Source organism: Balaenoptera acutorostrata, chromosome 15, assembly GCF_949987535.1.
Source record: "Balaenoptera acutorostrata chromosome 15, mBalAcu1.1, whole genome shotgun sequence".
Lineage (NCBI taxonomy): Eukaryota > Metazoa > Chordata > Mammalia > Artiodactyla > Balaenopteridae > Balaenoptera > Balaenoptera acutorostrata.
The window spans coordinates 65,722,805-65,794,893 of NC_080078.1; the positions used below are offsets into that span (position 1 = coordinate 65,722,805).

General features: G+C 41.0%; 2 protein-coding genes across 2 annotated transcripts in view; both read right to left on the reverse strand.

Moving 5' to 3' along the window:
• The window catches only part of TRPC4AP (transient receptor potential cation channel subfamily C member 4 associated protein), a 74,463-nt gene extending 69,933 nt beyond the window's left edge, over positions 1-4,530 (reverse strand). The window contains exon 1 of the mRNA XM_057529715.1: positions 4,322-4,530. Within this exon, the coding sequence (XP_057385698.1) occupies positions 4,322-4,489 (168 nt within the window). The 5' untranslated portion in view covers positions 4,490-4,530. The remainder of the gene's footprint in view (positions 1-4,321) is intronic.
• A 29,531-nt stretch (positions 4,531-34,061) lies between these two features.
• On the reverse strand, positions 34,062-58,676 carry EDEM2 (ER degradation enhancing alpha-mannosidase like protein 2). Its single transcript, XM_057529546.1, has 11 exons — positions 58,471-58,676; positions 58,127-58,237; positions 56,251-56,290; positions 54,139-54,244; positions 51,539-51,664; positions 49,353-49,564; positions 47,016-47,157; positions 45,254-45,378; positions 39,703-39,847; positions 36,781-36,902; positions 34,062-34,620 (listed from the first exon to the last, which is right to left on the reverse strand). Exons 1-11 carry the CDS (start codon positions 58,575-58,577, stop codon positions 34,120-34,122), a joined length of 1,737 nt encoding a protein of 578 aa, XP_057385529.1. The 5' UTR covers positions 58,578-58,676; the 3' UTR covers positions 34,062-34,119.
• Positions 58,677-72,089: the final 13,413 nt, after the last annotated feature.

Genomic DNA, 72,089 nt, shown 5'->3' on the forward strand with positions numbered 1-72,089 from the left:
GACAGTTTACAGGAGTGATAATCTCTTACATCATGCTGCCTAAGCTGTCAACCTGTTTAGTGAATGTGACACTTCCAGACATTTACAGTTTTCACTGACTTGTTTTTGTCTTTACTGCTTTTCTTTTTTAAATAATTAAAGGCTGAATTCCATAAACATAAAATGTATATCTTACTTGTTTAGTCCTAAGATATCTAATGCCTCAAAATGTATTAAGTGCAAGTAAATAGCCTTCTTAAAGAATAATTAATGAAGATTAAATACCTTTAATTAATGAAGATTAAATACACTGTTATATTATTCTGATAACAAACATTAACCAATGAATGCTTGTGTCTACTTTAATGGGATTTGTTTTAATATAAGAATGAATTTTATGGTTTGCGAATACAAAAACTGTTTAAATATTATTCATATTTTTAATTAATGAGAATTTATCCTATCTACGGGGTTTTCGATATCAAATTATCCTTGACAGGCAAAGGAAGACTGTATTTGACTTGAACCGCTAGGTTTCAAATGCTAATGCTCAGAACAAGGTTAAAACAATTGTGCCAATTGAAATTAAAAAAAAAAAAGAGGAGTCAATCTGAAAAAATATATATGAAGTAACACTCAGGTAGAATTTAGATATGCCAATAATCACGAAGGAAGCAATGACCGGAAATTTGGGAAACAAAACAGGATGCCATAACCTAGCCTGTCACCAGATTGCCAAACTGCAGTAACATCTCTAGGTGCGGTGGGTCATGACCTGTGTGAGTTGCTTTGCCTAGTCTATCCCTTTCCCTCAATTCCTACTGATCGTGCAGAGTCTTGTGCACCCCTGGAAAGGAATCTGGATTTGATTCCAACTGCAGTGGGATGCCATTGGAGGGTTTTACGCAAGGGATTATAAGATCTGATTTGCTTTAGGGATCAAATGTGCTGATAAATGTGAACAGGCTCTGTAAATGCTAAAGCATCATACCAGCATATTTTATTACCTTGATAGAGGTCAAATTGAAAGGGAGAGATGAAAATAAGGCACATTAAAATCCAAGTAGGACAGGCCCATTCTAAATCATGTGGCCTGGGGTCTTCTCCCAGGCTTCTCTCAAGTTCCGTTTGGGACTTGAGGAAGATCAGGTTTGGTGCAAGAGGAATCAGGAATTGTATTTGCCATATTAAGTTTGAGGTGACCATTAGACACCTAGGTGGAGATCCTGAGAAAGTATCTGGATATATCCAATTGGAGCTAAAGAGAGAAACCAGGATGGAAACACAGATTTAGGATCTATCAGAATATAGTTTTGCTAAAAACGATAGTTGCTAATCTTTATGGCATGCTTACTATATTTCAGACACCATTTTAAGTGCTTTATATGTATAAACGCTCTTGGTCCTTACCACAGCTTTAGCAGGTTAGGTCCCATGATTATCTCTATTTTAAAAATGAAGAAACTGACGCATAAAGAGATTACGCTACTTGTCCAAAGACACATAGCAAATATGTACCAGAGCCGGAACTCAAACCTAGGTAATCTGACTCCAGAACTCCTTAAAGCCATGGGACTGTTTGGGATAGACAAAGAGACAGGACTGAGGAGGAGGAGGACAGAGCCCTCACATACAGTATTTCAAGTATTTCTGCCTCTGCAGACACAAAGAAAAATAAGACACAGTCTCTCAAGAAGCCCAGTCTGATAGCTATGAGCTGATGGCAACTATTTACTGAACATTTACTATGTGCCACACACTGGCCAAGCTTTTTAGACATGTTATTTCACTCCTCCTAACAGCCCTATGAGGTAGATGTTACTACAGACATTTTAGAAATAATGAAACTGAGGTTTAGAGAGGTTAAATAATATAACCTAGTTATAACTGACAGAACTAGGATTCAATCCAGGTCCATCTTACTTCAAAATCTGGTCTTTTCCAAGGAAATCCTGTTACATGCTACAACATGGATGAACCTTGAGGATATTATGCTATGTGAAATAAGCCAGGCACAAAAAGACAATGTATGATTCCACTTATATGAGGTATCTAAAGTAATCAAATTCATGGAAACAGAAAGTAGTAGAATGGTGGTTACCAGGGGATGGGGGAGGGGAAAAAAGTAGTTGTTTAATGGGTTGAGTTTCAGATTTGCGATATGAAAAAATTCTGGAGATCTGTTTCACAACAATGTGAATACTTGACACTACTGACTGCACACTTAAAAATGATTAAGAAGGTAAATTTTATGTGTTTAAAACATAAAGAAAAAAAATTTTAATCTGGTCTTTCCAAGTATACCACATGCCATAATGGATATGCTTACTGTGCTATGGAAATACTTGTGAGGATATAATTTATTCTGCAACGTGGGGGTGTAGCAAGGAAGAGATCAAAGAAAGTGACTAAGAAAGGACACATCTGAAAGATGAAGTTCCCCACTTTATCTTCACTATAGTTTTGGGAAGGTACCTCCATCTCAACCTCTGAAATAGCTCCCACTCCTGTCTGTATACAATTACTGATTACCACAATAACCAGACTAGACCAGGCTCAAGAACATTCCGGCACCTTCTATCTGGTGAGCTTCTTCAGTCTCCTCCCATTCCAAGTCATCCAGCACTGGAAACAAATTAAGTGTACTAAATTTCCCCATTCATTAAGTTAAAGAACTTCCGTGGCTCCCTATTGCCCTCAGAACATAGAGGATTATCAAGACGAGTGCTTAGGAGCAAATTACCTAATTTTTCTGAGCCTCAGTTTCTTCATCTGTGTTGAGATGAGTCCCGACACTTGATTCAAAAGATTGAGAATTAAATAAAGACACTGTATGCCATGCACAATGCTTGATCCAAAATATGTGCTCAGTAAAGGTGAGTTAGTTCCCTTTCTGCCCATTCCTACATACCCAGCTCAGTTAAGGGTCTTTGGGTTAAAGGATAGAGCAAGTATTTCCAGAATCTTACGGCAGATAGAGAAGAATGCAAAGGGAAAAAAGTTGCTCATCTATGGTCAACTGATGTTCAGGAAAATACTGTTCACCCAGAACTGCTTCTTCATCTGTAACCCTCTACAAACACAGACCACCTGGTCTTTATCTTATATTCTGTCCTTTTAACCATATGAGTAATACTGAAGTGGTTCAAAATTAAGTTCATATATAAAGTTATACTGTGGAAAGTCTCACTCTCATTCTCTCCCTCATCTACCCAATTCCCACTCCACTCCCACCAATCACTTTATTACTATTCCTGTATTTACTTAAAAAGTTTCTTTATGCAAAAGCTGTCCTTAAATTAAGCCAATGTTTTACAGGTGTGTTTCCAACGTTAAGTGCTGGGAACATGGGGGCGGGTGGAGTAGAGGAGCGAGCAGCCTAGGTTTATTCATCCTGCTTTACTCTAAAGCAGTGTCCTTCATTCACTCAAAAAAAAAAAATACTTATCATATATTGGGCACTATTATAAGCCAGATACCAATTATAGCATTAACTGATTACTCTTCAGCTTTTTACTGTGCACCAGAAATGCATTTAACGCTTTACACGACTGTCTTCGATGCCCACAACACCTTAACGGGTAGGTTACTAATTATCATCTCCATTTTACAAATCAGGAAACTGAGTCACAGAAACGTAACTTGCCCAAGCAAGAGAGAGCAGGGTTCTGAATTCAGGCCTGACTCCAGAGCCCTAGCTCTTAACCATGACACTCTACTCTGGCAAACCAGATACAGTCCCTGCACCCGCTGGAGCTCAGCCTAACGTGGGATACAGGCGAGAAAAAGGATAGACAACAAAGAAATATGTAATTACAGACTAAGAAAGTAATGTGAACGGAACGAATTCAGGCCTGTAACTGAATAACAATGGGGACCCACTTTAGAAGGGGGAGGGTTGTGTCGAGGAAAGGCCTCTCTGAGAGAATGACATTTATGATGGCTTGCGAACCGTTTGGGGTTTGCAGTGATGACCCACCGCCCAAGTCACGGGGAAGAAACTCGCGGCCCGTAGAGGCTACAGCAAACTCGCCCAGGGTCCCCTAGACGTGCAGACGTGGCGCAAGGAAGGGAGGATCCAGGAGCTGGGCCTAGGACTCGTACACGCCATCAATGCCCGATGCAGCCCAGCCCTGCTCGGCCCCTAACCCGGAGCCTCTAGCCTGCCGCTGCCCACTGCCCCGCCGCGGCTGACAGCGTCGCGACAGCCCACAGGGAGGCCCCGCGGCCAGCCAAGAGGGGTCGGGCCCGTACAGCGGCGGCCTGGAAAGGCCTCTTGCCCGGCCCCCCGCCAGCTCCCGCCCGGTCCACCCCGCCCCGCCCCTCCGGGCCGGCTTCGTACCTGCACGGCCCGGACCAGGCCCCGGCCGGTCAGCTGGCCCTGCCGCAGCTGCAGCAGAATGTTACCAGGCCGCGGCCGGCCGCCCCATCCGCCCCAAGCCGCCACAGTTGCCGCCGCCCGTCGCCCTCGGCCGGCCCCAGACCCAGCAGCCGCCGGCGCCGCCGCCATGTCTCCTCGTCCGACAAACAGGAAGCAAGCGGCCCCGGGGCCGCGGAGATTCCTACGGGGCGGCGGAGGGGTCGCCGCAGCGCCCCCAGCGGGCCGACGGCAGAGGCGCAAGACGCGTGGCAGGGGCCGTGCGCGCCGCGGGAACTGCTGGGAAATGTAGTCCTGCTCTCAGGAGGGCAGGTGCGAGAGAGCGATGTGGCGTTTCTTGCGCCACTTATCCTGCTGGCCCCTCCGTCCAGCATTTCAGTGAGGTCCCCCGAGGTCGAAGACAGGTCCCTGCGTGTGCATTCTCCCATTTCTTGCCTATTTGGGGGAGGTTACAGCCAACTGGCTAGGAAAAGATCTTGGATTCCAGACCAGGAATCAGGCCGTCTGGTCTGATTTCCCGCCTGCTTCTTTCTGCCTCTGACTTGCCATGGACCTCTCTGAGCCTCAATTTCCTCATTAGTTCATTCAGTCAGTAGTTCCTGGGAGCCTATTCAGCCAGGAAATAGTTCCTTGGGGCCAGCTCTGCGCCCAGCACCGAACGGTCCCTGAGAATACAGTGGTGAGCAGAGCAGAGTAACTAGGTCCCTGTTTTGAAATGCGGGTTACAGGAAAGACAGCACATCCATACACAGACGCACAGTAACAAACTGGGTAAGTTGTGTAACTGGGTAGGTTGTTGTGATGTTAAATGAAATAATGGAAGGGAAAAGGATTGGTAAATTGTGACATCATATTCTCTGTCAGAGGACTCTTGTCCTGATTTCTCCCCACCAGATAGTATGTTCTGTTCTACTCTGAGCCCAGGTAATCACTTTTTTGGCAAACTTTTGTGTCAGGATCATGGCATCTCCTCTCCTCTTTTCTTCCTGGGAGGGGGTCTTGTAACATAAATGAAAGAGGAATGCTGGGTGTGATGCAATAAGGAATGGTGGAGATTGTGACCCATAACTTATTGCCCAAACCAGAACTTTTAAAAATGAAAGGATGCTATTAATTACAACGTACAGCAGGCGTGTAAAGGGACTGTTCCTGGCAAACTGTGATTGTGGTCACCATCCCCATGCCCAGCTACAAGGAGTGGTCTCTACTCGCCTCCTGCAGATTGTTGCTGAATTGTCTAGTTTTTCCAGAAAGGCCAAAAGTCTGGGTTTTTATGTGAAATCACTCAATTTTAAAAACTCCATGGGCCAAATAAAACCCTATTTATGACCCCTAGAACAGGGAGACCAGGATCAGGTCCAGGTGTACATGGAAGTTTAGCATGTGGTAAGGGAGACATTTCAAATCAATGGGCAAAGAAAAAAAAAGTTAGGTCTTAAACTTTACACCAAGCTAAAATGAATCTCAGACATACTAAAAGCTATGTATAACAAAATCAAAGTATAGTTCTAAAGCTGGATTGTGGTAATAGTTATACAACCTTAAGTTGACTAAAAATCATTAGATTTTACATTCAAAATGGGTGAGTTTTATGATATGTAAATTATACCTCATGCATTTATGATATGTAAATTATCTGATATGTTAAAAACCAAAGTATAAAAATAGTACAAGTGGGGACTTCCCTGGTGGCACAGTGGTTAAGAATCTGCCTGCCAATGCAGGGGACACGGGTTCGAGCCCTGGTCCGGGAAGATCCCACATGCCGCGGAGCAACTGAGCCTCTGCGCCACAACTACTGAGCCTGCGCGCCACAACTACTGAGCCTGCGCTCTGGAGCCCATGAGCCACAACTGCCAAGCCTACGTGCCACAAGTGCTGAGGCCCACGAACCTAGAGCCCATGCTCCACAACAAGAGAAGCTACCGCAGTGAAAAGCTCGTGCACTGCACAGAAGAGTAGCCCCTGCTCGCCGCAAGTAGAGAAAGCCCACACACACAGCAACAAATACCCAACGCAGCCAAAAATAAATAAACAAATTTACGAAAAAAAAAATAGTATAAGTTAATCTATGGGAATACTTTTACGATTTGGGGATAGAAAAGTTCTTCTCAATCATAAAACCCAGAAGTCATGAATAGGAAAAGATTGACAAGTTTGACCTTAACAATGTTAAAATTTTCTGTACAAGACACTATGAACAACCATAAAAGGCAAGTGATATTCTGGGAAACAGTCAATATCCAGAATGTATGAAGGACTTACTGTGCCCTCTGCCTGAAGTTCTCATCCCCAGGAAGCTCTCTGAATGGCTTGCTTCCTCATGAACTCCAGGTTTCTATTCACGGAGAGATCTTCCCTACTATCTATATAAAAACAGCACTCCTTAAACTCACCATCTTTTTTTTTTTTTTTTTTTTTTAAGGATTTTCTTTTTAATTAATTTATTTATTTATTTTTGTCTGTATTGGGTCTTCGGTTCGTGCGAGGGCTTTCTCCAGTTGCGGCAAGCGGGGGCCACTCTTCATCGCGGTGCGGGGACCGCTCTTCATCGCGGTGCGCGGGCCTTTCTCCATCGCGGCCCCTCCCGTTGCGGGGCACAGGCTCCAGACGCGCAGGCTCAGCAATTGTGGCTCACGGGCCCAGCTGCTCCGTGGCATGTGGGATCTTCCCAGACCAGGGCTCGAACCCGTGTCCCCTGCATTAGCAGGCAGATTCTCAACCACTGCGCCACCAGGGAAGCCCTAAACTCACCATCTTATTACCTGCTTTGTTTCTATAGCACTATCTCCACATGACATAGTTGTTTACTTTTTGCACCCCTTCCCCTGACTGGAGTATAATCTTGGTCTTTGTTCATTGCTGCATTTATCTCCAGCACACAGAATAGTACTTGACACATAGTAGGTGGTCAAATATTTGTTTATTGGTTCAAAAAATTAATGAACAGATGCATGAACACCTACAAAAATCAAGGGAAAGGGTTCCTGGTGGTCCAGTGGGTAAGACCCCGGGCTCCCAATGCAGGGGGCCTGGGTTCGATTCCTGATCGGGGAACTAGATCCCGCATGCATGCGGCAACTAAGAGTCCGCATGCCACAACTAAGAAGTCCGCATTGCCGCAACTAAAAAGATCCCGCATGCTGCAACGAAGACCCGGTGCAGCCAAAATAAATAAATAAATCAATGTTCTTTTAAAAAATCAAGTCAAAAACCAAACAACCCAATAGAAATATAGGTAGAAAGGAAGAGGCAATTCACAAAAGAAAAATAAATGGCCAGTAAATGTGTAAAAAATGCCCACTCTCAATTTTATTAATAGTAGAATGTTGATGGTGAGAACATAAACTGATATATCTTTCTGCAAAGAAATTTTTTAGCAATATGAATTAAGTCATAAAGAAATCCAAACATTTTGACTTGATAATTGCTCCCTAATGATATTACTTGATATGATGATGATTTAATGCAAAAATGCTTATTACTGTATTATTTGTGAAAGCAAAAATAGAAAAAAAAATAACAATAAGGTAGGATCATGGTTAAATCTAGTGTTCCAATATAATGGAATATTTGAGCCATTGAACATCATCATTTACAAAATAAAATACTAAGATTTCAAATAAAATTAAATATTCATATACTTTGATCTGCTTCTAGGAATTTATGTTTTAGCAACAGCTAAACAAGTATACCAAGATGTATTACTGAAATATTCAGTGAGATATTTATATATCAAAATATTGGAAAAATCTGAATATCCATCAATAGGTGACTAGTTAAACGAACCACGTTTCATCTACTCAGCAGAATACTGCACAGTCACCGAAAGGAATAGGACACACACACACACACACACACACACACACACACACACACTAACATGGGAAGATGTTCATGACACAGTTAAGTTAAAAAAGCTCATGGAGGGATTTCCCTGGCGGTCCAGTGGTTGAGACTTCGCCTTCCAATGCAGGGGGTGTGGGTTCAATCCCTGGTCGAAGAGCTAAGATCCCACATGCCTCGCCGCCAAAAAAACAAAATATAAAACAGAAGCAATATTGTAACAAATTCAATAAAGACTTTAAAAATGGTCCACATCAAAAAAAAAAAAAACTTTAAAAAATTGTTTAAAAAAAAGTGCTCATGGAAGACCACTGTGTATCATGTGATCTCATTTGTGTAAGAAAAAATCATCTACTTATATAAATTTACATATACGTTACAAAACCTGGAGGATTATGCACAAAATAGTTGAAAGCAATTACCACTAGGAAACGGAATTAGGAGGTAGGGAAAGAATATTCATTCTCCTAACTTTCACACTATTCCTTGCATTTTATTATAAGTGTAGATAACTTTAATAATTTAAAATGTAAATTTTAAAAATTACATATCTATAACTGGATAGGAAGGTGCTCACCACACATTCTTGAAAGAAAAATAAAGCAAGTTACAAAGGAAGAGGTATATTATGACCCCATTCATGTATAATTAGACATTCATACTCTATATGGTTATATGCACAGAATTACCTGAAAGAAATGTTATCAAAAATGTCAACTGTGGTTATCACAATGTAGACAGACTTCAGGTAATTTTTACTTTATTAATATTTTTCGTAATTTTTTACATAGTCCATGTATCATTTTTACACTCAGGGAGGAAAAAAAGTTGTTTTAATGTTAGAAATTAAGAAAAAAAAGAAAAAAATTCCATTCCAGGGACACAAAGCTGGACATTGGTCAGCCGTCTGTGCAGCAGCCGGCCTTCCCTGGGCAATCACAGCCCTAAGATTCCACCCAGAGCTCTTCCTGAGGCATATGGTGGAATATAATCTCATCCTTGTCACAGCAAGGAGACAGGATCCTGACAAACCTTACAGTTCAAATGGCCCTTCAGGTTTCCCTTGGCACTCATCATGCTGGGAAGTCTTCCCACCTCAGTTTTGACCCAACTACAAATGTCACTTTACATTCCTAAATTTGAACCTTCCTCAGCCCAGCCTGGCCCAGGCATTCCCCAAAGCTGGCTATTCACTGAGTCAAAAATGATCACATCAAGTTCAGTCCTAAGGTCAATACTGACTAGGAAATAAGGAGATAGGTTTCCAGAAACCTCTGGGTAAAGGTACTCTCCACTTCATCTCTGTTCTGCTGGCCCTTTCTGTAGAAACCAGATGAGTGTCTTTCACCACCAGAGGGCAGAGCACCCCTCCCGTAAGAGGCCAGTTGATGTCAATTTAGGTCAGGGTTAGAAAAACTGAAGCTCCTTAATAGGCTAATTTTTTTCCCCCACAATAATCCCAAGTGGCTTAACCAAACATGCTGATACTACTCAGAGAATATCACTTCTTGTAAATGAGTTACCGAACTCAACTGGGCAGATGGATTTTCTGGGGCAATTTTTTTAGATCATATTTTTTAATCATAGAAAAGTCATTTTAATCAAAGCAACTAGCACAGTTATATTCAGACCACAGAAACAGCTGTTCATGCATCGTCCTTTGGTGTTATTTCCGACGGTTATATTCTTTCACATTACGTTTCTAATGTACAATCTCTCAAGGATTTGTTTCAAAAATGTTTGTTGAGTACCATTTCACCTGCCAGGCACTACTATAGGTGCTAAATAAAAGAAACAAAGTCCCTGCTCTCATGGAGCTTATACACTTGTGTAAGACCCACCCTTCTGACAGCATTTACCGTTGGCCAAGCACCTTATTTGCAATATTTTATTTTCCCTCAGCTTTTTGGGGGGAAATTTTCAAATCTACAGAAAAGCTGAAAGAATAATACGATGAATACTCATATATCCTTGCTTAAACTCACCAATTGTTAACATTGTTTTATCTATTTCTTCTCTATCTACATGTGTATATATACATATATATCATAGTTTTTGCCAAACCATTTGAAAGTAAATTACAGATATCATGATACTACACCCCAATATTTCAGCATCTATCTCCCAAGAACAAGGACATACTCCTAATAACCATGACACCATCACACCCAAGAAAGTTAATGTTGATATAATATTACCTTACATTCAATTTTCTGCAATTGCCCCCCAAAATGTCCCATAGAGTCTTCCCCCCACATCCAGGATTCAATCAAGGATCACTCATTGCTTTTGAATGCCATGTCTCTTTAGTGTCTTTTAATCTCTAAGACTCCCCTCATCTTTTCTGTCTTTCATGAAAGAGTCCCTTTCATTTTTCTGTCTTTTCAGTGTATGAGGGTTCCCTTTTCTCTACATCCTCGCTAACATTTGTTTCTGTTTTTTTTATTTGTTGCACAGGGACTTAGTTGCGGCAGGTGGGCTCCTTAGTTGCGGCTCACCGGCTCCTTAGTTGTAGCATGTGAACTCTTAGTTGCAGCATGATGTGGGATCTGGTTCCCTGACCAGGGATCGAACCCGGGCCCCCTGCATTGGGAGCATGGAGTATTAACCACTGTGCCACCAGGGAAGTCCCATGCCAACGTTTGTTATTTGGATTCCTTTTGATGACAGCCATTCAGATTGGTGTGAGGTGATATCTCATTGTGGTTTTGATTTGCATTTCCCTTACGATGAGTGATATTGAGCACCTTTTCATGTGTCTTTTAGCCATCTGCATTTCCTCTTTGGAAAAAATGACTACTCAGTTCCTCTGGCCATTTTTTAATTGAGTTGTTTTTTTTCTTGATGTTGAGTTGTATGAGCTGTTTATATATGTTGGATATTAACCCCTTATCAGTCATGTCATTTGCAAATATCTTCTCCCATTCAGTAGGTTGTCTTTTCATTCTGTCAGAAAGAGAAATTAAGGAAACAGTCCCATTAACCATCACATCAAAAAGAATAAAATACCTAGGAGTAAACCTACCAGAGGAGGTAAAAGACCTGTATGCGGAAAACTATATATAAGATACTGATGAAAGAAACTGAAGACAACACACACAGATGGAAAGATATACTGTGTTCTTGGACTGGAAGAATTAATATTGTTAAAATGACCATACTACCCAAGGCAATCTACAGATTCAATGCAATCCCTATCAAAATAAAATGGCACTTTTCACGGAACTAGAAAAAATAGTTTTAAAATTTGTACGGACACACAAAAGACCCCAAATAGCCAAAACAATCTTGAGAAAGAAGAACAGAGCTGGAGGAATCATGCTCTCTGACTTCAGATTATACTACAAAACTACAGTAATCAAAACAGTATGGTACTGGCACAAAAACAGAGACATAGATCATTGGAACAGAATAGAGAGCCCAGAAATAAATAAACCCACACTTATATGGTCAAGTAACGTATGACAAAGAAGGCAAGAATATACAATGGAGAAAAGACAATCTCTTCAATAAGTGGTACTGGGAAAACTGAACAGCTACATGTAAAAGAATGAAATTAGAACATTCTCTAACACCATATATAAAAATAAACTCAAAATGGATTAAAGACTTAAATGTAAGACCAGATACTATAAAACTACTAGAGGAAAACATAGGCAGAACACTCTTTGACATAAATCACAGCAATATTTTTTTGGATCCGTCTACTAAAGCAAAGGAAACCAAATAAAAATAAACAAATGGAACCTAATTAAACTTAAAAGCTTTCACACAGCAAAGGAAACCATGGACAAAATGAAAAGACAACCTATTGAATGGCATAAGATATTCGCAAATATGTCCAATAACAGGTTAATATCCAACATCATTATTGTTTTTAATGCTCAAATTGTCCCAAATTTGACCAGTGGTAGTCCTGTCAAGCCAGTTCCTGTGTCCTTTTGGTATTTTCTGGGACAATCCTAATTTTAAATGGCCCCTGTGAGAATTGAACTTGTTCAACTCTGTCACCTGATCTGAGTTCAGAAAATACAATCACTCTAGATCTCTGCTCCAATCCCCACCAATGTAGATTCTTTCCTCACTTCCAGAGCCAATCACTCCTTAATCTACAACAGCACTTCCTAACTTTTTGAGGGGCTGAGGACCCTTCTATGATGAAAGCTTAAACCCCTTCTCCCCAAAAAGATGCATACACACACACACATACACACACACACACACACACACTAATTTTGCCACAAGGTTCTTGGCTTGGGCTTCAAACTAGTTATCTCAAGGCTGTTCATGGAACACCTGCTATGTATCAGAAATTATGGTAGAAATGCAAAGGGAAGAAAGGAAGAAAATTTACATTAAAAAAGACCTACTATGTATGTTCCAGACACTGTGTCAAAAGTTAGATACATGTTATCTCAACAAAGAGGCATAAAATAGGGAGTTAATAAACTAACCAACAAATTGTCATAGCAAGATGGAATACGTGCAGTTATAAATAAAGGCATATGGTCATTAAATTTCATTCATTCACCAAATATTTATTGCAAACTTACTATGTGCAGGCACTGTCCTAGGAACTGGAGATATATCTGTGAATAAGATAAGCCTGGTTTGTGCCTTCCAGGGCCCAGAGTCTAGTGGAGGAAGACAGATAGATAAGCAATTCCAATCCACACAAGCATTATAACCTTGAACAAGTTACTTAACTTTCTAAAGCCTCAATTTGCTTATGTGTAAATGGAGAAAATAACAGAATCAACCCCAATGGATTGTTCTGAGTTTTATATGAGATAATAGATATAACACAGGGCCTGGCACAAAGTAGACACTAAAAAAGTATTAGCTATTATTATTATATTATTTTTATCACATAAGTTTTCTTGTTCAAAAATATGTAAAATTCAGTGGCTTTAAACTGGCATTTTTAAGGCTCTACACAATCCAGGTTTACCCCTAAGTATTCAATCCTGATTCCCACTGTTCTTCCACATCCCCTCCACGTTCCAGGCAGACTGGGATCCTTAGAGACCTCCTGTCATGCTAAGGATGAGAGCCCCCAACTCCTGCAAATCCCACATTTTCTTTAAGACTAAGCTCCTACCCTTTTCAGAACTCTGGAAGTATTTCTGGTCGGACTCTCACAACTTAACCTTGCTCACAAACCTTTTTAGTATTGTTCAATACTTAGTTCTTGTGGTTTCTTTCAATTTTGTAGGTAGAGTGCATCTGATAGAAGGATAAAGTAACAAGATTACTTTTCCCTCCTTTTAACGCATATATAGTTCAAAAGATATTCAAAGCCTTATTTCCTTGACTGGTATAATTATCCCCTTTAAAAAAATCCTTTTTGGAAAGAATCCAAAAATATCTCTTTTAAAAAGAAAGAAAATTCTGAGTAAAAGACACTGCCTCTGTCTTTACTACAATTCTTGGGAACCTCTTGACAGGCAACAAATTCGAATTCTCTGGTGGATCTGAGTCTTACAAACAGCCCAAAGTCCTTCTGAGTGGAGCTTGATGAATAAGTGGATAATTAATACCGTTTTTTCCTGTTCTTTTTAAAAAAACTTCTAATTTGGAATAACTTTAGATTTACATAAGAGTTGCAAGGATAGTACAAACAGTTCCCTTACACCTGTAACCCAGCTTCCCCAAATATTAACGTCTTACATAACCATCATTTTTCTGTTTGTTTGTTTTTTAAGCTGCAGTACAAGAAATCCCACATTGACTGTTGTGCTGCAATCCTAGAAAGCAATAAATCAAATTAGAACAGACCCTGTGAAAAAAAAAGAATAGATTCCAACCAGGAATTAGTGTCAAAAATTGAAAGGAGGAACATCATTTCAGATTCTTCAGCAGGATATAATGAACAAGAAGAAGATTGTAAGAGGATATAATGAACAATTTTATGCCTAGACATTTGAAAATTTAGATGAAATAAATAAATTTCTAGGAAAAAAATCCATACCTAAATGGACACCAAGAAGTAATACAAAATTGGAATAATCCCATATCTATTAAGAAATTGAATCTATAAATTTAAAACCTTCCCACAAAGAAAACTCCAGCCCCAAATGGCTGTGATATCTACTAAACTTTTAAGGAAGAAATAATACCAGCAATACACAATTTCTTCCAAAGACCAGAAGAAGAGTTAACATTCCCCGACTGATATTACGAGACCAGCATAACACTAATACCAGCATAGGAGATAAGGTGCAATAAAAATCTCTAATTTTATTTCATTTAATTCAAACTGCTTTCATTAATAAGGTCTCATCAATTTGTTGCAACAATGATGGGGACATCCAGTACCCTGGTTCTCAAACTTAAGCTTGTATCAGAATCACCTGGAAGGCTTGTTGAAACACATATTGCTGGCCCTACCCCAGAGTTTCTGAATCAGAAGGTCTGGGGTGGAGCCCAAGAGTTTGCATTTGTAAGAAGTTCTCTGGTGATGCTGATGCTGCTGGGCCAGGGACCACATTTGAAAACCATGGATCCAGTGGCATATATATTGAAATCTTGCTTGCCATAGCAGTAATATTATTTGAAATGCTTGGATAGGCTTGAAATGTTGGAATAGGTTTCCCAAGAACTTTCTAATTTAATTCACTAAGAGTGTTAAAAAATATATCAAATAGGCCAACATTGTTACTCAAAAAAAACTTTGAAAAGATTTTCCAAATGAGATTGCTTTTTGGCTAGAAAAATATGAATTTCATTCTTGTATTCCTATAATGTGCTTTGGACTTTCCTTTAAGACAACCAACTAACTTTGATATGATAAACTAAGTGGTAGGTCAGCTCTAATCCCCGAAAAAGTTTTTTTTTTTTAATTGGCTATTTTGTCAGCTTCCTTTAACAACGTTAACAAGAACATACACATGAATTTCAGCAGAATCTCTGTTTTCCAAAGATTTACAACATATAAAAGAGTATACCAAATAACATTGTTTTTAGATGCTTCTAACAATTTTTAAATGCCTTTGTTATAGTTTCATTTTTCCAGACTAACTTACATTGACCAAAATTGCACTTGTCAATTCTGTAAACGTTTTAAATCAAGTTTTGTGTGAAGAGGTTAACTAAACACATAACAAGACCCTCCTTAAAATGGCCTTACCACTCATATCAGGCATAAACTAAGTGTCGTGCAATTTGCAACTTGTCTTTCTCAAGTTGGATCACAAAATCTATACCAGACTGTAATAGCATAACAAACATTGCTTCTAAAATCTGCAACAGCAAAGATTCAAGGAGAAATCGTATTATTGCTAAGACACATTTTTATCAGTCGATGTACCATAAAAACAGTACACACCAAAATACATACCAGAAGATTAAAAAGCTTTTGCACAGGGAAGGAAACCATCAACAAAACCAAAAGGCCACCTATTGAATGGGAGAAGATATTTGCAAATGATATATCCAGTAAGATATTTGCAAACGATGTATCCAAAAGATACAAAGAACTCATACAACTCAACATCAAAAAAACAAAATCACTCGATTAAAAAATGGGCAGAGGATCGGAATAGACATTTTTCCAAAAAAGACATACAGATAGCCAACATGCACATGAAAAGATGCTCAACATCACTCATCATCAGGGAAATGCAAATCAAAGCCACAATGAGATATCACCTCTCACCTGTCAGATGGCTATTATCAAAAAGACAGCAAATAACAAGTGTGGGTGAGGATGTGGAGAAAAGAGAACCCTCGTGCATTATTGGTGGGAATGTAAATTGCTGCAGCCACTATGGAAAACAGTATGGAGATTCCTCAAAAAATTAAAAATAGAACTACCATACGATCCAGGAATTTCACTCCTGGGTATTTATCCAAAGAAAATGAAAACATTAATTCAAAAAGATATATGTACTTCTATGTTCACTGCAGCATTATTTACAATAGCCAAGATATGGAAGCAACATAAGTGCTCATCAATAGATGAATGAATAAAGAACACGTGACATATACATATATATATATACATATATACACACACACACACACACACACACACACACACATACATACATACACACACACCATGGATATTACTCAGCCACAAAAAAAAGGATGAAATCTTGCCATTTGTGACAACATGGATGGACCTAGAAGGTATTATGCTAAGTGAAATAAGTCAGACAGAGAAAGACAAATGCTGTATGATTTTACTTATATGTGGAACCTAAAAACGAAAACAAAGGAACAAACATAACAAAACAGAAACAGAGTTATAGATACAGAGAACAGGTGGCTGCAGAGGGGAGTTGGGAGGGGGAGGAAAGAAATAGATGAGGGAGATTAAGAGGTACAAAATTCCAGTTACAAAAGAAATGAGTCAGGGGTATGAAATGTCCAGTGCGGAGAATATAGTTAATAATTATGTAACATCTTTGTATGGTGGCAGATCGTAACTGGACTTAGTGTGGTGAGCATCTTGCAGTGCACAGAAATATCAAATCACTATGTTGTGTAACAGGAACTAACATAGTTTTGTAGGTCAAGTATACTTCAGAAACAAACAAACTCAGGAAAAGAGATCAGGTTTGTGGTTGCCAGAGGCAGGGGGTGAGGGGTGGAGAACTGGATGAAGGCAGTCAAAAGGTACAAACCTTCAGTTATAAGATAAATTAATACTAGGGGTGTAATGTACACCATGATAAATATAATTAACACGGCTGCATGTTATAGAGGAAAGTTGTTAAGAGAGTAAATCCTAAGATTTCTCATCACAAGGAAACATTTTTTTCTATTTCTTTAATGTATCTATATGAGATGACGGATGTTCAATAAACTTATTGTGGTAATCATTTCATGATGTTTCTAAGTCAAATCATCATGCTGTACACCTTAAATTTATCCAGTGCTGTGTGTCGATTATATCTCAATAAAACTGGAAGAAAAACAAAAACAAAATAATATATATGCCAAAAGAATAATTTTTTTTCAGGAGCCATATGAGCAATTTTTCCTTTAGACACATAATATGCAACCCAATACAATGATAATAAGGTTTTCTCACTGACAGCTACATCATGACTCAGAAAATTTTGCCCATCACATTATATATATTTTTTCTTTTTTTGAAAATATTTAAGGGACTAAGTCAGCACGTCATGTTTCCAAGTATCTTTTTAATATTGGTGGCTTTAAATTTTCATTGGCAAGTGTATCATTACAAATAACACACTAGTATATGTCACTTTTTGGTTTTGCACATTTGATAAAGCCATATATATATCTATACATATATATATATATATATATATTTTTTTTTTTTTTTTTTTTGGCTGCATTGGGTCTCCGTTGCTGCGCGGGGGCTTTCTCTAGTTGTGGCGGGTGGGGGCTACTCTTCGTTGCGGTGCACGGGCGTCTCATTGCAGTGGCTTCTCTTGTTGCAGAGCATGGGCTCCAGGCACACGGGCTTCAGTACGTGTGGCACGTGGGCTCAGTAGTTGTGGCTCACGGGCTCTAGAGCACAGGCTCAGTAGTTGTGGCACACGGGCTTAGTTGCTCTGTGGCATGTGGGATCTTCCCAGACCGGGGCTCGAACCTGTGTCCCCTGCATTGGCAGGCGGATTCTTAACCACTGTGCCACCAGGGAAGTCCCAAAAGCCATATATTTTTTTTAAACATTTAATGTTGCTATCCATTTATTTATTTATTTTTTTAGAGATAACATACATATTTTATTTAATTAATTAATTTATTTATTTTTGGCTGTGTTGGGTCTTCGTTTCTGTGCGAGGGCTTTCTCTAGTTGTGGCAAGCGGGGGCCACTCTTCATCGCGGTGCGCGGGCCTCTCACTATCGCGGCCTCTATTGTTGCGGAGCACAGGCTCCAGACGCGCAGGCTCAGTAATTGTGGCTCACGGGCCCAGTTGCTCCGCGGCATGTGGGATCTTCCCAGACCAGGGCTCGAACCCGTGTCCCCTGCATTGGCAGGCAGATTCTCAACCACTGCGCCACCAGGGCAGCCCCCAAAAGCCATATTTTTTAAGAGCTGTCTTACTAAACTTACCCTTTCTTTTTAATGAGGCACAAACAAAGCCACTGTCTGCTAACGTCAGTACTTTCCCCAATATCACTATTCACTGTTCCCATATTTTTCATCTTCTCATTCTCATTTTTTGTAGCATTAAAATAATTATTTAAGGGCAATTTGAACTAGTTCAATTAAAAAATGCTACATTTTCACACACATTCAAGATTTCCTTAATGACTAATGATGTTAAACATCTTTTCATGTGCTTGTTGGCCGTCTGTATACTTCTTTGGAGAAATGTCTATTTATCTCCTTTGCCCATTTTTTGATTGGGTTGTCTTTTATTGTTGAGTTGTAAGAGTTCTTTATATATTCTGGATACTAGACCCTCACCAGATATTTGATTTGCAAATATTTTCTCCCATTCTGTAGGGATAGTGTCATTTGAAGCACAAAGTTTTTAATTTTGAGAAAGTCCAATTTATCTGTTTTTCTTTGTCTACATGTGCTTTAAGGTATCTTCTAAGAAGCCATGGCCTAATCCAAGGTCACAAAGATTTATGCCTATGTTTTCTCCTAAGAATTGTATAGTTTTAGCTCTTATTTAGATCTTTGATTCACTGAGTTAATTTTTTTTTAATATGGTGTTAAATAGTGGTCCAAAATCTTTCTTGTGCAAGTAGATATCCAGTTGTCCCAGCAAAATTTGTTAAATATTCCCCATTGGGGGCTTCCCTGGTGGCGCAGTGGTTGAGAATCTGCCTGCCAATGCAGGGGACACGGGCTCGAGCCCTGGTCTGGGAAGATCCCACATGCTGCAGAGCAACTAGGCCCGTGGGCCACAACTACGGAGCCTGCGCACCTGGAGCCTGTGCTCCACAACAAGAGACGCTGCGATAGTGAGAGGCCCGCGCACCGCGATGAAGAGTGGCCAACGCTTGCCGCAACTAGAGAAAGCCCTCGCAGAGAAACGAAGACCCAACACAGCCAAAAATAAAAATAAATAAATAAATTTTAAAACAAACAAACAAACAAAAAAAGTATTCCCCATTGGATTGCCTTGGCACCTTTTTCAATAATCAACTGACCATAAATATAAAGGTTTATTTCTGCACTCTCAGTTCTATTCCATTAATTCATACATCTATCCTTATGCCAGCACCACACTGTCTTGATTATTGTATCTTTGTAGTAAGTTTTGAAATCAGGACGTGTGAATCCTCCAGCTTTGTTCTTCTTTTTCAAGATTGTTTTGGCTATTCTGGGTCCCCTGACTTTCCAAATGACTTTTAGGATCAGCTTGTCAAATTCTCTTAAAAAGGCAGCTGAATTTTGATAGAGATTGCATTCAATCTGTAGACTAATTTGGGTAGTAATGCCATCTTAACAATATTATGTCTTCTAACCCATGAACATGGAAATATTTTTCCATTTATTTAGGTCTTTAAAGTTTTCTTTTAACAATGTTTTATAGTTTTCAGTGTACAAATCTTCTTGTACTTCTTTTGTTAAATTTACTCCCAAGTAATTTATTCTATTTTATGCTATTATAAATGGAAATGTTTTCTTAATTTCATTTCTATATTGTTAATTGCAAATGTATAGAAGTAAACTGACTTTTGAATATTGATCTTGTATCCCACAACCTTGCTAATCTAATGTTTTTCTTTTATTTGGGAGTGGTGTAAAGATAATGATTAACTTTAGACTTTAAATTAAAAACATGTACCAGTCAGAATGGTCTCTAGGTGTAACAGTCAGGTACCTGACAGGAAAAATATGGCTCATTCAAATTAGGAAGATTAGAGGAGGGTTTAATAAAAAGACTATTTACAAAGGTATGGGCCGAGTGTAAGAGAACCACAAAGGATAACTCAGGAATCTGGGGCTACTAATAGCACAGCAATTACCATACCTAGCCTGAAAGAACAAGGGAATGGAAAGGTTACCATTTCCGGAAAAGAAGAAGTTGAGAGGAACAGTGACCTTCAATTGAGAGACTAGCCAGCCTGAAGCACCCCGGCAGGAAGGAAGCCAGGGGGACAAATATCATGACATCATTCTACTCCCTTTCGCCAATCTCCTGCCTGGACGCCCCATTGACTGGACCCAAGTAGAAGCCGGAAGGAAAGTGAACCCACTGAGGTAGTTCATACAGGCTACAGGAGTAGAGAACAATTCACCCTCGTGGGGCAGAGAGGGTGGAGAGTACTTCCGGAGAAGCAAATGGAAGATATCCTACAGACTAGGTCATGCCACAGTAACCAGCAACCTCATCAGAATTACTCAAAGAAAGTATAAGGAAGAAAACAATAAAAAATACTGAATCACTATGTTGTATACCTGAAACTAATATAATATTGTAAATTATACTATACTTCAATAAAAAATAAAGTACACCTGATTAGTAATAAAATATGAAAGTATTAAAAAAAAGAAAGAAAATAATAAAAGCCAAAATTAGGACAATAGAAAATAAACATAACAATTGACAGTAACAACCAAGTCAAAAGTTTGTTGCTGAAAAAAGAATAATAAAATTAAAAATCTGGCAAGACTAATCAAGGCATAGATAACTAATATTAGGAATAAAAGAGAACAACTTTATGCTAATAAATTCCTAGAAAAATACAAATTTCTGTGATCATTTTGTTATGTATAAAAATATTGAATCACTATGTTGTACACCTGAAACTAGTATAATATTGTAAGTCAATTATACCTTAATTAAGAAAATGCAGCTTTGTAAGTTGGGGAAGTCGATGGGATTTAGGAAAGGACTTTCCTTCCTCTCTCTGGCCTAGAATCTAGTGTGTTGACTGACGATCAAGGGTGTCCCTGAGTGTGGGGTGAGCTGGCCTCGGCCACAAAGAAGCCCTGAATAATGAGTGGGGTGGATTGTGGTTCTATGAGCAGCCATAGCTAATGGTAGTTGTTAGTTTCTAGATGCTGTCATGTCCTCAACTTTCAGTCAAGTCTTGTTAAAAGTTATAGCGGAGGGGCTTCCCTGGTGGCGCAGTGGTTGAGAATCTGCCTGCCAATGCAGGGGACACGGGTTCGAGCCCTGGTCTGGGAAGATCCCACATGCCGCGGAGCAACTAGGCCCGTGAGCCACAAGTACTGAGCCTGCGCGTCTGGAGCCTGTGCTCCAGCAACAAGAGAGGCCGCGATAGTGAGAGGCCCGCGCACCGCGATGAAGAGTGGCCCCCGCTTGCCACAACTAGAGAAAGCCCTCACACAGAAATGAAGACCCAACACAGCCAAAAATAAAAAAATAAAATAAAATAAAAATAAATAAAGAGCATGGTTGCAAGACCAGGCATACACATTAAAAAAAAAAAAAAAGTTATAGCGGTTCTCATCTGTGCTGTGGGGAATTAAGAGTAGGTCTAGGTCCCTATTTTGTGGCAAAGTAATAAAAGGAGGGCAACAGGTATCCTTGTATATCAAAGTGGCCACAGAGTCTTGCCCTGGAACTGCAGAAGATAATCAATCAGCAGCTGAATTAATGAAGGTTCACGGGCAAAGATGAGGTTGGCAGATAAAACCAGACAAGCTGCTGGTAAAAAGTCATCTCCTCAGCTATTAGAGAAATGGTCAATTCAGGGATGGGGCAGGAAATATATAAGATGAGTCTGAAACATCTTGTTTTACCAGAAAGCAAGGAAGCTATCAAAGATGACTGGGGTTGCATTAACAGGACTCAGGAGCTAACTTGAAGAGAGGCTTCCATTGGCCAGAAATGGGAAAATTTGAGCTTTGATTCAGTGGACTGAAAACCATCAAAATGAGTTTAAATCCAAGTTTGAAGTTTTTTGTTTTTTTTTTTTAATTTTTCACTTTATTTATTTATTTATTTTTGGCTCTGTTAGGTCTTTGTTTCTGTGTGTGGGCTTCCTCTAGTTGCGGCAAGTGGGGGCCACTCTTCATCGCGATGCGCGGGCCTCTCACTATCGCGGCCTCTCTTGTTGCTGGAGCACAGGCTCCAGACGCGCAGGCTCAGTACTTGTGGCTCACGGGCCTAGTTGCTCCGCAGCATGTGGGATCTTCCCAGACCAGGGCTCGAACCCGTGTCCCCTGCATTGGCAGGCAGATTCTCAACCACTGCGCCACCAGGGAAGCCCCTGAAGTACTTTTTATAAAAACTTCATTGTCACCTTTGGAGGATGCTAGGGAATCTGCACATTATTTTGAAAACTGGTAAATAAAAGGAAAGAACCAAGACTTTTCTGTAAGAACTATACCTCAAGGTAGCCAACTAGTGATTAAGGAAAAGTCTTTCTTTAGAGAAGTATTCTAGCCAAATTAGAATATCATGATATTGTAACTCCTACTGAAATAATGAATCTAGGCAATGGTCAACAAAAGGATATTAGTAATTGAGACAACCATATATATGTGCCTCCTGATTGAAGTACACAACATCATTTATGAAACATTCTTGAAAAATAAAAACAAAATGTAAAAATATGAATCTGGGGACTTCCCTGGTAGCGCAGTGGTTAAGAATCCGCCTGCCAATGCAGGGGACACGGGTTCAAGCCCTGGTCCGGGAAGATCCCTCATACTGCAGAGCAACTAAGCCCGTGTGCCACAACTACCGAGCCTGTGTGCCACAACTACTGAAGCCTGCGCATCTAGAGCCCGTGCTCCGCAACAAGAGAAGCCTGCACACAGCAATGAAGAGTAGCCCCCACTCACTGCAACTAGAGAGAGCCCACGTACAGCAACGAAGACCCAATGCAGCTAAAAATAAATAAATAAATATTTTTAAAAATGGCTCTTAGGATAACATATTCTAAATGGAAAACTTAAAAAAAAATCTGACTCTGATTAAGCCTCTAGATCTTAATATCAATTTACCAAAACAAAAACACCAGAGAGACATTAAACAATCAATTCCACAGGAATGCAATTAGCTAAACCCATAATATGGGAAACTATAGGACAAACAACCCAGTTTCTTCAACAAATAAATTGCAGTGAAAGTAAGAGAGAGTTCAAGAAAATGAAAAGACAAGCCACAGACTGGGAGAAATATTTGCAAGACATATACAATAAAGGACTGTTATCCAAAATATACAAAGAATACTTAACTCAACAATTAAAAAAACCCAACAACTTGATTAAAACGTGGGCCAAGAACTTAACAGACACCTCACCAAAGAAAACACACAGATGGCAAACAACCATATGAAAAGATGCTTCACATCATATGTCATCAGGGAAATGCAAATTAAAACAAGGAGATACCATAACTGAGTCACTTTGCTGTACAGCAGAGATTGGCACAACATTGTAAATCAACTATACCTCAAAACAAAACAAAACAAAACAACTCCCTCCCTCCGCCCCCCCAAAATAATGAGATACCACTACACACCTTTTAGAATGGCCAAAATTCAAAACACTGACAATACCAAAAGCTGGCAAGGATGTGGAACAACAGGAACTTTCAGTGCTGGTAGAAATGCAAAATGGTACAGCCACTTTGGAAGACACTTTGGTGGATTCTTAAAAAAAACTAAATGTACTCTTACTATAATATCCAGCAATCATGCTCCTTGGTATTTACCCACAGGAGCTGAAAACTTATGTCCACACAAAAACCTGCACACAGATGTTTATAGCAGTTTTATTCATAATTGCCCAAACTTGGAAGCAACCAAGATATCCTCAGTAGGTGAATGATTAAGTAAACTGATATATCCAGACAATGTATTTAAAAAAAAATGAGCTACTGAGCCATGAAAAGGCATGGAGGAAACTAAAATGCATGTTACTAAGTGAAAGAAGTCAATCTGAAAAGGCTATATATTGTATGATATTTTGGAAGGCAAAATCATGGAGACAGTAAAAAGATCAGTGGTTACCAGGGGTTAGAGAGAGGAAGGGATGAAAAGGTGGAGCACAGAGGGTTTTTAGGGCAGTGAAACTACTCTGTATGATACTATAATGGTGGACACACATCATTATACATTTGTCAAAACCCATACATACAACGTACAACACCAAGAATGAATCATAATGTAAACTATCAACGTACAACCTCCCAAGACTGAATCAAGATGAAATAGAAAATATTAACAGATCGATTACCAGTAATGAAATTGAATTAGTAATTTAAAAAAAAAAAAACCTCACAACAAACAAAAGTCCAGGACCAGATGGCTTCACAGGTGAATTCTTTTTTTTTTTTTTTATTTTTTTTTATTTTTATTTATTTTTGGCTGTGCTGGGTCTTCGGTTCGTGCGAGGGCTTTCTCTAGTTGCGGCAAGTGGGGGCCACTCTTCATCGCGGTGCGGGGACCGCTCTTCATCGCGGTGCGTGGGCCTTTCACTATCGCGGCCCCTCCCGTTGCGGGGCACAGGCTCCAGACGCGCAGGCTCAGCAGCTGTGGCTCACGGGCCCAGCTGCTCCGTGGCATGTGGGATCTTCCCAGACCAGGGCTCGAACCCGTGTCTCCTGCATTAGCAGGCAGATTCTCAACCACTGCGCCACCAGGGAAGCCCTTCACAGGTGAATTCTACCGAACATTTAAAGAACAGTTAATACCTATCCTTTGCAATCTATTCCAAAAAACTGAAGAGGGAGGAATGCTTCCAAACTCATTCTACTAGGCCAGTATCACCCTGATACCAAAACCAGACAAAGACACACAAAAAAAAAGAAAAGAAAGAAAGTTACAAGCCAATATCACTGATAAACATGCAAAAATCCTCAACAAAATATTAGCAAACTGAATTCAACAATATATTAAAAAGATCATACACCATGATCAAGTGGGATTTATCCCAGGGATGAAAGGATGGTTCAATATCCATAAATCAATGTGATACATAAACAAATTGAAGGATAAAAACGATATGATGATCTCAATAGATGCAGAAAAAGCTTTGACAAAATTCAACATCCATTTGGCTGCTCTCACCTTCTGAGACAGCCCACACTCTGTGGAGACTGTTTCTCCCAGGGCTGCTCTCACTTTTTTGTTTTTAAATAAATCTATTTATTTATTTATTTATTTTTGGCTGCATTGGGTCTTTGTTGCAGTATGCGGACTTCTCATTGCGGTGGCTTCTCTTGTTGCAGAACATGGGCTCTAGGCATGCAGGCTTCAGTAGTTGTGGCGCACGGGCTCAGTAGTTGTGGCTCACGGGCTCTAGAGCACAAGCTCAGTAGTTGTAGTGCACAGGCTTAGTTGCTCCGTGGCATGTGGGATCTTCCCGGACCAGGGCTCAAACCCATATCCCCTGCATTGGCAGGCGGATTCTTAACCACTGCACCACCAGGGAAATCCTGCTCTCACCTTTTGAGATGGACTGCATTCTGTCTATGGAATGTGTATCTCTGCTTTCACTTTACTATGGCTTGCTCTTGAATTCGTTCCTGTGTGAAGCCAAGGACTCTCACTTGGTGGCCCGTCCCAGAAACTCACCTGAGACCTGAGACATGACCATACTCTTGTGCCCCATTTTCCTGCAACATCTTTACAAAGGAAGAGGAAGAAGTTGGTCTTCTCCCCCTCCCCACTTCTTCTTTGATTATAAAAATGTAGTCCACTTAGTTCTCAGGGCAGAGCCCTCTTGCCTGCCCACTTGTATCCTTTACGAGCATCCTAAATTATAAATCTACTTCTTGCCTATCAAAAAATATTCAACATCCATTTATGATAAAAACTCTCAACAAAGTAAGTATAGAAGGAATATATCTCAACATAATAAAGGCCATATATGACAAATCTACCATCAATATCATACTCAATGATGAAAAGCTGAAAGCATTTGCTGTAAGATAAGGAACAAGGCAAGGATGCCCACTCTTGCCACTTTTATTCAACACAGTATTGGAAGTTCTAGCCACAGCAATCAGACAAGAAAACAAAATACAAGGAATCCAAGTTGGAAAGGAAGTAGTAAAACTGTCACTGTTCATAGATGAAAAGATATATCTATAGAATCTATATATAGAAAATCCTAAAGATACCACCAAAAAAACTATTAGAACTAATAAATGAACTTTCTCATACCATGTTCAAAAAGAAACTCAAAATGGATTAAAGACTTAAACATAAGACCTGAAACCATAAAATTCCTACAAGAAAATATAGGCAGTATGATCTTTGATACTGGTTTTAGTATATTTTTGTTTTGGATATGTCTCCTTGGGCAAGGGAAACAAAAGCAAAAATAAATAAATGGGACTACATCAAACTAAAAAGCTTTTGTACAGAGAAGGAAACTATCAACAAAACAAAAAGGCTGCCTACTGAATGGGAGAAGATGTTTGCAAACAATATATCTGATAAGGGGTTAACATCCAAGAGATACAAAGAACTCACACAACTGAACATCAAAAAAACAAACAGAGATTGGTTCAAAATGGCGGAGTAGAAGGACGTGCGCTCACTCCCTCTTGCAAGAGCACTGGAATCACAACTAACTGCTGAACAATCATCGACAGGAAGGCACTGGAACTCACCAAAAAAGATACCCCACATCCAAAGACAAAGGAAAAGCTGCACTCAGACAGTAGGAGGGGCTCAATCACAATAAAATCAAATCCAATAACTGCTGGGTGAGTGACTCACAAACTGGAGAACAATTATACCACAGAAGTCCACCCACTAGAGTGAAGGTTCTGAGCCCCATGTCAGCCTTCCCAACCTGGGAGTCCGGCAATGGGAGGAGGAATTCCCAGAGAATCAGACTTGGAAGGCTAGGGGATTTGATTGCAGGACTTCAAAAGGACTGGGGGAAACAGAGACTCCACTCCTGGAGGGCACACACAAAGTACTGTGTGCATGAGGACCCAGGGGGAAGGAGCAGTGATCCCATAGGAGACTGAATCAGACCGACCTGCTAGTGTTGGAGGGTCTCCTGCAGAGGCAGGGGGTGGCTGAGGCTCACCACAGGGACAATGACACTGGCATCAGAAGTTCTGGGAAGTACTTCTTGGCATGAGACCTCCCGGAGTCCACCATTAACCCCACCAAAGAGCCTGTAGCCTCCAGTGCTGGGTTGCCTCAGGCCAAACAACCATCAGGGAGGGAACTCAGCCCCACCCATCAGCAGACAAGCGGATTAAAGTTTTACTGAGCTCTGCCCACCAGAGCAACACCCAGCTCTACTGCACCACCAGTCCCTCCCACCAGGAAGCTTGCACAAGCCTCTTAGATAGCCTCATCCACCAGAGGGCAGACAGCAGAAGCAAGAAGAACTACAATCCTGCAGCCTGTGGAAGAAAAACCACATTCACAGAAAAATAGACAAGATGAAAAGGCAGAGGGCAATGTACCAGAAGAAGGAACAAGATAAAACCCCAGAAAAACAACTAAATGAAGTGGAGATAGGCAACCTTCCAGAAAAAGAATTCAGAATAATGATAGTGAAGATGATCCAGGACCCTGGAAAAAGAATGGAGGCAAAGATCGAGAAGATGAAAGAAATGTTTAACAAAGACCTAGAAGAATTAAAGAACTAAAGAACAAACAAACAGACATGAACAATACAATAACTGAAATAAAAAATACACTAGAAGGAATCAATAGCAGAATAACTGAGGCAGAAGAACAGATAAGTGACCTGGAAGACAAAATGGTGGAATTCACTGCCGCGGAAGAGAATAAAGAAAAAAGAATGAAAAGAAATGAAGACAGCCTAAGAGACCTCTGGGACAACATTAAACACAACAACATTCGCATTATAGGGGTCCCAGAAGGAGAAGAGAGAGAGAAAGGACCTGAGAAAATACTTGAAGAGATTATAGTCGAAAACTTCCCTAACATGGGAAAGGAAATAGCCACCCAAGTCCAGGAAGCTCATAGAGTCCCAGGGAGGATAAACCCAAGGAGAAACACGCCGAGACACATAGGTTATCAAACTGACAAAAATTAAAGACAAAGAAAAATTATTAAAAGCAGCAAGGGAAAAATGACAAATAACATACAAGGGAACTCCCATAAGGTTAACAGCTGATTTCTCAGCAGAAACTCTGCAAGCCAGAAGGGAGTGGCATGGTATATTTAAAGTGATGGAAGGGAATAACCTACAACCAAGAGTACTCTACCCAGCAAGGATCTCATTCAGATTCGACGGAGAAATCAAAAGCTTTACAGACAAGCAAAAGCTAAGAGAATTCAGCACCACCAAACCAGCTCTACAACAAATGCTAAAATGCTAAAGGAACTTCTCTAAATGGGAAACACAAGAGAAGAAAACGACCTACAAAAACAAACCAAAAACGATTAAGAAAATGGTCATAGGAACATACATATCGATAATTACCTTAAATGTGGATGGATTAAATGCTCCAACCAAAAGACACAGGCTCGCTGAATGGATACAAAAACAAGACCCGTATATATGCTGTCTACAAGAGTCCCACTTTTACCTAGGGACACATACAGACTGAAAGTGAGGGGATGGAAAAAGATATTCCATGCAAATGGAAATCAAAAGAAAGCTGGAGTAGCTATACTCATATCAGATAAAATAGACTTTAAAATAAAGAATGTTACAAGAGACAGGAAGGACACTACATAATGATCAAGGGATCAAACCAAGAAGAAGATATACCAATTATAAATATATAAGCACCCAACATAGGAGCACCTCAATACATAAGGCAAATGCTAACAGCTATAAAAGCGGAAATTGACAGTAACACAATAATAGTGGGGGACTTTAACACCTCACTTACACCAATGGACAGATCATCCAGACAGAAAATTAATAAGGAAACACAAGCTTTAAATGACACAACAGACCAGATAGATTTAACTGATATTTATAGGACATTCCATCTGAAAACAGCATATTACACTTTCTTCTCAAGTACACACGGAACATTCTCCAGGATAGATCACATCTTGGGTCACAAATCAAGCCTCGGTAAATTTAAGAAAACTGAAATTATATCAAGCATCTTTTCTGACCACAACGCTATGAGATCAGAAATAAATTACAGGGAAAAAAATGTAAAAATCACAAACACATGGAAGCTTAATAATACGTTACTAAATTACCAAGCAATCACTGAAGAAATCAAAGAGGAAATTAAAAAATGCCTAGAGACAAATGACAACGAAAATACGACGATTCAAAACCTATGGGATGCAGCAAAAGCAGTTCTAAGAGGGAAGTTTATAGCAATACAAGCCTACCTAAAGAAACAAGAAAAATCTCAAATAAACAATCTAACCTTACACCTAAAGGAACTAGAGAAAGAAGAACAAACAAAACCCAAAGTTAGTAGAAGGAAAGATATCATAAAGAGCAGAGCAGAAATAAATGAAATAGAAACAAAGAAAACAATAGCAAAGATCAATAAAACTAAAAGCTGGTTCTTTGAGAAGATAAACAAAACTGATAAACCTTTAGCCAGACTCATCAAGAAAAAGAAGGAGAGGACTCAAATCAATAAAATTAGAAATGAAAAAGGAGAAGTTACAACAGACACCGCAGAAATACAAAGCATCCTAAGAGACTACTACAAGCAACTCTATGCCAATAAAATGGACAACCTGGAAGAAATGGACAAATTCTTAGAAAAGTATAACCTTCCAAGACTGAACCAGGAAGAAACAGAAAATATGAATAGACCAATCACAAGTAATGAAATTGAAACTGTGATTAAAAATCTTCCAACAAACAAAAGTCCACGACCACATGGCTTCACAGGTGAATTCTAACATTTACAGAAGAGCTAACACCCATCCTTCTCAAATTCTTCCAAAAAACTGCAGAGGAAGGAACACTCCCAAACTCATTCTACAAGGCCACCATCACTCTGATACCAAAAACAGACATAGATACTACACAAAAAGAAAATTACAGACCAGTATCACTGATGAATATAGATGCAGAAACCCTCAACAAAATACTAGCAAACAGAATCGAACAACACATTAAAAGGATCATACACCATGATCAAGAGGGATTTATCCCAGGGATGCAAGGATTCTTCAATATACACAAATCAATCAATGGGATAAACCACATTATTAAAGAATAAAAAGCATGTGATCATCTCAACAGATGTAGAAAAAGCTTTTGACAAAATTCAACACCCACTTATGATAAAAACTCTCCAGAAAGTGCGCATAGAGGGAACCTACCTCAACATAATAAAGGCCTTATACGACACACCCACAGCAAACATCATTCTCAATGGTGAAAAACTGAAAGCATTTCCTCTAAGATCAGGAAGAAGACAAGGATGTCCACTCTCGCCACTATTATTCAACATAGTTTTGGAAGTCCTAGCCACGGCAATCAGAGAAGAAAAAGAAATAAAAGGAATCCAAATTGGAAAAGAAGAAGTAAAGATGTCACTGTTTGCAGATGACATGATACTATACATAGAGAATCCGAAAGATGCCACCAGAAAACTACTAGAGTTAATCAATGAATTTGGTAAAGTTGCAGGATACAAAATTAATGCACAGAAATCTCTTGCATTCCTATACACTAACAATGAAAGATCAGAAAGAGAAATTAAGGAAACAATCCCATTCATCACTGCAACAAAAAGAATAAAATACCTAGGAATAAACCTACCTAAGGAGATAAAAGACCTGTACTCAGAAAACTATAAAACACTGATGAAAGAAATCAAAGATGACACAAACAGATGGAGAGATATACCATGTTCTTGGATTGGAAGAATCAATATTGTGAAAATGAGTATACTACCCAAAGCAATCTACAGATTCAATGCAATCCCTATCAAATTACCAGTGGCATTTTTTATAGAACTCGAACAAAAAATCTTAAAATTTGCATGGAGACACAAAAGTCTGCGAATAGCCAAAGCAATCTTGAGGGAAAAAAATGGATCTGGAGGAATCAGACTCCCTGACTTCAGACTATACTACAAAGCTACAGTAATCAAGACAATCTGGTACTGGCACAAAAACAGAAATATAGATCAATGGAACAGGACAGAAAGCCCAGAGATAAATCCACGCACCTATGGTCAACTAATCTATGACAAAGGAGGCAAGGATATACAATAGAGAAAAGACAAGTCTCTTCAATAAATGGTGCTGGGAAAACTGGGCAGCTACATGTAAAAGAATAAATTTGGAACACTCCCTAACAGCATACACAAAAATACACTCCAAGTGGATTAAAGACCTAAATGTAAGACCAGACACTATAAAAACTCTTAGAGGAAAACATAGGAAGAACACTGTATGACATAAATCACAGCAAGATCTTTTTTGACCCACCTCCTTGAGTAATGGAAATAAAAACAAAAATAAACAAATGGGACCTAATGAAACTTAAAAGCTTTTGCACAGCAAAGGAAACTATAAAGAAGATGAAAAGACAGAATGGGAGAAAATATTTGCAAACGAATCAATGGACAAAGGATTAATCTCCAAAATATATAAACAGCTCATGCAGCTCAATATTAAGAAAACAAACAACCCAATCAAAAAACAGGCAGAAGACCTAAATAGCCATTTCTCCAAGGAAGACATACAGATGGCCAAGAAGCACATGAAAAGCTGCTCAACATCACTAATTATTAGAGAAATGCAAATCAAAACTACAATGAGGTATTTCCTCACACTGGTTAGAATGGGCATCATCAGAAAATCTACAAACAACAAATGCTGGAGAGGGTGTGGAGAAAAGGGAACCCTCTTGCACTGTTGGTGGGAATGCAAATTGATACAGCCACTATGGAGAACAGTATGGAGGTTCCCTAAAAAAACTAAAAATAGAATTACCATATGACCCAGCAATCCCACTACTGGGCATATACCCAGAGAAAAACATAATTCAAAAAGACACATGCACCCCGATGTTCATTGCAGCACTATTTACAATAGCCAGGTTATGGAAGCAACCTAAATGTCCATTGACAGACGAATGGATAAAGAATATGTGGTACATATATACAATGGACTATTACTCAGCCATAAAAAGGAATGAAATTGGGTCATTTGTAGAGATGTGGATGGACCTAGAGACTGTCATACAGAGTGAAGTCAGAAAGAGAAAAACAAATATTGTATATTAACACATATATGTGGAATCTAGAAAAATGGTATAGATGAACCAATTTGCAAGGCAGAAATAGAGACACAGATGTAGAGAACAAACGTATGGATACCAAGGGGGGAAAGCGGGGGTGGGGTGGGGTGGTGGTGGGATGAATTGGGAGATTGGGATTGACATATATACACTAATATATATAAAATAGATAACTAAGAAGAATCTGCTATATAAAAAAAAAAATAAAATTCAAAAAAAGAAATATATAATCTTTTGTATGTATTCAATATTACATGAAAATTAAATGAATATAATGCAAAAACAAACAACCCAATTAAAAAATGGAAAGAGGACCTGAATAGACATTTTTCTAAAGAAGACATACAGATAACCAACAGACACATGAAAAGATGCTCACCATCACTAATCAGCAGGAAATGCAAATCAAAACACAATGAAATATTACCTCACACCTGTCAGAATGGCTATCATCAAAAAGACAACAAATAACAAGTGTGGGCAAGGATGTGGAGAAAAGGGATCCCCTGTGCACTGTTGGTGGGAATGTAAATTGATGCAGCCACTGTGGAAAACAGTATGGAGATTCCTCAAAAAAATAAAAATAGAACTACCATAAGATCCAGTGATTCCATTTCTGGGCATTTATTTGAAGAAAACAAAAACACTAATTTGAAAAGCTTATGCATGCCTATGTTCATTGCAGCATTACTTACAATAGTCAAGATATGAAAGCAACGTAAATGTCCACCAAGAGATGAATGGATAAAGATGTGGTCTGGACAAAGTGAGAGAGTGGCATGGACATATATACACTACCAAATGTAGAATGGATGGCTGGTGGGAAGCAGCTGCATAGCACAGGGAGATCAGCTTGGTGCTTTGTGACCACCTAGAGGGGAGGGGTAGGGAGGGTGGGAGGGAGACCCAAGAGGGAGGGGATATGGGAATATGTGTATACGTATGGTTGATTCACTTTGTTATACAGCACAAGCTAACACACCATTGTAGAGCAATTATAGTCCAATAAAGATGTTAAAAAAAAAAAAAAGATATGGTTTGTGTGTATACACACACACACACACGTGCTCACACGCAGTGGAATATTACTCAGCCACAAAAATGAATGAAATCTTGCCCTCTGTAAAAATATGGATGGACCTAGATGGTATTATGTTAAGGGAAGTAAGTCAGACAGAGAAAGACAAATACCATATGATTTCACTTATATGTGAAACATAAAAAACCAAAACAAATGAACAAACATAACAAAACAGAAACAGACTCATAGATACAGAGAACAAACTGGTGGTTGCCAGAGGGGAGGTGGGGTGGGGGGAAGAATGAAGTATGTGAGGGAGATTAAGAGGTACAGAATTCCAGTTATAAAATAAATAAGTCACAGGGATGTACTGTACAGCACAGGGAATATAGTCAGTAATACTGTAGTAACTTTGTATGGTGACAGATGGTAACTAGACTTATCGTGGTGATCATTTTGTAATGTATAAAAATATCTAATCACTATGTTGTACACCTGGAACTTATGTAATTTTGTAAGTCAACTATACTTCAAATAAAAAGTAAAAAATGAAAATCCCTCCCCACCAAAAAAGAACTAACAAATACATTTATAACACCCTCCAGAAAATGGGAACTTTGAAAGGAAGGGAGATTCAAGTATCAACCCCTGGAGTCTTTTACGTTTAGCCGTTTCTCCAACTGTATGAGAAAAACAAACTAGATTCGCAATTGTTTTTAGCCATGAACCCTTTCTTTGAATGAAATCTCATGAAATGATCCAATATGTAAAATAGAAAACCATGATCATCAAAAGCAGATTTATTGTTATAGTTTCAAAAACAAACAAAGTATCATCCAGTGGTTATGAGGAATCTAGGAAAACCTGTCCCAGTAATGCCAACTTTGAGGTAAAGGGCTGACTAGGGCAGCTGAGAAGTGGGATTTTCTGCTTGGCGGGCTTCTTCTCCCTTGCCCGGTCATAGTTTTCAGGGGAGGACAATGTTCCTGGCCCTGCTGGGGGTTCCCATGGCCCTGAGCTCATAGTTTTTTTCTGAAATCTCGACCTATTCCGTTTGAGAGAGCAGAATTCCCTCATCAGATCTTCCACTTCCCACTGCTCTTCCTTCAGCCTCCGGCAACAGTGCAGGGCAGCGGGGTCGATGGGGTGCGCTTCTGTGTTGAAGATGTAACCCCCGGCCCCCAGGATGCACTCCCCGTAGGGGGTTATCACCGCATCGAAGGTGGAGCCATTGTTGTGGATGAAGTTGGTCGGGTCAAACAGCAGGTAGAGGTATTTCACGGTCTCGGCCAGGAAGAAAGACTCCATGCGGTTGTCAAGCTTGTGGTCTCGCAGATCTTTGATCTGCCACGTGGGGGAGGGAAGCAAGTCAGACCAGCATCACAGTACAGCAGAAAGGGTCAGGGGACCCTGTCAGGCATTCCCGCTCTGCCACTAGGTGACTGCAGGCCTTTGGGCAAATCACTTAACTTTTCAGAACTTTGCCCTTTTCCCAGCCATCATCATCTCTCACCCGGGTTATCACAATTTTCAACTGGGCTTCCTGCTTCCATCCTTACCCTAAAGTATATTTATATCATAAATCTTACCTGTCACTCCTTCACAGAAAACCCTCTGTTGACATCCCATTTCCCATAGACTAAAATCAAAATCCTTATCGTGGCCTAACAGGTCCTTGGTGATCTGGCTCCTGCTCCCTCCCTGACCTCATCTCCTCCTGCTCTCTCCCTGGTTCTCGCAGGTCCAGCCACATGGCCTTTTCTGTTCTGTGAACAAGCACATGCCCAGCCCGGTTCTTTTCACTGGTGTTCTTGCAACCTGGAGCACTCTTCCTTCAGACGCCCTCCTGCTCTTTCACTTCCTTCAGGTCTCTGCTCAAACGCTGCCTCATCAGAACGGTCTTCCCTGGCCCCCCTACACGATACAACAATCTCCCATCCCCTTTATCTTACCCTGTTGTGACTCTAAACATTGATCTAATCATCCCCTTTTTAATGACGTAAAAATGTAGCATCATTTACTTAGCTAATCCTCCCTTAACGGACATTAAGGTGGTTACCAAATTTTTTGCTCTTGTAAACAACTAATTAGGAGTCTTTATGAAGAGAAATTCATACTGAGTTTACAGTCAGGGATGAGTAAGTTTACTTGCTACAAACATTTATTTTAGCTTCTCAGAATTAGCAATACATTTTCTTAAACGAAACTAATTCTCAGTAGACACCTATTTTACACCAAAAAAATGTGACTAAAACATGGACTTGATGTACCAAGAATTATTATTCTCTTGCCCTGTTTGCCAAAGGCCAAGGAGTCAGTTGCCTGTTCCCATCATTCTCCTTGGAAGGGCTCCAAGAGACTTCACTTCCATGGAAATAAGTCAAGAGTTCCTAAGGGCCCAATGGGCTCATCCACTTTGGCTTTTCACAAAATACAACATATTAGAAACTACAACATATCATTGCTTTATATTTCTCCTACACATATAGGTCTTTTCTTTAAAAACATGTATCTATATTTTACTTATAGAATATAATCACATTACAACTTTTTGAAAAAGAAGTTTTTTGTTTGTTTTTAATTCCTTACCCTAAGAAAAACCTCTGTAGGCTTTTTGGCAAATAGGCTTCCAGGCTATTTGCTTACACATCTGGTTTTTACATGTCTGTAACCACTGTTTATTTCTGTCTTGCCTGCCTGGGTCCTCTAAGGATGTGACATGGCTCTCATCCTTGACCCTTTCAATCCATTCTCCACAGAGTAGCCAGAGTTATCTTTCTAAAATACAAATCAGAGCATGTCACTGCTCTGCTGTAAATCCTCCCAAGGCTTCTCATTCCAAGCAGAACAAAAGCCAAACTCTTCCCCATGACTTATACGAAGCCCTGCGCGATCTAGCCCCTGCCTACTTCTGGGGCTGTATCTCCTCCCACTTTCCTCCTTGCTCATGCCCTACAGCCACACTGGCCTTCTTTCTGTCTCCCAGATACACATTCTTTGTTTTTTCTACTAAAATGTCAGCTCAGGGGCTTGGTCTTTCTTCATTGCTATAACCCTCAGCCTAGCACAGAGCCTGGCCTGTGAAAGACACTCAGTAAATATCTGTGAGACCAGTACAGCTGTTCCATTAAGGATCCCTGGCTTTGCAAATAAGGCTATGGGACTCTGTAATTCCCTTCTAGAACCCATTTTATAGGCCTTTTCGCAAAATGTTTCACAATACTCACCCTTGCCAAGTAGCCTATTCCGACAGCTAAAGGATCTCTGAAGCAGGGAGAACGCCAAGGGTATGGAGTCAAGACCCCCTGGGAACTAACCCTAGCTCCACCTCTACTAGCTCTGTGACCTTTAGCAAAGCTCTCAGCTTCTGCTCTTCGGCCTCCCCATCTATAAAATAAAGGCATTACTTATATCTCTAAGGTCCCTTCCAGTGCTAATATTTCAGAGGCTCTTTAGCAGCAGGGGGAGACATTTCCCAATTCTTGGGCCCGTGGAAACACTTACCGTGGCAAATCCACATTCCACCTTGCTGATTTTTTCGATGGATTCCACGGCATCTCTTCCGAGTTCTAAGACGGTGGGGTCCCCCGTGGCACGGTAGAGGTACATGGCGCTCTCAATGAGTTCTGCAAAGTTCAAAGCAGACCTTCCTCACCCAGCGGCTGAGCAGAGAAGGCTTGGGGACTGCCTGGGGCAGTGAGAGATTCCTTCTCTCCACACCATGTCCACAGGATCCCAACTAGGGGGAACATGGGACAACTTACTCAATACTGAATCTTCAGAGCCAATATACCCAGTCTGAAGCTTAGTGGAAACCAGCATTAAAATGGACCATGGACTCCCATCCCAAGGCAGAGACAGGCAGCCAGGTTCTGGGATAGGGAAGGTGGCAGAGGCTGCTGCCTATCTCCCAATATCTGTTCCCTCCTTCTTCCTTAGTAACAGAAGAGCTAACTTTATCCAAGCACATGGCCGCCTAGACTAACAACTATTCCCAGCAGGCAGGTGTGGGATTAAGGTCCCTGCTACCAAAGAGAGTCATGTAAGGCCAGAAAACCAGAGAGAAATAAATTTCTATTTTATCTAAGCTACTACTTTGTCTCTGTCACTTACAGCCTAACCTAATCCTAAAACTTAAAAGAGTATGAGCCTGTCATTACAAGGCCCTTTCCAAGATGGGATAGGCCAAAAGATAAAGGTTAAGATACTCAAGAATCAACTTTCAATCTAGCAAAGATGCAGCCATCAGTTCTCTGTGCCCAGAACAAGGCAACAGTCTTGCCCTGTTCTACACCACAACTGGAATTTGACGTTCAGACATGGGCCCCATCATAAGATGAATATTCACCAACTAGCCAACAGGAATTGGACCAGATGGGAATATTTATTCCAGAGAAAAGAAAACTTAGCAAAATGTGTTTGTTGCTTTCAGATATCTAGAGAGCTGTTATGGAAAAGATTTGATTTCTAGGGTGGGCCCAGTAGGCAGAAGCTACAGTTCAACAGACTTTCCTACTTCTTCACCTCTTTTTTCTCAGAGAGGAAAGAATATCTCTCCCCTCCCTATACCAACGTCTCCTCCTGATGTTCTACATCCTGTTTCCTCCTAGCCCTTGATCAGTACTTTTCTCCCTTTTGATTTATTACTGCAAACTCCATTACTTATTTTTGGAGAAAAGATCGCTGCCTATCTCTCCAGTTTTCTCCTACTTCTCTCTCCCTTTACCCCACAGGCCTCTAGACACTTGCTAATCTAATCACTCATATTCTAAGCAAAGATTGGGGCACATTTACTGGTAGATGAACACACTGTGTGTGTTCAAAGACAGAAAAGATGGTGTCCTCATGGGAAGCCTCTCCTTATGCTTCTCACAGCTGGCCGACTCAGTGCCCAGGGCCAAGCATCTTGTTTCTTGTTTTCTCTTCCTCACACATGGGCCTGCGTATGCTAGTAATTGCTTGAATTTCCTGTATATCTAGCCAACTCTCTAGAAGAGGGTGACAGTCCAAGGTTTAGATTTGGACCTAGGTGGAGGTAAAGCCCTTCAGAGGCTTTTAGGCTAGGTTCTATGCTCCAGCACTGCTGATCGGATACATGCACCAGAGCGTCAGGGACTGGCCAATCCAATTATAGAATAGTACCTTATCTCCCATTTGCTACTGTTTTGGGATAGGAAGGGTGACTGGTCTAAGACATCTCTGGATTCCTGGCTGTGGTGCCTTACCTTCCACTGAGCCTTCCTGCAAACAAAATATGTTGCCTCCTTAAGTAGTGAGCCCCCTGTCACTGGTGGTAATCAAACAAAGATGAGATAACCACTTGACAGGGCTATTGCAGGGGAATTTCGATTAGAAGACCTCTCAGGTTCCCTCTAACCTTGAGAATGCACATGTCTAAGTCTTACATTTAGTCCCAAACTCTGTCTTCATTTTATCTATTGGGAACATGGGATCCAATACCATCTGAGTATTTTCTCTTTAAAAAAAAAAAATGCCATGAGAATAAATGCACGAGAAGTACTAAAAACAGCAGCCTCTAAGGAGTCAAAAGTGACTAATTTGCTCCTTCCAGTTGCTGCTTTACTTCCACTTCTGGTCCTCCTCCAAGACTCCTACAGCAATCACTTAGAGGACTACAGGGTTAGAGGAGGAAGGAAGTGGAACCGAGGAGGGCAGGATGGGCAGAACCCATTCGAAGGCCCATCGCACAGCTAAAAGGCATTCAGGTGGGAAGAGCCTAAAACAATGGGAACGTAACCTATTTTGAGGGGGAGGGGAGATGACTGTGTGCTGACTCAGCTTCCTTCCTCTGTCCCCCTTTCCGTCCTCTCCTCACAATGTTTAACTTCCCTTCAGTGAGTCAGAAGATCAGAGCTGGAAAGGAACTTAGAAGAGTTATCAAGTGTGTTGTCCCTTTCTTCTCTACATCTTGACTGCTGACCTGCAAGTGGGGAGGTGGACGAGAAGAGATGATTCACTCCTAAAGTCCATTCCAAAGTTCTAACGTTCCATAGACGCACAACTTATCTGACCTGACCCACTGACTTAACGAAGTTTGCCTACACATCTGAAATCCCAATGGCAAGAATTCAAAAGGCATCAGCCTGGCTTTTTCCATCTCACTTGCTTGTCTGGGTTTGAAAGAGCATAAGATGTAATTAGGAGACCTGGGTTCCAGTCCTAGCTCCTATACTTAACAGCCTTGGGCAAGCCATTTCAACCCACCAGGCTTCCGTTTCCTTCTCTGAAAATAAGGGGGAAAAATAATTCCTAGAAGGAAAACCATCCAGAGCCGCTGGAAGAAGCAGATGGGAAAAAACGGAGCTGTGAGCACTTGCGAGGCATGGAGCCTCATAGAAACGCGAGGGGTTGAGGTTCTGAGAATCAGAGCCTGTGGGCTGGCAGTGGGCCAGAGATGCTGCTTACCTGGTCGAAGCGGGTAACCCTCTCGCTTCTCCACTGTATATCCCTGAGGAATGTTGTAGAATTCCGGGAGCCCCCCAAACTGCTTCCAGACGGTGTAGTAGTTGAGGAAGGTCCTCATGGCATTGTCAATGTCCCCAATGAGGGTCTGTAGGAGAGAAGTGGTTGTCAGGCAAGCAGCCACCAGGCAGGAAACCCACATACAAAACCCCACACTCAGCCTCAGGGAAAAGAGGAAGCAAAGGCTTTGGAGCCAAAAAGACCTGCGATCAAACCCAGAGTCGGCCATTTACTCGGTGTGCTGCCTCAAACCGGACACTTAACTTCTCTGAGCCTCGTCTCTAACATGCAAAATACAACGTATATTTTACATTGTTGTGAGGGACAGAGGCTGTATACAATGTCCCTGCCTACCAGTACGTGCTCAGTCAGTACTGGCTACTAACTGTTTTTAAATAGGTAAGTCAGCCATCTGATTCAAAATTCTAAGAATAAGAAAAAGATTGATTGTACTTAATCTCATTTACACCCTACCCCCCAGCAAATAACCATTTTGCATTAGTTTGTAAACATAAGCAAAGATGTATGAGTATGTATTATTTCCCCCACATTAAATACGGCTTATTAAATATACTTTTCTGTAGCTTCCTTTATTCATTTAACAATACATCTCAATTTTTCCATGTAAGTACATAAAGCACTCCCTCCTCCTGTTTATACAGTTGCATAGTATTCCATTGCTTGGACCACAATTTAATTAGTTCCCTATTGATAGCTAGTTGGCTTGGTTCCAATCTTTTGCTATTTGCTACAATAATCAATGCTGCAATAAATAACCCCATACATATGTCACCTCAAACATATGTGAAGTGTGTCTGTAAGATACATTCCCAGAGTTGGGATTGCTGAATCTGAGAATACATGCACTTGTAATTTTACTAGGTGCTTCTATGTAGCTATTCATATTAGTGTAAGCTCACAGGGAAACAGCTGACCTTCTTGACATCTCCACTGGATGTCTCAAGGATGGAACAAACTTGACAGTTTCCAAACAAAACTATCGGTTCCTTCACTCTCCCGCAAAGTTGCCTCCCTCCTCTCACCTCTCTCCCTTTTCAGTAAACGGCACCACCTTCCACTGATTCCACTCTGGCCAGATACCTGCTGGCCATCCTTGACTCCTCCCTCTTCCCCCACTCCCCCATCCATTCCATCAGCAACTGCTATCAATTCCCTCTCTCTAAAACATAAAGATTTTTCTCTTTATCTCCAGAGCCACCACCTGTTCACCTGCATCTTGCACTGGGATGACCTCTAAGGCCTCCTCACTGGTCCTACCACTTGTCTTCTCCAGTCCACTCTCCCCAAGGCAGCCAGAGTAACTGTCTTACTCAGTGGCTTTCCACAGGCTCAGCTTAAGGTCAAGACACCTCACCATGGCCCTCAAGGCCCTGCGCAATCTGGCCACTGCTGACTTTCCATTGACCGATCTTTCCCTTCCCTGGACTGTGGCCATGCTGCTTTTGTCTCTGATAAACACCCAACTCTTTCCTGCCTCGGGACCTTCACACATCATGTTTCCTCTGCCTGGAATATCGTCCCCCACCCCAGTTCTTCACATATCAGCTTGAGCATCACCACTTCTGAGAGGCCTTCTTATCTAAAGTAAGTCCCCATCCAATATTCTCTCTTTTAGCCTCTAATTTGTTTCCTTCATTGCAACTTATTATTTTATGAATTGGCTAAGTTTTTCTTTGTGTCTCGCCCTCTATAACTTCACGAGGGCAGGGCCTGGAATACAGCAGGCACCCAAATATTTGCTGAGTAAATGAACAAATTTAATGTCTATAAGCCTCCTTTCTTCATCTATGAAACATCGTTTACCTCGGTGTGTTGTGATAATTCTGTGTAAAATGCCCGGCACATAAATCATTCTTTCATAAATATTTATCACCTCTATGTGCCAGACAGACTGTCAGCTAAATGTTAGCTATTAGTGTTATTATAACCTCACAGAGAAATAACCCCAGGACTCCTTCTTAAAGCAGGAAAAGTGCCACACATAAAGCACACAAATCCTATACAAACCAAGATGGCAAAGTGTGGTATATACATACAAAGGAATATTGTTCAGCCTTAAAAAGAAGGAAATTCTGACACATGCTACAGGCATGAACCTTGAGGGACATTATGCTAAATGAAATAAGCCAGTCACAAGAGGACAAATACTGTATGATTCCACTGATACAAGGTACCTGGAGTAGTCAAAATCATAAAGACAGAAAACATAATGGTGGTATGACCCAGCAATCCCACTGCTGGGCACATACCCTGAGAAAACCATAATTCAAAAAGAGTCATGCACCACAATGTTCATTGCAGCTCTATTTACAATAGCCAGGACATGGAAACAACCTAAGTGTCCATCGACAGACGAATGGATAAAGAAGATGTGGTATATATACACAATGGAATATTACTCAGCCATAAAAAGAAATGAAATTGAGTTATTTGTAGTGAGGTGGATATACCTAGAGACTGTCATGCAGAGCGAAGTAAGTCAGAAAGAGAAAAACAAATACCATATGCTAACACATATATGTGGAATCTAAAAAAAAAAAAAAGGTTCTGAAGAACCCAGGGGCAGGACAGGAATAAAGACGAGATGTAGAGAATGGACCTGAGGATACGGGGAGGGGAAGGGTAAGCTGGGACGAAGTGAGACAGTGGCATGGACATATGTACACTACCAAATGTAAAACAGATAGCTAGTGGAAAGCAGCCGCATAGCACAGGGAGATCAACTCGGTGCTTTGTGACCACCTAGAGGGGTGGGATAGGGAGGGTGGGAGGGAGACGCAAGAGGGAGGAGATATGGGGAGATATGTATATGTATAGCTGATTCACTTTGTTATAAAGCAGAAACTAACACACCATTGTAAAGCAATTATACTCCAATAAAGATGTTAAACAAAATAATAATAATGATGGCTGTCAGGGGCTAGGAGAGGAGAGAATGGGGAGTTATTGTTTAAAAGGTATAGAATTTCAGTCTTACAAGGTGAAGAGAGTTATGGGGATGGATGGTGGTGATGGCTGCACAACATGAACATAAATACCACTGAACTGTACACTCAAAATGGTTAACGTGGTAAATTTTATGTTATGTGTATTTTACCACAATAAAAAAAAAAAAGAAAAAAATACAATCATTTATTTTTTCTTCCATTACTGGGCATTTGGACCATTTCTAGTTTTTCTTTGTCATGAACTTTGCTGCTGGGAATATCCGTGTACAGGTTGCATCTTTCCCTGGTCAATTATTTTCTTGAGGAACATGCATAGAAGTAGAATCAGGCAAAGTCAAAGGGTGTGATCAGTTGTATGGCTGGGTGGTACAAGCAGGTTTTCCAAGAGGAATGTAGTCAAAAATAGTTTTAAGGAAATAGATTTCCCGATCCTTAATTTTCCTAAAATGGATCTGCTTGAAAAGATGCTTACATCACAAAGGCAGGCAACCCATTCCATCTCTTCCACAACTGTCCTTCTACCATCTTATAAAAGCAAGGTGTACCCACCAACAGTCTCCAGCCTTACTGCGGAACATTGTCCTTGGATATAAAAACATCCTGAGCACTGAAGTAGGTTAAATTTAAAATATTAGTGTAGGTGTTGAGAAAAATGAATGGCTCTAACCACTGGGTAACAAATCCTTCTGCAAATCAGATGGCTTTCAATTCTTTGCCTTCAAAAAATTGAAAGAGGAACTGGTCAAGTTGTCAGCAGAGACATCATTAAAAATAATTTTTGATGACAGATCATTTGTGATTTTTTTTAACCATATAAAGAGTGAACCATAAAATACTGCCACGTTTGCAGGCCAAAAATGGTTGAATGCTGGCAATTTTATATGGTTCAATCTATTAATGATTTCAAAGAACTGAATGATATCACAATATCAAACTCCTTCCATCTCCATCTACTTATTTATGTGCATAGGCTCCTCGGCACTTACATCTAAAAAAATGAAAAGCAGGAATAAAATTGATGCTTAACCGTGCCCTGTTTTAGCAATATGTATTATTCATGCACAAATACACGAACTACTTAAAAACTTTAAAAAGCCCCCAAAATCTCATTAAGAAATGCACTTCCAATAAAATTGCTTTCAGGTTTATAATCATCAAAAATTGTAAGCTGTAAATGTTGTTTTAATCATTTACATACTAATGATAACTAAATCCAGAAGAAAACAAATTTAATACTCAGAGCTTATGATCACGGGAAATTTTAAAACATTTTAAATTTCTATGTATGAACAAATTTTGTCACAGAGACAAATAAAATATAAAATATATTTTATATATAAATTATATATATAATTATATATATAATTGTATTATATATAATTATATTAATATATAATATTATATATAATTATATATATATTATAAAATATAATAATTAGGATAAAATCCTGTTGGAGTGGCAGAATGGAAATATGAGTTGGAGGAGAAAAAGGAATGGTATACAACTATTTAAACTCATAAGATTAAAAACATGCATGGGGCTCTATAATTTTTCAAAATTCTTTTAGGGGACACTCAAGTAAATTTGAAGATCTTAGAAGAGTTGGACCAATATTTAATATTATCAACAAGTTCTCGCTGAGCTTCTTTCCCCATCTATAAAATGACAGGGTTGGCTAAAAGTATATAATGGGGAACAAGTTAAATAAATGACAATATATCTATTCAAAGGAATACATGCAACTGTTTAAAAAAGTAAAATTGATCTTTATGTATCAATAAAGAATGATCTCCAAGATACATACAGTGAAAAAGAATAAAAATGTTCCTATTTATGTAAAGAATAAAGGGGGCTATAAATATACATATATCTATGTATATGGATTTCTGGAAAGAGGTACAGAAAACTGACAACAAGGGCTGGATTGGGGAGAGAATCTGAGGGTGGGGGCTTGAGACTTATCATTGTATTCCTTGTTGTGCTTTAAAAATTTACCACCATCTACATATTACTACCTTTTCTTAATTTCTTAAGATTAAAAAGAAGTTGTTTATAAAAATATTAAAAATATTTTAGGACACACAGGGAGTGGATTAGATGGGCTCTAAGATCCCTTACAGCTGCAACTCTATCAGACCATGTAATGGAGACACATAATGATGGCAGACAGAGCAGCCCCAGCTGCTGTCATGCCCTTTCCTAGGCCCACTGTCAAGAATGAGGATATGTGACAGAAATGTCCAGTGGAGAAATGGTTATTGCCAATGGCTATTACCGCCCTGTCTACTTTAAGTGGTACAACATTCCACAGCAAACTGGAAGTTCAGTTCCTGACACCTTAAAGTTCCCCTTGGAAAATTCAGTTTGGCAGAACTTTAAATCTGTCTCACTCTAAGCCCCTCTCCCATCCCCAATCCACCCCTCCAAAAAAAAAGTGCTCGAGCACTTTTTTGACTTATACATTAGAATGAGCTTGCTTTGCCGGTTCCATAGAAAAAGGACCACCCTCTCTGATCGTTCCTACCTGAAGACCAGGCCAGTAGGCCTCCAGAGACTGGAAGACTGGCATGGACACAGTCCCCTTGTACATCTGCACCCACAGGTACCAGTCATCAAAGCGGGTGTAATTCCGAATGGCTTTGTTATATTCTGCAGAGGAGATAAGATGATGGACACATCAGTGATGAGGGACACAAAAAGCAGGCTTTGGCAACAGAAGGATGGACTTAAACATTTGCAAGACCCTAGGGTGGCCCAGTCTCAAAGCAGACTAGGATGCAAGGAGGCACAGAGGAAGGAGCATGGGTTCTGGAGGTAAACTTCCAGGCTCAAATTCCAGCTCCAGCTTTACCACTTGTTAGCTGTGACCTCGGGCAAGTTTTTCCCTCTTAAGCCTCAGTCTTATTATCTATAAAGTGAGGAGAGTAATGTCATATACCTCATGGGACTGTGCAGTCATTTGTTCACTCAACAATATTCACTGAGTGCCTACCAGGTGCCAGGCACCTGGGGGGTGGCAAATAAGACAAAGTCCAGCCCTAAGGGAGCTGGCATTCTAGTGGGAACTTGAACTTATAACTCCCCCTAGACTGTAAATCTATGAGAGCTAGGACTTTGTTTTGTTGATTGCAGAATCCGCAACATGAAGATAGTACATAATAAATATGCACAATAAGCATTATATGAATGAACAAAGTACCAAAAACATGCAAATAAATAAGACAATCTCAAACAGTGTTGTAAGGATGAAATGAAATAGTCCATGTTCAGTGCTTCGCACAAAACTTAACACATCAATGGTATTCAGTAAATATTTGCTGAATAAATGAATGGTAGCTATAATTATTATTAGGTGCCCAACAATTCCTCAATATCATTACTACTAGTGTCTAAGGGCCTGAAGGGTAAACTGCTATTATTCAACAGGCATTAATCTACAGCTACCTCCTGCAAAGCATTGTGGGAAGTACAGATGAATAAGGCCTGGATGCTGCACTCAGTTAGAAGAGCTGTAACTGTGATGATAGCTGACTACAAAAATGATGCTGGGCTTCCCTGGTGGTGCAGTGGTTAAGAATCCGCCTGCTAATGCAGGGATCACGGGTTCGAGCTCTGGTCTGGGAAGATCCCACATGCCACGGAGCAACTAAGCCCATGCACCACAACTACTGAGCCTGCACTCTAGAGCCCACGAGCCACAACTACTGAGCCCACGTGCCACAACTACTGAAGCACGCGCACCTAGAGCCCGTGCTCCGCAACAAGAGAAGCCACCGCAATGAGAAGCCCGTGCACCGCAACGAACAGTAGCCCCGGCTCGTCACAACTAGAGAAAGCCCGCGCGCAGCAACGAAGATCCAACGCAGCCAAAATAAATAAATAAATTTATATATTAAAAAAAAAGATGCTGAAGGCCCTAAATTCTGAGGAAGAATCAAGCTATTTCCTGGGCAAAGTGACATTTAAGCTGGGCCTTAACGGGTGAACAGAATTTGGACACATAAAGGCAGGAAGAAAGGTATTTTAGGCAAAGGAAACACCATGTGCAATGGCCAGGAAATAAAAAATCCAGGGCTGCATACAGAGAAGCCAGCAAGGTTCAGTTGGCTCTTGCAGGAAGGCATGAAAAGGTGTAGTGGGCCTCAAGTGGGCAGTGTTAAGTCCATGGTGGTTTTGAATGCAGAGCTGATTCTGTAGGCACTTGGGAGCAACTGAAAGTTTATAAATAAACTACATGTCAATAGGGAAAACCATGGGGAAAAGCCCCCTTACCCTGCCCTTTTTACCTAGGAACATGGCCATGAGCTTCTTATCCTGAAGCAGGATGGCTCCTTTTACCAGGTACTCAAAGTAGGAGTCCACGCCAGCACCGATGCCCGCGTCCTGGGCCACCCACTTGCCAGTGAGCACGTCGATGTGGTTGCCGACCTGGGAGAGAGACGTGTGGTGTCAAAGGAGGGCCCAAGACCAAACAAGGATGTCCCCACACCCCTAACTGTCCCGTGATATACAAGGCAGGCGCCCCAGTGCTTCTTGGGAGACACGCAGGCTATCAGGGTACAGGGTTGTGGGGCAAGGCTGGATCATGGCCAGCTCTCTTGCATATATGTACAGTGGAGACACCTCTCATGCACATTTAGGAGGACTTAATTATACACACTGGTCAACAACTGAAAAAAGAACCATGACTTGGAGTGTTCATGCCCTGTCTAGAGTGAGTGTGAGCTGGGAGATGAGAACGTGCTGTTCCCACAGTCTGTCTCAGACTTCTCAGCCTGAGAATCTGCATGCGATTCCAGGGTCAAAAGACATAAGATATACTTCCCGTATTTCCATAAATCAACTTGGGAAGGACATCCAAGAAACTGATAGAGTAGTTGCTTGTAAGGAGAGGAACTGGGTAGCTGGGGGACAGGTCACAGGTGTCACTGGGTACTTTTTTGTATCCTCTGACTTGTGAACCATTTAAAAATAAATTTTAAAGATTTAAATGAAGAGATATGCAGTCCATATAACTTAGACCCCAGTGGAAGCTGATAACTTCACCTGGTACTCATTCAAAGAAACAGCTAATTTGTCCTGTGTTAGTTTTGGCAGAGCCCCAGCAAGGAAGACAGGAAGTAGTTGGTTTGGAAGGTGAGTCCCTGGAAACTCTGGAAGAGGAGGGGAAAAGTGAGGCAGGGCAGGGAGGCAGCCCATAAAGGGTGTGCCGTCAGGCAAGTTACCACCATGGGAAACGGAGCTCCATCCCGCCGGGCAGCTCTGGGAGTCAGTGTAGAGCACGAGCCTCAGCACGGTCCCACCCGAGGGCTGGGGAACAAGGGTGATTGTCCATAAACTCCCATCAGTATCAGCCACTGATTGAGAACTGCTCTGGAGTAGCATTTAAGACCTGGCGTTTCCAGCCAAGGGCAAGCAGAGCAGGATCCAGGCAGCAGAAAAGGCCCGTAGCCAAAGAGACATGGGTGATGGCAGCTGGAAGACAGGCCAGTGTGCACGGAAATGATAAAGGGCTGAGAGGATGTGGGCAGGGTGGTCACGGAGCCACTATGGCTCCCGAGCTAGAGAAAAAACTGCCTGTGTTGGACACTAAGGGAGTTACTCTAGGTCTCCAGAGTGGCACCTTCTTAAGGGACTGTCAAGGAGTCCTCACACAAGTTTCACTTTTCAAGCTGACTTAGAACCAGACTTTGCATAAAACGTGCCTCCACCTGAATCACTTTCGGACAACACAGTCTTTATAAGTCATAATGACTCGGCAAGGAGGTATTAATCCATCAGTATTATTGCTGAAGTTAACTGTGGATCAGAAAGGTTGAGTGACTTGGCCAGGGTCACACAGTTTCAACATAGTAAGGCTGGGGCTCAGTCTCAGTTCTGACTAAATCTAGTGCTATTTCCTGGACAGCTTTGGCTCAATTACTGTTAGTTTCACTGGATCATCTAGTTTAGGAGCCGAAACCGATCTTAGAGATGATCTGGCCCAAGGTGTGTTAAATTTCCGTAGGTGAGTAGGTTTGGAGGGGAAAGGAAAGCTCTGGGGTCAAATAAGTTTGTGAAATGTTGAGTTAAGCAAAGTTAAATAGACGAATTTATCATAGGATTTCATAACCTTTAACCTGCTCATGTTCATTACGACTCTCCAAAAAAAGGATACTATTTATAGTGTTGCCCAAATTTAATTGACCAGTAATCATTTTCTCATGGAACAGCCATTCAACATCTCTCAAATCTTCTGGTTCTAAGAAACACAGTTTTACAAACAAAAATATGTAAAAATGAGGGCCAGACAGGCTGACGATCTAAGGTCACTGAGTGAGTCAGGGGCATGAAGCATATGACCCACTCCCTAGAAATCAGAGAAGCTCAAGGAGCCAGAGCTTATCACGGCCCCTTTTCCAGCCAGAGGATGTGCTCTCATGCTCTCCTCCCCTCTGTGTCAAAGCAAGAACTGGAGGCTTGGTCTACTTTCGGTGTTGTGAGCCTAAGTCGTGGACCACTCCTGAGGTCACCCTTAGTTTCCTTCGGCTGGACTGCGACTTGTTGCTCAGAGCCCTGAGCCTCATAAGCAGAGGCCAAGGTGGCCAACTTGAGCTAGACAGGAAGAGTGGCAGCGGACCTACCAGCCCAATATCTGACCGGCTCTCCCAGAGGCGCATCAGGGCCACTCTGGCCACGTCTTCGAACACAGGGTCACCGGTGAGGCTGCTCAGGGTGGCAAATTCCACGATGAAGGTCCCGATCCCTGCTGTGCAGGTGACAGGAGTCTCTCCCGGGTTCACGCCGTGAAGCAGGTTCACCGTTCCGTACGGCATGCCAGTGGGGGTCTGAAAGGCTGAACAATTGCAAAGTTAAGACCCCAGATAGGAGCGGGGAGGTGGGCATGGGTGGACACAGGACCAAAGCCTGAGGCCTTGGCCAGCACTTCCCTTTTGTCTCCTGGGTGATCTGCTAGAGACTGAGCCAGAGAAGGATAAACGTCACAACTGGAGGGCCCTTAGTGGCCACCTAACCCAGATGCTGCCAAACACTGCTCCTCATGCCTTGGGCTCTTGCCTGTGGTGAGCAGGGAAGCAGCGGGCTGTGCTCTGGGGTATCACACTCCATGCATGCTCACTTTAGCTAGAGCAGCTCTACTTTTACTTATTTTATATTATGCCTCAGAGGCCAGGCAAGTAACTTAGTGTGAAGCAGGCAGGGCTTAAGCCACAGGCAGTGGGGGAGCTGGTGGCACAACGAAGAAGTCATTCATCTACTTGTTAAAACACCATTCTGACCAAATGAAACACATCTGCAGACTGTAAACAGTCCCAGAGCAGCCAGTTTAAGATCCCTGCTCTAAATAAAGAGTTTCAGGGACTATGTCATTTTTTTTAAAAAGGATATAAACCACGAAACTGCCAATATGGTCCAACCCTCAATTCACAGGTAGGAAAGGTCAGGCTTGTAAAGAAGTGACTCAAAGATCACAGAGAGAGCCAAACGGAGTTGGGATGGGAATGACTACCACGTGCCCACTCCCTTTCCCCCTCCCACGGGCCCAGTGCCCTGTCCACCTCACCCCAGTGCCTTCCAATTCAAGGCAAGGAACTAGACAGCAAGTCAAGAGGCAGAGATTTCCTCTCCAGGCTGAAAGGTCAAACAACCCCAAAGCAGCCTGTGCGTCACCAAACTGTGAACAAAGTTGTCAAAACTTCCAAGAACCACAAGGTCCAGCAACTTTACTGTAAGAAGAGAAACTTGCTATCTGGCAGACATGAGTGGTAAGCAAGGAGGATTCAAGTCACAAGCAAGAAGGGCCCAAAGGGATAGTTCAGAGAAGTCAGGCAGTATTAAAAAGGGGGTGGGGAGGTGACAAAATCCTGTTTCTCAGCGTGGATGCACTTTTCAATATGTATATTTCTCAATACAAAAAAAAAAAAAGAAGGAAGCCAGCAGACAGAGTTTCACTCCAGGGATGAGTCACACAGGACATGACGTTTGTAAGGAGACATTCAGGCCGTGAGTGAGACCTGAACCCAGTTAGCTCACTCTCCTCAGCTCTTCCCCGAGGATGAGAGGCAAGTCCTGGGTGAAGGGGAGAAGTGAGATGGCCAAGAGGCTGGTGGAAAGCACAGCGTAATGTGTTTGGGTGTGAACAGCTCTCAGAGCCTCCACCACACCCTGAAGAGAACACAGCGTCCCGCCGATGATGCCGAGCCCAGCTACTGCTCCTCTGGACAAACACTGCAGCTTGGCCTGCAGCCCTGGACATGGCTCAGCTACAAAACAAGTCCCTCTAGTGTCTCAGTGGTGTTTGAGGTTCTCCAAGAACTTTCTCCTCTCTGACCTCATTTTACGTCTCCCCAGAGGGAGGCAGGAATTATGACTCCCATTTGATAGACAGGGAAATTGAACCAAGGAGAGGAAGAGCAGCTTGGTCAAGCTACTGGTTGTCAGAGCCGAGTCTAGAACCAGGGGTTCCGAACGCTCACACCAAGGCTCTTCTCTGGAACCCTTTCATTCCAGTGGCGTGTGGGCCTGGGAGGGGGCAAAAGCACTCACTCAAATAAGGGCAAGAGCCTTCCAGCCACCAGGCTGGCCTTCAGTGCTCCTCGCAAACAGTAATGAGGTCAGCTCATCCATCCTAGTCTAGCCCTCAAAATGCCAAGGACTCTCCTGATTTCCATGGTGGGCGCCAAGAGGTAGAAAGACCAAGTGTTTGGGTGAGCAACACGAGCAAATAATTCCGCACAGCCACTCTCTTCTCCAGCAAGAGCGGCAGGACCTACTGGACTTCATCTCTGCCCCATCTCCATGTGGGTCTTACCTGGGAGGAGTTTCCGGGCTGCCTCCTCAGCCATCCTCAGGAGAGGTCCCGAGCAGGGCCATCCAGCCTCCACTTCTACCCCAGCCCTCTTTGACAGCAGGTGAGCAGACAGAAGTCCTCCTACCACTACAGATGGTATAAAAAGCAAGTGTCAGAATCCTGAGGACCAGTCTTTCCCTTGTACAAATTAAACCTAATGCTTTGTTCAGTGGCTCACTGGGAAGGGGCTGGAGCCAGGTAGCAAAAGAAGAGTCCTTAACCCCCCACACTGGTACAGTGTTAAGTTCATGAAGTTTTTTTTCTCTTGGTGGGTCACAAAAATAATGGTTATCATTTTTTTGCAGTCCCTACTGTATACCAAGCACTAGGTACTATTGTGCCCTCTTCAGACAGAGATACTGTGGTTCAGAGAGGTAAAGTGACTTGCCCAGGGTCATCCATCTAGTAGGTGGTAGGGCCAGGTCTGTCTGACTCCAAAGTCCATGCTCATTGCACTTGGTCACTGTCTCCCAATCACCCCAAGACCAAGGGAGGATACTTATTACCTTCATTTTATTCATTTATCTATTTCAATTTATTACATAATATTTAGGACTTATAAAAAGACACAAAGGTTACGTATCTGGAAATATGGCTAAACAGATATCCTGAATGGCCCTCCCACTGAAAAAACTGGTGAGCTTGAGCTTCAGTTTTCCCCTCCTCCTGGCAGACCAGGAATAAGAGACAAAGGCAGGACCTACCCAGAGTGGGAAGTCTGATAGAAGATCCCTCCATGAAGTTGGGATCTGGAAGAATTATATACCTTGTGTAAAGATGAATTAAAAATAAACCCTACACACCTCCCCTAGCATAGAGTAAGGAAAACTGTATACCTCAACTCTCAATGCCAAGTAAAGAGAAGAAAAAAAACTCTCCTAAGAATTAATAACCACAAACTGATACTCACTAAGTTTTACAGACTGAATTCACCCTAACTGAGTAGTCTAGAAAACCTCAAACCTTTAGCCTAAGGTGGTTTTAGCAGATAATGTCTCCAGCCACATGGCAAGAGTAAACAAAAAATGTATCTGGAAAAACCCACATTCAACCCGGGCCTCAAAGAATCCCACAAGTAAAACCTAGGCAATAAGTGTTCATTAAATAATAAACAGGGGGGCTTCCCTGGTGGCGCAGTGGTTGAGAATCTGCCTGCCAATGCAGGGGACACAGGTTCGAGCCCTGGTCTGGGAAGATCCCACATGCCACGGAGCGACTAGGCCCGTGAGCCACAACTACTGAGCCTGCGCGTCTGGAGCCTGTGCTCCGCAACAAGAGAGGCCGCGATAGTGAGAGGCCCGCGCACCGCGGTGAAGAGTGGCCCCCGCCTGCCACAACTAGAGAAAGCCCTCACACAGAAACAAAGACCCAACATAGCCAAAAATAAATAAATAAATAAAAAGAAACCATGTTCTCATGTGAAAATTTTTTTTAAATAATAAATAAATAAATAGGGGACTTCCCCGGTGGCTCAGTGGTTAAGAACCTGCCTGCCAATGCAGGGGACACGGGTTCAAACCCTGGTGCAGGAAGATCCCACATGCCACGGAGCAACTAAGCCCGCGAGTCACAATTACTGAAGCCCACGTGCACAGAGCCCATGCTCCGCAACAAAGAGAAGCCACTGCAATGAGAAGCCCGTGCACTGCAACGAAGAGTAGTCCCCACTCGCCGCAACTAGAAAAAGCCCACCCGCAGCAACAAAGACCCAACGCAGCCAAAAAAAATAAATTAGTTAATTAATTAATTAATTTAAAAAAAAAGAATCACTGGGTCAAAATTCATTGAAATGTGTAGATCTGTGCATTTCAGTATATGTAAATTTACCTCAATAAAATGAATGATTCATTAAAAAAAAAAAAAGATTCACTGGGAACCTGCTAAAAATACTGACTGTAGGACCCAACCCAGAGATCCCAATTCATTAGATTTAGAGTGGAGTCTACACAGCTGAACTTTTTAAAATGTCCCAAATGCTTCTGATGGGCAGCCAGGTTTGGAAACTAATACCCTAGACTTGCACTATGTAATACAGTAATTAGTAACCACATGTCCCTATTTAAATCTAAATCCATTAAAATTAAATGAAATTAAAAATTCAGTTCTTCAGTTGCAGTAGGCACCTTTCAAATGTTCAGTAGCCACATGTAGCTAGTGGCTACTGGACTGGACAACACAGATATAAAACATTTCTATCAAGAATGCAAAAAGTTCTAACAAACTTTCAATAGGCAATAAGCTACAAGAAGGCAAGGATTACATCTTTCTTGCTCTTGGCCGAAAGCCTGGTACCAAATATATGTTAAATATGTGAGTAATCCTGGCATATTTCTCTTCAGTCTTTTCTCTGTCCCCTGCTCACTTTCATGTCTGAAACTGATAAGGGATCCCGAGACCTCCCTACCCAACCCTACAGGAGGGAAGAGCTCTGTCAATCTTGTTTGAGCCAAGTGCCCTGGCAAGGCTGGCGCTTAAGATCCTGTTTACCACCTCTTGGTTTACACAGAAGCCAAAATTCCACATTCTCCTTTCTTCCAAGGGCCCTAGAAGGCAGCCCTCACCTCGGATGTTGGTTTCAAACACAGAGGCGTTCACATCAATATCAAAGTCCACGTTGTCCTGGAGCACTTCAACCACTCTTTGGAATTCTGAGACATTCCCTAAAATCTGAAGGAAAGAGAGACCTGACAGTGAGGCTCTCAGGCTTGTAGGCACTGAAGATGCTAGATTCAGAGTCTAGGATCCTATGCTGGTGTGACTCCCACTTATTCAACTTCAGACCTACAGTTTCTGTTCTAGGACTGCTGGTAACAGGAGAAAACACTGAGAGCTGGAAATCACACAGACCCAGTATCAAGAGACTGGTAAAGTAAATTGTTTGGTACCAATTTAAGAATTTTTATGGACTCATTTAAATGAAACCAATATAAAGACTGTAGACCACATAAGGAAATCTTAGCTTGACATTTACAGTGGATATTTATTGTTTTTAACCTTGTCACATTCATCCTTATGGAAAATACTGCAGGTTGGTTGGCCCAACGTTGATTCTCAGTCTTCTTTACCCTTGTAGCTCCCAGCCATAGAGGCTAGAAATCCACATATTTGCTTTCTCAGTTTCATTTGCTACTGGGTGATTGTGTTACCCAGTCAATTCTGAGCTTTTTAAAGTCTACTAAGGGCAATTCTCAGAAAGCTTCTGTTTTCCTAATAGAAAGGGACAAGACACAGTTGGCATGGCTTTTACTCTTTTTCTTTCTGTTTTGAAAGCAGACTTGATTTCTGGAGCTGTGGCAGCCATCTTAGGCCATGAGGTACTAAGCATGAGAATGAAAGTCAGTATACTAATGATGGTAGAATGGAAGGATACAAAGAGCATGTGGTCTCTGATGGCACAGTTGAGCAGCTGATCCAATGCTAGAAATTACCTTCATTCAGATTTTCTTATACTTGAGAAAATTAAACCCTTTTGTTTAAACCATCAGTCAAATGCAATCCTGATGCCTTTTATTCTGATATCAGTGTTCCAGTTTTCCCTTGAGGAATCACCATTCTTCCACAGTCACTCCTGTAATTTGAAGAAGCTGACTCCACCCCCTCAGCTGCAAGAATGGGCACTTCACCTGGACCAGCCAATGTACTATATCCCTTAGCCAACTGATTGATTCAGGGATAGATGTGTAACCCAAGCCAGATCAGTGAGACTCAGTCCACGGAATTAATGGAAAAGGACTAATTCTCTCCACACACAGGTTACTAAATGAGTGGGATGTGAGTCTGGAGTTACCACTGGCTACTCTGCCAGCTTAAGGAGAGCCTGAGAATACAGCCAGCAAAGACAGCAGAAATAAGAGATGGAGAAAGAGATTCCTAATGACGTTATTTAAATGTCCAGAACCAGCTGGCTTTGAGGTCAGTCTTTACCTGGACTTTTTAGTTATCTGACTCAGTAAATTTCCTTCCTGTCTAAATCAGTTTGATTTGAGTCTCTATCACCTGCAGCCAAAACAATCCTGACTATCTCAGCATTCAAAGCCCTCTATGATTTAGACCTAATCTATCCTTCTAACCATGTCTCTCACTGTTCTTCTGTCGACTTCAGTACCCACTATTCCCTGATTTTCTGCCCTCAGACATGCTGTTCCCTCTACCAGAAATCTCACCCTATGTCTTCCCACTTCCAAATCCAACCTATCTTCGATTAGCTAAATGTCACCTTCTCTAGGAATCCTTTGATTCCTCCAGCTGAAATTAACCTCTTCTTCCTTTAAAAGACTCCAGCAAGTTTATCCCCACAAGTCTTAGGGCATCTATTTCTTTCCAGATTACGAGAATCTTTGCATAGGCAGGAGCCTCACTCATTCCTGCACTCCCCCAGAGGGCTGAGCACAGTGCATGAAGCAATTACTCAAAAAATGTTTGTTAAATGATGACATGAATCTTTCTCCACATTGTAGCCAGTGATCTTCTCAAAACAGGAATCTCATTTTCTACCCTCTTCTTGAAAAAATTCCACTGGCTTTCCACTGCCCCCAAATTAAAGATCAAAATGAAAGATGAAAATAAAAGTCCCAGGTGAAGAACTCATTTTTCACCCACAGTAAAGCTACCAAAAGAAGAAGGATATTGGTTATGCAATGTTGGAGAGGAAAAGGAATAGATGAGACACTTACCAACAAGGTGTCCAGAGCATCAATAAGAGTCAGAGAAAAACTGTAAAAGGACAAAAACCCCAGCTGCTTAGTAAGAAAATCAAACACCAGTTATTAAGGCTGCCCCAGGTCAGAGACCCCAAAAACTAATAAGTGAAGCACAGCGATGCCTCTGCCAGTCCCACTTGAAATCACAACAGAGAAGCCATCGTGAAAATCGCCGGGAACCTCTGACCCATTTAACGTACCTGGGAGGTGGGCTGATGTATAACATCTTATGCAAATAGCTCGACTGTAGTTAAACACATTGCCTATATTCTCTGGCATTCTTCTCCACCATAGGGAGGCAGTATAAGATTGTAGCTCAGAGCGCAGGCTTTCCAAATCTAAGAATTTATCTCGCAGTGCACAGAACTGTAGCCTTGAGAATGCTCATGGCAATATTGTTTTTAGAACAGCAAAAAGCTAGAAATAACCCAAATGTATACCAGTTGAAAAGTGATTAACCAAATTGTAATACATTCAAACAATGCGAAACTATGAGGTGGTCAAAAAGATTGTTATCAAGAGTTCTATGGGCTAAGGGGGAAACATTCAAATTATATAGTTAAATGAAAAAGACAAGGTACAGAATAGGCAGTGTCATGTGTTGTATTCTAACTGCATTTTTCTAAAAGAGACATACAGACAGAAAGCAGATTAGTGGTTTTTTGGGCCAGTGGTGGTGGAGGGATTAACTATATAGGGCCACCGGGGAACTTTCCAGTGTGACAGAAATGTTCTCTATCCTGTGATGGTGGTTACTACACACTTAAAATGGGTGCATTTTATATAAGTTACACCTTTAAAAGGTTATTTTAAAAGATACACATATACATACCTATATGATGGTATAAACCAAAAATATTTCTGGAAGGATACACAAGAAAGTTAACAGTGGTTGGAGTTCTAGGGTATGGGAGATATTTATTTTATTATATGATATTGTACTGCTTGAATTTGCCATTTACTTGTATTACTTTTTTCAACTAAAAAACGAAAACCAGCACAATTTGTGTTGAGCTTAATTTCTCCAGTCCCTAGCATATTCATTTGTAAGACAGAGATAACAGCAATTAACTCCTAGGGGTGTTAATTAAATGAGATGACACAAGTAAAATGCTTAGCACAGTGTTTAATCAAGGTTAGCTTCAGCTAAATGCAATGATTCTTCACTTACTCAGCAAGGAACAAGACAGAGAATTCCATCTCTCATAGATTTTTATTCTAGTGGAAGTGAGAAAGACTAACACATAAGTGAAAATGACAGTATCAGAGTGAGAAGTGCTACGAAGAAAATAAAAAGGGTGGTTTGTGAGAGTGACCTGTACGGGGTGGGTATTTAGGGGAACTGATGCTAAGGTGACAGTTTGAGCTGAGATCTTAAGAAGCAGCCAGGGATGTGAGGGTAATGGGGGAAGTGGGTTTCAGTTACACTAACAACAAAGGCTCTGAAATTCCATGTTTAGGAGAGTTACATCCCCTCCTAGGCCTGTTTGCCCACTTATAACATGAAGGGGTTGGGTCTTCTGACTTTTTGAAGCCCTTCCACATATCCTAAGCCTCCAGAGACTTGCCCAAGTCCCAACAGCTGGTGTCTGTCACTGCTGTGGCCAGAGACCGGAGGTCCAGACCACCAGGCTAACCCAGCCTTTTTCCACTATGGGAATCCAACTTTCCAGGAGGCTGGGTGGATCCTGGTGGTGTTGGCCTGAATTGGGGGGAACGCGACCCCACCCTGGCTAGGAGGTTTTTCTGGAACCGGTGAGATCATGAAGCCACCAGCTCCAGCGTACCCGCCCGCCTAGGACCGGACTGCCAGACCCAGGCCGCCCCCTTGCTCCTCCGCTCGCACTACCTGCCCCAGGTGTCGTGCCCGTCACAGGTGAGAGGTCGCAGCTCGTCGTAGGGAAAGGCATTCTCCAGGTAGCTGTCGTAGGCGTGGTAGAACATGGCCTTGACTCGCTCCCTGGTGCGGGGTAGGAGAAATAAGGCAGAGGGCCACCAAACGAAACCAGGCAGAGGGAAGGACAAGAATTAGGGCGGAAAATGGTAATCACCACCTGATTTCTGCGAGGAGCCCAGTGGCGGGGTCCGAGCAGGTCAGGGTGGGGGGTCTGGGATGGAGGATATAGGGAAGGGACCAGGTCTGGGATTCCCATTCCCCAACTATGGAAGGGCGGGGAGCCTGACCCCCTTCACCTGTAGTGGGCGGGGTCGGGCGCGGTGCCATCCGGGCCGGGCGCACCATGGTGCAGGGGCAGCAGCGCACACAGGAGGCCAAACGGGACGAGCAGCCGGAAAGGCATAGAGCGCGTGCCTTGTCAGCGCCACCGCTGCAGCAGCAGCCGCAGCCACCCGCACATCCTGCGATTCTCTGCTGGTTCTTCCGGGAATTCGGAGCACTGCGCCTGCGGGCCGATGAATCATCCACTCACTTCCGGACTACAAGCCCCAGAATGCAATGGGCGGTGGAACCCAAGCAAAGAGCATTTTGGGATATGTAGTCTCCGAAGCGGAGATCAACGTGTCTTAAAAGATAGTGGCTAGTACGGCTACTATTATTAATTAATGTTTTAGCAACAGCATTTTTAAAAGCTTTCTTAAATTTAATTATTTTTATTGAAGTATAGTTGATGTGCAATATTATATAAGATACAGGTGTACAATATAGTCTATAAAGTTTATAACTCCATTTATAGTTATTATAAAATATTGGTTATATTCCCTGTGCTATACAGTATATCCTTGTAGCTTATTTGATACTTTATAGTTTGTTCCTCTTAATCCCCTACACTTATGTTACCCCTCCCCCCTTCCCTCTCCCCACTGGTAACCACTAGTTTGTTCTCTATATCTGAGTCTGTTTCTTTTTTGTTACAGTCACTAGTTTATTGTTTTTTTTAGATACCACATAAAAGTGATATCATACAGTATTTGTCTTTCTTTGTCTGACTTATTTCACTTAGCATAATGCCCTTCAAGTCCATCAAAGTTGTTGCAAATGGCAAAATTTTCATTCTTTTTTATGACTGAGTAGTATTCCACTGAATACACATACCACATCTTCTTTATCCAGTCATCTGTGATGGACACTTAGCTTGCTTCCATAACTTGGCAAATGTAAATAATACTGCTATGAACATTGGGGTGCGTGTATCTTTTTGAATTAGTGTTTTTGTTTTTTTCAGATATATACCCAGAACTGGAATTGCTGGGTCATTTGGTAGTTCTATTTTTGGTTTTTTGAGAAATCTCCATACTGTTTTCACAGTGGCTGCACCAATTTACATTCCTACCAACAGTTTACAGAGGTTCCTTTTTTTCCACATCCTTGCCAACATTTGTTATTTGTGGTCTTTTTGATGATAGCCATTCCTTCAGGTGTGAGGGGATATCTCACTGTGGTTTTCATTTGCATTTCCCTGATGATTAGCATTTTTGAGCATCTTTCCATGTGCCTGTTGGCAATCTGCATGTCCTCTTTGGAGAAATGTCTATTCAGATCTTCTGCCCATTTTTTAACTGGGTTGTTTGGTTTTTTTGATATTGAGTTGTATGAGCTGTTTATATATTTTGGATATTAACTGCTTATTGGTCATATCATTGGCAAATATTTTCTTCCATTCAGTAGGTTGTCTTTTTGTTTTCTTGATGGTTTCCTTTGCTATGCAAAAGCTTTTAAGTTTGATTAATTCCTATTTGTTTATTTTTGCTTTTATTTCCTTTGCTATAGGAGGCTGATCCAAAAAAATATTGCTGTGATTTATGTCAAAGAATGTTCTGCCTATGATTTATTCTAGGAGTGTTATGGTTTCAGGTCTTACATTTATGTTTTTAACCCATTTTGAGGTTTTTTTTGTATGTGGTATTAGAGAATGTTCTAATTTCATTCTTTTACATGTAAGTGTCCAGTTTTCCCAGCACCACTTACTAAAGAAACTGCCTTTTCTCCATTGTATATTCTTGCCTCCTTTGTCATAGATTAATTGACCATAAGTGTGTGGGTTTATTTCTGGGCTCTCTATTCTGTTTCATGGATCTATGTCTCTGTTTTTATGCCAGTAGCATACTATTTTGATTACTGTAGCTTTGTAGTATTATCTGAAGTCAGAGCACATGATTCCTCCAGCTCTGTTCTTCTTTCTCAAGATTGTTTTGGTTACCCAGGGTCTTTTGTGTTTCCATACAATTTTTAAGATTATTTGCTCTCGTTCTGTGAAAATGCCATTGGTAGATTGATAGGGATTGCACTGAATCTATAGATTGCCTGGGGTAGTATAGCCATTTAAAAATATTAATTCTTCCAATTCAAGAACATAGTGTATCTTTCCATCTGTTTGTGACATCTTCAATTTCTTTCTTAGCAACAGCATTTTAAACGACTTGTGTACTAAGACTGTACGGGTACTTTAAATATATTATCTTTTTTTAAAAACCACCTTATTAAGCATGAAGGCAGAGACCAGTGGGGCCTCAATATTTATTAGTGGATGTATTTAAAGATGGATGAAGAATGTTCAGCCTTGGGCTTCCCTGGTGGCGCAGTGGTTGAGAATCTGCCTGCCAATGCAGGGGACACGGGTTCGAGCCCTGGTCTGGGAAGATCCCACATGCCACGGAGCAACTAGGCCCGTGAGCCACAATTACTGAGCCTGCGCGTCTGGAGCCTGTGCTCCGCAACAAGAGAGGCCGCGATAGTGAGAGGCCCGCGCACCGCGATGAAGAGTGGCCCCCGCTCGCCACAACTAGAAAAAGCCCTCGCACAGAAACGAAGACCCAACACAGCCATAAATAAATAAATAAATAAATAAATAAATAAATAAAAATAAAAAAAAAGAATGTTCAGCCTTTATCATAATTAGAATTTTATTGAGTTTCCCAAACGAGTTCCTTGTTAATCATGTAAGATACAACTTACTCCCAAAGCTGCTACTCTCAAGATTTTCAGAAATCCCTTCAGTTCTAGGAATTCATGAAATCGACATTCCTTTCCTCCCATTTGGGACATGGTCACATCATCATGGTCTCTTCAGTCTCCGTCCCAATGCAGAAGCTACCCCCTCCCAATCCCCTGGACCATCTCAGCCCTGCACCTCAGGGCTGCAGCCCTGTAGGTTACCCCATGTGAGAATGAAGACCTGGGACACTATAGCTTTGAGAAGGTTGTGACCCATTTTTCCATTTTCCTTCTTGCAAGTTCCCAGAGTTTTGTCAGCCCTTTGGACCATAGCAACACACATGACTTTGGGCAGTGTGATGTGCAGTAGAATCAACCCTAGATTTGAAGTGTGACCAGGACTTCAATCCCAACTTTATCACTTAAAGCCTCTATATGTGACCCTAGGCAGGGCCATCCCCTTCTGTGAGCCCAGCTTCTTCATATGTAAAATGAGGAATTTGAACAAATGGATCTCTGAGGTCCTTTTAACCTGAGCTTTCTGTGATGCTAGGATTGGCCATCCTCTTCTCTTTGCTAAAAAATGGCAGCTCAGTTCCTTGAGCTGCAGTGAAGGCATGTTTGGTCTCCTTTGGTCCAAAGTCCTTGAAAATATCCCTCAGATATAGATCCCAAAATTTCGCCAGTAGATATGAGAATTAAAACCTTGACTTACCCCAGAGATCTTGAGGTAGTACAGTACAGAAGTTAAAAGTGTGGGCTTTAGATTTGAGCAGACCTGAGTTGGAATACTAGCTCCATCACCTGTTAGGAGTGTGGCCCCACCAGCTTTTCTTCTGAGCCTCATTTTACTCATCTGTAAAATAGGAATAATATTAGTATTATATTCACCTAATAGGATTATGAGGGTTCAGTGAGCTACTGCATATAAAGCGCTTGTCACAATGCCTTTCAGAAGAGACAAACAAAAGATATTAGGATGCTTTTGGAAACTCTTCTTGGAAGTGCCAGATGGAAGGGAAAGGAGATGACAGTAAACTGAGACTTGGATAACAACACAGGGGCATGGTGTTAGTTTTCTGCGACTATGGTAACAAATTATAATTACCACAAACTTGGTGGTTTAAAGCAACAGAAATGTATTCTCTCACAGTTCTGGAGGCCAGAAGTCTGAAATTAGTTTCACTGGGCCAAAATCAAGATATTGGCAGGCCCGGAGCCTCTAGGGAAGAATCTGCTCCTTGCCTCTCCAGCTTCCCAGGGAAAAGAGAATGTTACTGACATTCCTTGGCCTGTGGCCGTGTCACTCCAATCTCTGCTTCTGTGTTGACATCACCTCCTCCTCTGTGGATTAGTATCGTATCTCCCTCTGCCTCTCTAAGGACACTTGTGACTGCATTTGGGCCCCACCTAGATAATATAGGATAATCTCCCATCTCAAGATCCTTAACTTGATCACATCGGCAAAGACCCTTTTTCCAAACAGGGTGGGTACACTTAAAGATTCCAGGGACTAGGACCTAATTGTCTTTAGGGGGCCATTTTTTTTAGCCTAGCATAGGTACTAAGCATTTTTCAGGTCTGGGCCCTTCCATGCTATGAAACTCAGCCAGGCCTAAGTGTCCTTCTCTACGTAAGTCCTGTCACTTATCTTCTTGTCTCCATTCAAAACTCTCATGTGGATTAAATGTTTGCAGGGAGAGTGGGGCCAGGTTGCCTGGATTTGGTAATTATGGGTCTCTTTTGATGAGCAAGATTGAAATACTCATAATTTTTCTTTTTCTAGCTTGGTAAAAATGTGCATTTCCACATTGTCACAGAGCAAATACAATCATGACTTATATTTTCACAATTTATATAGTTGATTTCATGGTTTTTCATGAGAAAAAACTCTCTTTTTCTTTTTTTAAACCTTTTGGAATGTATTAGGTCTCTTCCTTCCTGGCTTTACCTCTCACTCTGTGATTATCATATTAGATTCTAAAAGGTTGTGGTCCATCAGAGAAATGTCAATCTTGAATATTTACTCATGAAGACTCAGAGTAACCTTAATTTTCTGATTCAAATTCTGGAAAATTGACAATGCTACAAAGGATGTCTGGGGATTAAATGGGATAGTGGTGAAAATTCTAGCAGTGATTAGAATGTATTAATTTCTTAATAAATATTCTCGGGTTTCCCTGGTGGCGCAGTGGTTAAGAATCCGCCTGCCAATGCAGGGGACACGGGTTCGAGCCCTGGTCCGGGAAGATCCCACATGCCGCGGAGCAACTAAGCCCGTGAGCCACAACTACTGAGCCTGCGCTCTAGAGCCCGCGAGCCACAACTACTGAGGCCCGTGCACCTAGAGCCCGTGCTCCGCAACAAGAGAAGCCACCACAATGAGAAGGCCACGCATCACAACGAAGAACAGCCCCCGCTTGCTGCAACTAGAGAAAGCCCACGGGCAGCAACGAAGACCCAACGCAGCCATAAATAAATAAATAAATAAATAAATCTATTTTAAAAAAATAAAATAAAATAAAAAAATATTCTCTTCCCTGTGTCCCATTCCTCTTTTTTTTAAATTGGGGGTATGTTAATTAGTTCCATTTATTGAGCATCTGTTCCTAATAATCCCAGCTGTTATAGGCAATAATTTCTGCCCTCAAGAACTTGAAGCACAGTGCTGGGTATACAACAAAGATTACAAGTCAAGCCACAGACCTTTCCCTTGAAGTGCCTGAAATTTTGATAGAAAGGAAAGACATCTTTTGGAGAATACCTGGAATCACAGAGTGTTCAAGTTTTCCTGTGCATGTTTGGAGGATGGACAGAGTGTATTAATACCCCAGGTCAGTATTCTTGAACTCTGTGTCAAGTGGAGCAAGCCGTGGACTCGTGGTCAGAAGTCCTTCGTTCTATTACTGGTTTAGTCATTGTCTCTGTGTGATCTTGGGCAAGTCACTTTCCCTTTTGGGGATTCAGTTTCCAAATCCGGAAAATGAGAGAATGAGACTACTTCTCAGTACAAGGAAAATGTTAACAGATTCATAGAGTTATTGCAAAAAAATCAAGAAGCAGAATTCAATACACATTAACTGCAGAACTTTTCCCCCAGAAACAATCATGAAGCAGAATAAAACTGTAGGATGACACTCCAGATAAAATTTGATTATTTCCCAACTGAATAATAATAATAATAATAATAAAGAAGAGAAGGAGATGGGAGGAGGAGGAGAAGGGGAAGGCCAAAATGTATTGATAATAGCAAGAATTTATATAGCATTTACTATGTCCCAGGCTCTGTTCTTGGGACATTAGTCCTCACCACGATCCTCTGAGACAATACTATTATTATTACAATTTTAAAGATTTTAAAAATTGAGACACAGATTTTAAAAATTGAAGAGAGGTTTAGTAATAGTCAACGTCTCACACTGAATAAGTTGTAGAGCCAAGATTCAGACCTAGTCTATATTCTACTACATTGATGAAATTAATGACAATTGTATAAATAAAAGTCCAAAACAGAATTAAAACGTGGGGATCTGATTGACTTCGGCAGTATCCTCTAACTTTAGCTTCATGTGATTCTACATTCACCATTCCCTTCCTTTTTGCTGGAAAGTCAGAGTAAAAGGTTCAATTCCCTGAAGCTGGAAGCCCAGGCATTTTAGTTCTCCTTTGACCCAGTACTCTTAACTACTTTCAGCAGGGAAGTATCTGGAAATTCCTTTTCTAGCATCTGGAGATCGTGTGGTTCAAGCAGATTCTCTCAACTCCCAGAGCAGAGCTTGCATACTACATACTTTTGGACTGCCAAGAAATAGCTAGTTTGTTCCTGGGAAATTTCCCATCTGTTGCTTTGTAGAAATGCTTGAATTTCCCCTGTCCCCACTATATACAAAATTTAGAGCACATCGGAGCCCTAGAACACATTTTTAATGCTCATATTCCATGTAAACATTCTCTAGGCTAAATCTGCCTAGAGAAACTTAGTCATCCTGGTTGTATTTAGGCAAAAGTACAAAATCAAGAAATGACCACAGATGGTCTCATAGTCTGGTTAGTCCCAGGCCCTGAGCCAGATTATAATCTTTGAGATCTCAAGCCTTGAAAATGGTATCCATCCCTCCTATGCAATTCAAAACAAAAATAATCTTATACTATAAAATAAAGGGAGGTGATAGCCAAAAGATGGAAGCAATGCAAGCATCCATCAATGGATAACTGGATAAATAAAATGTGATATAAATACAATGGAATATTATTCAGTGTTAAACAAGAAGGAAATTCTGACACGTGGTACAACTTGGATGAACCTTGAGGACATGATGCTAAGTGAAATAAGCCAGCCACAAGAGAACAAATGTTGTATGACACCATTTATTTGAGGTACCTAGAGTAGTCAAATGCATAGAGACAGAAAGTAGAGGGTGGTTGCCAGGGGCTGGGGGAAGGGCAATGTGTTACTGTTTAATAGGTACAGAGTTTCAGTTTTGCAAGATGAAAAGAGTTCTGCAGATGGATGGTGGTGATCGTTGCACAGCAATGTGACTGTACTTAATGCCATTGAACTGTACACTTAAAATGGTTAGGATGGTAAATTTTATGTTATATGTATTTTACCACAATTTTCTAAATTGAAAAAAAAAATGGATAGTGGTCCCCAAAATTTCTGATTTTTTTCCATGGTGCATACTTCACTGCCTTTTTGGAAATATCCAGTTATTTCAAAAATATATATATATGTTCTTACGTAGGGGAGGGATATGTGCCTGCTTTGCTGATGCCAAAGCAGATACTTCTTCTGCCTATTTAATGAGACAGAATTAGCATTGCAACACCCCAGGCTGAAGGAAGGAAGAGCATAGGATCCTGCAGGGTTCCCCACTCAGTCTACCAGCTCTGTAGGTCCCAACTCTGACACTGGGGAGAAGGAAAAAAGCCTAACAGAATGAAAATGCTTTCAGCAAATATTTATTGAGAGCCTTATAATAATAACAGTATCTACTAAACTAAACTTACCAGTGTTAAGAAAAACCATCTAAAACATGTTACTAAAGTAAAAAGATGATTATGTGACATTTTGATGTCACACTAAAGCATTGATCAGCAAGTCTACTTAAGAGTCATCTGCCTCTGAAGAGAAATTTAACATTATTTACACAACTGATTAGGGCCCAGACATTTCACAATTCTGTTAAGTAATAGGACGTGATGATTTCCTTTTCTGTCTAGTAGAGAAGATAATCCTTAAGGTTATGGTTTTATTACCCTGTAGGACCTTAATCCATTTGTATATAATTTAGCAATATCATTTCAATATTTTTCTTTTTCAGTGACTATAAAACCCCCAGTTTTCGGGGGCGGGGGGGTGGCCGTGGTGGGATGAACTGGGAGATTGGGATTGACATGTATACACTAATATGTATAAAATAGATAACTAATAAGAACCTGCTGTATAAAAAAATTAATTAAAAATTTTTTTAAAACCCAGTTTTTATATTCTATTTTGAACTGGCTTTGTCATCCTGCTAGCCCCCCTATTAATGAGTTAAATGAAATTCTGACCCATGCTCACTGTTTGTATGAGAATTATGTTTTTAACATGCTGAGAATTAGCCTTTACACTAAGTGTCAGATCCTAGGTTAAGCAATTCACAGACCCATGATACCCCTTTGAGGTAGTTTCTATTTTTATTCCCATTTTCCAGATGAGAAAGCTGATGCACAATAAAAGATCAAATAATTTTCTAAGGGCCAATTATGTGCCAGGCATTTTGCTGGTCACAATTTTCTCTCCTTCCCTAGATGTTCTATTTATTTGTTCATTCATCCAATAAATATCTATTGAGCACTTACCATGTGCCAGGTGTTCTACTAGCCTTGTGTTACAGAAACGTTAAAACCCATTCCCTGCCCTCTTACAGCTTTTGGTATGAAGGAGCGATGCTTAAACAGACAATTATCATGGAAAGAAGTTAGCTGTGATGAGGGGAGAGGGCTATGGTAGAACAGAGGGAATATCCAATACAGATTTGCGTGACATCAGGGAAGGCTTCCTGGAGTAAGAGACACCTACTCTAATAGGTTTTAGGTGCGCTAAAAAGGGGGTGAGAATTATCTGAAGATAAAGTCTCCATTCCTTAGTGTAGTATGACAGACTCTTCATCGGACTCCTGCTTACCTCTTCACATCACTCTGCCCTCCCTGCTGCCCACCTATTCCGTTTTGGCCACACTTAAGTACTACTAATTTCTCAAGCATGTTATATTCTTTCTCCTCTCATATTATATTCTTTTGCACCTTCTTCTCCCGCTATCTGAAACAACTCTTCCCCACACCTTCGGCCCTTCCCCCACTGCCATCCCTCATTTGCCCTGCAGGACCACCTTAGGCATCACCTCCTCCAAGAAGCCTTCTCTGACCCCCAGGCTAAGTTAGAGGACTCTACTCTCATAAGCTCGATCCCCATCATGCTCCCCAACCCCAGTCCTCCACCTCCTTGGCCCTCTCTCTTAACACTTACCACACTGTATTATCACTGTCTGCCTATACGTCTCTCTCCCCTGCTTGATTGGCTGCTTCCTGAGGAGGGATCTTGTCTGCTTCAGGTCCTAGTATACAGTAAGTGCTCAATAAATGCCCACTGAATGAATGAAGCAGCCTATGAACAGCTTTAGAGGAAATAAAGGAAGATGAGATGGCTCTCAGAAGTCCTTGGAAATAGGGAGTTCCCTGGCGGTCCAGTGGTTAGGACTCTGCATTTTCACTGCTGTGGCCCAGGTTCAATCCCTGGTTGGGGAACTAAGATCCTGCAAGCTGACCTCACATGGCACGACCAAAAAAAAAAAAAGAGGCTCCTCTTGGAAATCAATTGTGAGCAGTTCAGAGTAAGAGAAGCATAGAGTGTAGTGGCAATTGCTATGCACTAAGATAGCAAAAATACTATGTGCCCGGATCTGCACTAAGTGGTTCACTTATATCATTTCATTCTCACCACAACTCTATGAGACAGGTATTATTATTCTCCCTATTTAACTGATGGGCTCAGGGAGGCCAGGTGGCATGCCCTATATCCCACAGCTAGCAAGTGGCCAAGCTGAGATGTGAGCCCAGGCAGCTTTACCCCAGAGCCCATGGCCTCATCCTTGGTGTTACACTCAATACCACCTCTGCTCTGGGTCCTGGGAGGAGGAAGCAGGCTGAGAAGAGAGCACAAAGATGCCCTCCAGGGGTTTATAGTCCAGGAGAGAAGACAAGGGGATAGAAGGTGACAATATAGCTACAATGAAGCTACCAGGGGAGGCAATGTTCCATTGGTTTTGTGAGTAGAGTGAGAAGTCAAATATAGCTGGGGGCATCCTGGAAGGCTTTCAGAAGGAAGTGGTATCCCAGCAGGGCTTTGAAGGAATGGAGAGGACATGGAGAAGTCTAGAGGAAAACAGCAGAAGAGTAAAATGTATGTAACAAGGAAAATACCTCATGAAGAATTGCCTTCAACAGCGCAAGGTTAGTTTAACACTAGAAACAATGCATTTGCCACATTAACAAATTAAAGATGGAAAATCATATGATCATTTCATTAGATGATGATAAAGGATTTGAAAAACTCAAAACATTTATGATAAAAACTCAGCAAACTGGGAATAAAAATAATCTTCCTAAAAAAAAAAATCTTCCTTACTCCAATAAAGGGTATCTGGTTTTTTTTTCAATATAGCAAACATCATAAAAGCTTTCCTTTTTAAGCCAGGAAAATGAAAAGAATACTCACTTATATTTTCTATCATTTCTATTCAACATTGTACTAGAGATCAGAGCCAGAACAATAAGTTAAGAAAAAGAAACTGTATAAAAACTAGAAAGGAAGGAATAAAACTATCACTATCTACTAATGATGTGACTATGCATATAGAAAATCGAAAGAATCTACAAATAATTATTGAAATAAATAAAATAGTTAAGGTTTCTACATACAAAATCAATGCAATAAAATTATCAGTATTTCTATATACCAGCAATAAACAGAACATGAAATTTCTTGTTATTACCATTGTCAATAACATTTTAAAATATGAAGGACCTAGGGAAAAAAATCTAACAAAGGATGGGTAAGATGTCTAGAGAGAAACTCACGTAACTCTGGGAGACACCAAAGGAGATAGAAATAAATGAACAGATATACTTTATCATGCGCTGGACAATTCAATATTGTGAAGATGTCAATTTTCCCCAAAGCCATTAACACATTAAATGCAATACCAACTAAAATCCCAAAAACTTGACAAAATGATTCTAAAATTTATATATAGAAATTCAAGATTCGAAAATAGCCAAGACATGGGAATTCCCTCGTTGCCCAATGGTTAGGACTCCGTGCTTTCACTGCCGAGGGCCCAGATTTGATCCCTGGTCAGGGAACTAGGATTCTGCAGGCTGTGTGGCGTGGCAAAAAAAAAAAAAAAAAAAAAAGCCAAGACACTCTTGAAGAACAAGGTGGGAAGACTTGATCTGCAAGAAATGAAGATGTATTATAAGGCTATACTAATTGAGAGACTGTGACATTGGTGCAGGGAGAGAAGAATAGGCCACTGAAACAAAAGAAACACATTTACTATAAGTCAGAGATGTCACTGCAGATCAGTAAGGAAGGGCAGACTTTCAAGAAGTGGTGCTGGGACAATGGGCTATCCACATAAGGGAAACTAATCTTTTCTTTTTTTTTAAATTTAATTTATTTATTTTTATATAGCAGGTTCTTATTAGTTATCTATTTATACACATTAGTGTATATATGTCAATCCCAATCTCCCAATTCATCCCAACACCACCATCCCCCCACTTTCACCCCTTGGTGTCCAAACATTTGTTCTCTACATCTGTGTCTCTATTTCTGCCCTGCAAACCAGTTCATCTGTACCATTCTTCTAGATTCCACATATATGCGTTAATATACGATATTTGTTTTTCCCTTTCTGACTTACTTCACTCTGTATGACAGTCTCTAGGTCCATCCACGTCTCTACAAATGACCCAATTTCATTCCTTTTTATGGCTGAGTAATATTCCATTGTATATATATACCACATATTCTTTATCCATTCGCCTGTCGATGGACATTTAGGTTGCTTCCATGACCTGGCTATTGTAAATAGTGCTGCAATGAACATTGGGGTGCATGTGTCTTTTTTGAATTATGGATTTCTCTGTGTATATGCCCAGTAGTGGGATTGCTGGGTCATATGGTAATTCTACTTTTAGTTTTTTGAGGAACCTCCACACTTTTCTCCATAGTGGCTGCATCAATTTACATTCCCACCAACAGTGCAAGAGGGTTCCCTTTTCTCCACATCCCCTCCAGCATTTGTTGTTTGCAGATTTTCTGATGATGCCCATTCTAACTGGTGTGAGGTGATACCTCATTGTAGTTTTGATTTTCATTTCTCTAATAACTAGTGATGTTGAGCAGCTTTTCATGTGCTTCTTGGCCATCTGTATGTCTTCTTTGGAGAGATGTCTATTTAGGTCTTCTGCCCATTTTTGGATTGGGTCGTTTGTTTCTTTAATATTGAGCTGCATGAGCTGTTTATATATTTTGGAGATAAATCCTTTGTCTGTTGATTAGTTCACAAATATTTTCTCCCATTCTGAGGGTTGTCTTTTCATCTTGTTTATGGTTTCCTTTGCTCTGCAAAAGCTTTTAAGTTTCATTAGGTCCCATATTTTTACTTTTGGTTTTATTTCCATTACTCTAGGAGGTGGATCAAAAAAGATCTTGCTGTGATTTATGTCAAAGAGTGTTCTTCCTATGTTTTCCTCTAAGAGTTTTATAGTGTCCGGTCTTACACTTAGGTCTTTAAACCATTTGGGGTTTATTTTTGTGTATGGTGTTAGGGAGTGTTCTAATTTCATTCTTTTACATGTAGCTGTCCAGTTTTCCCAGCACCACTTATTGAAGAGACTTTTCTCCATTGTATATCCTTGCCTCCTTTGTCATAGATTAGTTGACCATAGGTGTATGGGTTTATCTCTGGGCTTTCTATCCTGTTCCACTGATCTATATTTCTGTTTTTGTGCCAGTACCATATTGTCTTGATTACTGTAGCTTTGTAGTATAGTCTGAAGTCAGGGAGTCTGATTCCTCCAGCTCCATTTTTTTCCCTCAAGATTGCTTTGGCTTGGGCTTCCCTGGTGGCGCAATGGTTGAGAATCTGCCTGCCAATTCAGTGCACATGGGTTCGATCCCTGGTCTGGGAAGATCCCACATGCCGCGGAGCAACTAAGCCCGTGCGCCACAACTACAGAGGCTGCATGCCGCAACTACTGAAGCTCACGCACCTAGAGCCCCTGCTCTGCAACAAGAGAAGCCACCACAATGAGAAGCCCGTGCACCGCAACGAAGAGTAGACTCCGCTCACCGCAACTAGAGAAAGCCCGCACGCAGCAACAAAGACCCAACCCAGCCAAAAATAAATAAATAAAAAAAAAAAAAAAAAAAAAAAGATTGCTTTGGCTATTCAGGGTCTTTTGTGTCTCCATACAAATTTTAAGATTTTTTTGTTCTAGCTCTGTAAAAACTGTCATTGGTAATTTGATAGGGGTTGAACTGAATATATAGATTGCTTTCGGTAATACAGTCATTTTCACAATACTGATTCTTCCAATCCAAGAACATGGTATATCTCTCCATTTGTTTGTGTCATCTTTGATTTCTTTCATCAGTGTTTTATAGTTTTCTGAGTATAGGTCTTTTACCTCCTTAGGTAGGTTTATTCCTAGGTATTTTATTCTTTTTGTTGCAGTACTGAATGGGGGTTTCCTTAATTTCTCTTTCTGATCTTTTGTTGTTAGCGTATAGGAATGCAAGAGATTTCTGTGCATTAATTTTGTATCCTGCAACTTTACCAAATTCATTGATTAGCTCTAGTAGTTT

Excerpts from the sequence above, each read along its gene's own strand:
- EDEM2 (XM_057529546.1), bottom strand. The coding sequence starts at position 58,577 with ATGCCTTTCCGGCTGCTCGTCCCGTTTGGCCTCCTGTGTGCGCTGCTG. Across the intron at positions 51,665-54,138 it reads GTTTGAAACCAACATCCGAG|TGGTAGGAGGACTTCTGTCT; the intron begins GTGAGGGCTGCC and ends TACCATCTGTAG. Across the intron at positions 39,848-45,253 it reads CCTACTGGCCTGGTCTTCAG|ACCCTCATTGGGGACATTGA; the intron begins GTAGGAACGATC and ends TCTCTCCTACAG.